General features: G+C 39.6%; 1 protein-coding gene across 1 annotated transcript; it reads left to right on the top strand.

Annotated features, from left to right (window-relative positions):
* The first annotated feature begins 13,876 nt into the window (after positions 1–13,876).
* Positions 13,877–69,118, top strand: PRMT3 (protein arginine methyltransferase 3). Its single transcript, XM_032112531.1, has 15 exons — positions 13,877–14,031; positions 14,652–14,734; positions 15,808–15,857; positions 16,982–17,084; positions 17,513–17,666; positions 20,933–21,074; positions 24,138–24,203; positions 29,459–29,580; positions 32,438–32,537; positions 40,622–40,700; positions 45,582–45,769; positions 47,777–47,863; positions 58,899–58,949; positions 59,149–59,236; positions 68,483–69,118. The coding sequence occupies exons 1-15, from the start codon at positions 13,910–13,912 to the stop codon at positions 68,590–68,592; spliced, it is 1,545 nt and encodes a 514-aa protein (XP_031968422.1). The 5' UTR covers positions 13,877–13,909; the 3' UTR covers positions 68,593–69,118.
* Positions 69,119–72,089: the final 2,971 nt, after the last annotated feature.

Below are 72,089 nucleotides of genomic sequence, written 5' to 3'. Positions count from 1 at the left end.
TCCTGAGCATTAGAAAAACAGGGTCTAGAGGAATCTTTTAATGCAAGCCTTGGAATAAGAAGAACAGCTCATTTTAAAATTAGTCAGTGCACTTAAAAGGAACCAGAGTGGCCTGCAAGAGCAATTAGGCAGAATGGGAAAATCTATGTAAATCTATAGAAAGTTACACTGGCACAGGTTGCCCAGAGAAGCTGTGGCTGCCCCATCCCTGGAAGTGTCCAAGGCCAGGTTGGATGGGGCTCTGAGCAACCTGGTCTAGTGAAAGGCGTCCCTGCTCACGGCAGGGGGGATTGGAATGAGATGAGCGTTAAGGTCCCTTCCAACCCAAAGTATTCTGTGATTCTATGAAAGTTGTTGCTTGTGCTTTATACAACTCAGGGGTTATACAAATCAGGGGTTCCCTGAAGGGTTATGCACTCTCTCACTTAAGGACCCCAAACTACATATTGGGTAAAGCCTTCCTCCCTCTATTACCCTGGTATATTTTGGTAATGTCTCTTCAAAATGAGTTCTTCAAGGGCAAGCAGTGACACCTGCACCTAACAGAACAGAAATAAAGCATGCAGGCAAGGAAAGCAGGAAACAGGAGACCAAACACAACTGTGGCTGATAAGGGATAATCAGGACAGCTCCTGGAGAGGACAGATGTGGGGTAACATAGCAATATATTAGTTCAGTAGGGTTGCTCCAGGTTTACTGTAATGGTAACATTAAAGTGGCAATTGTCATTTTTTGAAGTTTATTGAAGACAGAATCTTTCATGTTTTTGCAATCACAGATTTTTGGGGGGAACAAAAATGAAAATAATATTGATAGAAGAATCATTTATTGTCAGGTATTTCTAAGCATGGAAGCTGAAAGTCAAAATAAACCACCCAGACTCACTCTTAGTTTTATTGAATTACTATACATTCAGATGAATTTGTTTGGGAATTGGCTGTTGGCTCAAATTCTACTCTGGATCTGGATCTAGATTTCCAGTCTCAAGCTACTCTGACAGTTACTTAGTTCTGGGGCTTTGAAGTTCAGAAGACAGAATTTCAGCATGCAAATATGGTCATTAAAGATACCAAGTTGTTACTACCCAAACCTGTGCCTGATCAATTAATAGCAAAACTGCATAACTGTCATCTCCAGCATGCTCTGAATGTTGCCAGAGAAATGAACCAGTGGTTTGGAGAACTTGAGCAAAGCAGGAAATGTCCTTGCTGCTCACATATCTTGGACAACAGCTGCTTGTGCATCTGCCTCAGATTTCAGCTGTAGGATTTGGCTGCCAGTTCCAGTAAACAAGTTGGGTGACCTCAGTTTCGCAAAAATGCGCCAGCATCACTAATGCTCAGTCTGCAGAGGCAGGTGACCCCTAGCACCAAGTGAAACCTCAGAGGAATTACTCTAAATTGTGACCATTTGTAATGATTCACAGGGATTATTCCTGTGGGGAAGAACTCTGGAATAACAACTCGCTCATTGTGACAGCAAAAAATACTATGTTTACAGAGTGTCTTAGGAGCAGATCAATAAACAGAAGCAAAGATGCTGAAATTCTTACATCTACAGCACAATAAGTTTGGTCTTTCTATATTTAAAGGTGCCGTATAAGAAAGATGGGGACAGGCTTTTTACTGGGTGCTGTAGTGATAGGACAAAGTGGGATGGTTTTAAATTAAAAGAAGGTAGATTCAGACTAGGTAAAAGGAAGAAATGTTTTATGATGTGTTGGGGAAGATGAAACAGGAAAGCCTTATAAATATGATTGCCTGACAAAAGATTTTGGGAATATGAAAACTACAGGCGACATCGAAATGAAAGCCACTTTTGAAATACCAAATCTTAGTTACTGAACAACTGGAAAACAATGGTATGGCCAACTGAAGGTAATCCCCTCTTGATTGAACAATACCCTCTGCTTGCAGGCAGGTCCAAGGGTCAGAGCAGACCCTACTAGCTCAGCAGAAGGGGTCCAAAGAGTAGTTTTTAGAAGTTAAGATGTAACACTCTATGGTAATATAAGAACTCTTATAGGCTGTATGTAAATGCTAGAGGATTTGTATCTTGTATTAGATTGGTTAGTGACAATTAGAATATTCAGTACAGATGATTTATTGTATTGTAACCAGGACTTCACCAGTCCATTCCATTCCATTCTATTCTCATCACTTCTTCACTCTCATTCCTCTCGCTCTCTCTCTCTCTTACCCGCTTACTCTCTTGCTCTCTTGGGCCTGCTCAGAGCTGCCAGCTGCAGCTCTAAGCAGTGCCCCTATACCCACGCCCTTTGCAACAAACCGCATGTTCCAAGATCTGCTTATAGAGATCTCGTCACCGTCCCCGTCTACGCCCGGTCCAGACTGAACCCCAAAGCTCCTACAATGATGGGCGTGGTGAACACTGGAAGAGGCTGCCTGGAGAGGGGCTGTAGATGCCCCATCCCTGGAAACTTCAAGGCCAGGTTGGATGGGGCTCTGAGCAACCTGGTCTAGTTGAAGATATTCCTGCTCATTACAGATGGGTTTGACTGGATGATCTTTGGAGATCCCTTCTAACCCGAATCACTCTGATTTTAAGATCAAGGGGTTTATAATCCAGATCAGATTTAGTCTGGTGCCCTGGATTCACCATCTGCACCACACCTGTGGTTTGAAGCAGTCTAAACAAGCAGTTCAGACCCTCCGTTCTGCTGCAAGCAAATCTGGTGTGCACCTGGAGTGGAGACTCTGGCTTACTGTCTTCTGAAAAGAATCCAGTGTGCATCTACCAAAAGGGGTCTGCAGATCCAAAGGGGAAACCAGAAATGGGATCACTTCAAATCTATAGTGCTGCTCCAACACAAAACAAAATGCTTTGGTAGATGAAGCCACTGCAGTCTTGACATACAGTTGAGGCTGTAACTTCACATTAATGTAGATTAGACAGAAAAAGTGTACCTTCTGCTTTCCTGAATAACTTCAATTATTCACTAGATTTTCCTATAAAAAGTCGTGTATTAAAAGCAAAACATTAAGGAACTTTCAAGACAAGTACTCTGAGCAAGAACTGAAAAGCTTTCTGTCAATGGTAAATAAAAGAGTGTGGAGTTTCACGCTGACTTGGATAGACTTCTTTCAATACCTGAGCTGGCATGCAGAGACTGCTGCAGTCTGGACATACCCAGAGCCCACAGAGCAAGAGCTCTCCCTAATTTCCAGTCCTTACCGCCTCTTTATGATGATGGTGTGTTTCTTACTGCCCTATCAAAGAAAATGTTCCAGGTTTCATTCCCTGTGTGTTTTTAGATGTCCAAATAATCTTTACAGAATACCTAGATGAAGATTAAGGTATCAATGGCATTTTCCCCCTGTTCTAACACAAAAATATTTCTATGAACAAGGAGCAAACTCTTTTTCTGCTTCAAACAGCGTGGGCTATTGCATGGAACATCTGCAGATATAATTAAAATTTCAAAATAAAAATAACATGATAGTTGCTGTGCAGAACAGCCAGCCCGACACAAAATATGTGTTGCTCTACCCTAGAATTCAAGAGCAGGACAGTTTTCAGATCTTCAATCAGCAATCTTTTTCTAAAGTTACTATGACTGACCTTAGAAACAGAGGATTTGGGGAGGAACTGTAAACCACAGTAAATACTTACTTGAGTGAGTATTGATTTTAGTATTGTTTCCTGTTAATTCCTACTGTTAAAAATACAAAATTGAAAAACATTCTTCAACATTTGTGGCTCTTTTTTACCACTGGCAAATGCAACAGGGTCATGCACATTAGCCAAAGAGAGAGAAACAAGCAGTTGCTTCTTTATTTAGTTTGGCAGAAAGTTACATGTTCCATTTAAAATGTCTGAGATTTAATATGTCAACCGCTTTTGAAAGTTATGAGTAGGTCTTTTGGGGTTTTTTTGTCATTATGTTCCACTGTTTTGATGAGTATTTTTGATAGGAGGGATATTTGTCCTAACAGAAAAAGTTGCTGAAAGAAGAGTTTGAGAAGAACCTGTAAAAGACCTGAGCTTACATGGAAGAATCATTTGAAACCATTGCTCGACACCCAAATTTTAACAGTACTCTCCAAGCAGATATGCTCACAGTAATTGTGCTGACTTTTGGAAGTTCCTGATTTGAAATGTTGCCCCTGAGACTTTACAGTCTGTTTCAGAACTAGGACCCTGTTCTCAAGGCTGATGACTTAGTAAATCTGTGTCTTGTTTCAATAGACTTCCCAGAGGATTGGATCTGCTGAAATAACTTTTCCCCTTCTACTTAAAACACTGTTTGGGTATGTTAAGTCCCCGCACAAAAAGCATAAATGTGTGTTAGCTCATTTTAAATTAACTCCTTCTGTGTCAGGAAGAATTTTTCTTAAAGTTAACTGTTTTGTACTGAAGAGTCAAGACCACCCATTTCAAGACTTGTTTCAGGCAGGGTATGTGCAACATTGCTGAGGCATCAGGTTGCCCACAACCCTTCCTCCCTTGCTGTTGCAGACGGAGCACATCCACAGGAACAATTCAGCAGGGTAAGAAGAGTAAAACCCAGACTTGCAAAGCCAGCTCACCAAGTCAGCATTGTGTCCCTGGGTGCTTCAGAGGCTCAGTATGTGCCTACCAACACTGCCTGTCTGCTCTCACCTTGAATTATCCTGCACTACCTAAGTGAAGTGCCATTGTATTGCCAGTTCTCATAATCAACGTCTCCAGGGCAAAGGCAGGCAGACAGTGAGTGAGGATGGGTAAATCCAAGAGGAACTGTGTTTGTAATGCTATTCCCCTTGTGTCTCACAGAAGATCTATCTGCGACCCACCAAAGCAAACACAGGCATCACCTCAGCCTGTGTCCTTTGCTTGCAGGTGAATTCAATATAGTTCAACAGTGCAACAGCTGCTTTGTTAGTATTTTATATATTGTAAATGAAAGAGGCTTACTTCTCTCACTCCTTAGTGCCCCAGCCCACAGAAAAAGCAAGAATTTACAATATTGCTGTTAAAAGAAAAGGGAAGGCTCAGGAGCTCTTGTATTCTTAAGTTTCAAACTGATAGATTGAAAGTGGAGGAGCCAGTAAATGTGCGGAGGGTTTGGTGGCACAGGTTTGCTCATGTTTAAACTGTGAAACTTCAGCATTTGCAAATGTCTGCTTAAAGGCAACATTAAAGACAACAGACTTCTTTTGCTTTTGTGGCTTTGCTTGCCAGCTACAATGTGCCATATCAGAGTGTGAGGGATGGGAGGAGAGGAGAAAATCCATCTGAAATTTAGCAGCTTAAAAAAAAAAAAAAAAAAACCCAAACGTTTTTAATCAGCTTGAGAGCTCAGTGGATTTGTGAAATCGTTTGGGATTAACAGGCTATTGATTGCTAATAAAACAATATTTAGCTTTGTCTGATGAACAGCAATGGAAAAAGGTGTGGGCACCTTGTCAAACAAGACCCATTGAGGACGGATGATGGGTTAAGTGTGGGGGTCTGAGTGGCAGCGTGGGTGCCCAGTCTTCAAGGAGAACTTGTCAGTTGTTAGTAAGGCTGGTGAAAGGAAGGACGCCAGCGCCTGATGGCTGGGGTAGTATTGATGCAAGTTAGCTGACTAATCAGATTGAAAAAGTCCCATGGTATTTATGTCACTTTAATTTTCATCAAACAATTGGAGACGACAGCACTCTATTAAGAAGAGGTTGATCCAGAACTAAAGCTAAATAAATTAGGGTCTCAGTTTAATCAAATTATCCCTCTACTGGCCTTGGATTAACCGAGGGAGACAGCGTCAGTCTAGGCACTTTTCATTGGCTGGTTTATTTTTTTTTTTTAAAGAAGCTGGTACAAAGAATGGGAGATTTAACACACAGCTACTACTCATAATACCTCAAATAAGCACGTTTTAAAGAAGCAGGAATTAATATTTATCAGGAAAATTTGCAGTTTTACTGAAATATATTTCCATTTTTACGTTAGGAGTGTTTTTTTCAGTGAAGTGAACTGAAAATGAGGCTTAAATCTGTCAACAAAAATCTAGACTGAGAGAACCTGAAACAAGCTGGCACAGAAATGGAAACACTAGCCTAATGCTACCTAATGGTTTCTTGTTAGACTCATAATATTTTAGCTTACCTGCTCTAAAAATGCTTTGATTGCACATTTACATTTTGCTATTGTTTACTTACATTTTTTGTGCAGGGTAAGAAATTATTTTTCCTCCTTCCTACAGTCTTTACACCTCTGGGTGTAAAAATCTTTGAGGTATCCAGATTGTCCCTGAGAAAATAATTTTCCCAAGCTGCCTTATATCTTCTCCTGCAAAGTTTTCACTAAAGGTTTACAGCAAGAGATAGGAACTGTCTTTTCAATAGTAATAACATGAAAAAGATCCTGTATTTATAGCTCCTCTACAAAGATTAAACTGCACTGTTGCAATAAATCTTTCAAGATCTTGAACTCCTGAAATATTCCAAATCTGTGTGTTGTCATAATCATTGTAAAAGTAACTCTGGTTTTCTAGACATAGAAATGAAAGTAAAGTAGTACATCCTTTGCTGGAAGCAATTAACTGAATTCATCCCAGTTAACTACAAAATTTGTTTTTGAAAAATGCAACGTGATGGATAAGCACCTCCTTCCATCTTTGTTGCAAAATTAAAAATAATTTCATGAGAAAAGCAGGGTAAACAGATGTGGTACTGTGCCTGATTCTACTTTCTGGTTGCTTCTTTCTCTGACTTCTAACTTTTTTTTTGCTGCCCATGATCATCAATGTTGCTCCTCATTCTTCTGAGGCAATCACAACTTAGGGAAAGTGAAGCTGAACAAATAAATACTTGTATTTTTGTTACATCTGTCAAAATGGAGATTTTGGGATGAGCTGTGATCTAGTGCACACTCAGGTAAATCATTTTCACTGCATGTGTAATAGACATGAGAAGTACGACTGGCTTCTCTTGGTCCCTATTCTCCCATAATCTACAAAATTTCAGTCTTCCTCTGCATTTCATTTCTGTTCTTATTAAGCCCTTGGAAATCCAGGCACTAAGCACCCAGGTCCTTACATAACTACGCACACATATCCTAATGCTCCTTTCATTTTTGATTTCTAAATATCAAACTCAAACAATTTTATCCTTTCTTTTTTCTGGCACACTTCAACATTCCACTCTATGGACAGTTCTGGTGGACATAACCTTGCAGATGCTCATCCCTGCACAAGAAGGGCTTTTTTCCAGGTAACTCATCTACTCATTTCCTTCCTGAGTTTGCTAAATGCCTGACATCCACTCTTGTGACACTAAGCATCTTGTAGATACTGTGAAGAAAACCTAAGTGCCAAATAGTTGCTTTTGGGGGTTTGTTTTCAATGCATAGCCCTCCCAGTTCCACTAGTTTGACCTGAAAGCCAATCAGAATGCCACCTGTCTTTGCTTGTTTTCTTACTGTGGGTGAATAAAGATCATATATTTTCACGGTAAAGATGTGGTCTAAGGTAAATGCTTTATTTTACTTCAATCAGGGATAGGATTTTTCTTGTAGTTTTTCTGTACAATCATTTACTCTAAGTTCAGGCATTTTTTCCCTGTAGAAAACAGAAGTTTTCCCTGTAGAAACATAGGTATTATGAGACAGAAAGTTTGAAATGCTTACAGCTGCTTTCTCTGTGAACACTGGTTTATCCTCATGGTGCCTATGAAATCTTTTATCTGCATTTACCCTTTGCACATAAACAGTCAATGTAACTCTGAAGACCAGTGATTTTCTAAGTATCTAATTATTTTTTTAACATTACCTGTTTGGAGAGATCTCAGTTGGATTGGAGTGACCTTTAGCATCTGAAACCATCCCATTTTCCTCAAGCTGCTCCACAATGCACATTTTATGGAGGCACTTCTGCAGAAGTATAAGTGTGTGTGTGTGTGTGTAACATACTGAGTTGCACACTTCGTAACATAACCCTAGTCCTAGTTCCAGGGTGAATTTTTGTTAGAAACTAAACAACAACAACCCCAAATCCCCAAAATAAATAACACCCCGTTCCCCACCCCCTCCCAAAAAAACCAAAACCAAAAACCCAACAACCCAAAACCTACCCCTGCCCAGATGACAATTTTGTTTTGCAGTCCATACTTTCCTTTGGCAGCCCTTTCCAGCTCCACTTCAGCTCCAGATCTAAGCTTATGTTCTCTCTCAAGCTTAAGCCTAACCCTGCTTTGAGGGTGAGCCCTACAAAGGGTCTGCTGGATAAAAAAAACCTCAGTCAGTTATCTTAGTACAATAAGGGGAATATGGCCATCATTTTATGAAACTTTTAAACTGACTGAGCATTTAAATTCAGAATTCTGTTTTCGATACCACTAACTTTTCCTGATGACAGGAATAAAAAATACCTTTTGACTACAGCTCATTTCCTCTGTATACAAACTGGCACTCACATTTTCTGATTTAGACTTCATTTAAATCTTTCCAAGCTTTCATTATTTTAACAGAGTCTAAGCTCATCCTTTGGCTGTGAGGGCAATAAAGGGGTAAAGAGCTCCCTGTCATCAATGATGTTTTACTTGCTGTGATACCATTCTGCAAAAGGTGAGGTTTCTCTACCTCTTTCTGTTGCACCTAAGGCCGCTGGAGCTGCGCTTTCCATTGCTGTGTGATGTGGGGAAGTGACAGCTTTGTGAGAACCTGTTCATCTCTACACATCTTAAAGGCTCAATGAAAAAGCCACTATCTGTTTTCAGACTGTTGGCTATGAAGAGTTTCCATCATTAAATTAATAAAAATGTGACAAACTGGGGTGGGAGGACTGAATATAAGTGTATTTGCTTTTGGGAGTGTCATTCTTGGCACTTACATGTAGCAGACTGGCTTTAGTATCCAAGGAGTGTAGTGTAACATTTCGGACTGTTTGGACTTTCTGGATAGAAAATATTTTTGAAAAATTATCTTCAGTTTTGAGCTTCATGGTTGTGTGCTGTTCTGTTGGTGACCTTGAGTGGTTAAAATTTAAAAAATACAACTCTGACTACAAGAAGTAATCTGGTTTGTTAACATGAATTTTTAAAAATCTGCTCTCTCTTTTTTTCTATTTTACACAAGGTAAAGTCATAGCCATTTAATAATAGTTTGTTTAAAATGCTTTTTTTTTTCCTACACGATTTCTATTAACATACTTTCTTTGCTTTTGAATAATGACAAGCACTGGGGCCACAAAAAATGACACAGGTAGAGAATAAAGTTACACATGCTTGGAAATCCAGATGAAACAAAGCCCACAAGTGATCTGTTGCTACCATATTTTGTGTGTGAACACCCTCCAGCAGTCTCCCCAGTTCCGTGTTTCCAGAACTGGAAAAATGTTTCCAATGCAGTAAAAAACCCAGTAAATATTTGAAGTTTCTTCCCCTTGGCCCAGATCATGAAATAATCCATTACATTGTAAATCTTCCTGTACCATGCAAATCCCTTTACAAGGATTAGGAGATTGTAACAAAGATGATCATATTTCAAGAGGTACCAATGTAAGTTATACATTTCTGCTGCAGATTTCATACAGTCCTCATCCAACACGCTACATACAGTGACCCAAATGAACAGGTGCTTTACATTTATTGAGAATCTTAATTCACACAACAATAAAAAAGAAGGCTCAGTTACAAGGCTGTGCAGCACATTCAGTCTGCACTCTCTGAGGGGACTCAACAATAGCTGAGGGTGTGCAATGGAGCAAAGACTATGCAATCAGTGACCCCTTGCCCCTCGGGGGCGGGAGGGGGGGAGAGGAGAATTTCAGTAAAACACAAAGAAGCTGCTGTTTCTGCTTTTGCTGCTATCAGCCTGGGTGCTACTGACAGAGCACCGCCTGTTAAATCTATTTCTGCTCCTAGCTGCTTGAGCAAGAGTAGAGGGAAACTATGTTTTATCATTCTGCATCACTTCTGTTTCTTTCATGGGATCGGATCCTATTTAGGGGGGATAAGGTAGAAGCATCTGACTTGGCTAGATTTCCTCTGTACACTAAGAGAATGCAGCACTTTGCCAGCATTTTGCACTAATGCTGATTCATTGAGTAGAACTGAAGTGCTACATAAGGAAAAACTTCCATGAGGAGCACTTAGTTCACACCACTAAGTAGCATTTGCACAATTGGTGGTATCTACTCATACCTGTAGAAGTAAGTCTGAATGGATATAGGATTTTAAAAAAATACAGGACAAAATTTGTGAAGGAGTCTGACTTAGTAGCTCTTAGACCCTTTTTTCAAATCTGGCATTCTGGTCTTATCTAAAACCAGTTTCCAAATTTAAGTCTTTCATGTCTCTCTGGATTTGTCTATAACTAAGCAAGCCTAACCTGTTTAATTAGTACCATACTTAAAAGTCTTTGTTAGCTTTGAGAGGAGGGAGGGTGAAAGGGAAAATTGAGGTACGTGGGACAGATACACAAATACAGCTGAGAGATCAGGGACTGTAATCCAGACTTTCAGGTTCCTTCTTGAATTGTGCATCCCACTCCATTTTTTAAAATTTGTTACCAATCAATTCAAATCGCTTTGTTTTTATACTCGGCAAACACTACTGAATTTGCATTCTAAAAATGAGATGACAATCTGACCCTTGGTTCCACCCTTCTACAAATGACCAAAAGCTGCAAAGATGATGATAATGCTGATGGTCACTCTGTTGCCAACGATTATAATGTACTAACAAACACTTGGTACCTTCACTTACATTGAGAGCTACATATCGAGCGCTGTTGCAGGCTCAGCCTTCGTAAAATAAATATTGTAGAACCACAGAATTCTGAATTGGAAGGGATCCATCAGGATCATCGAGTCCAACTCCTGGTCCTATGCAGATTATCCCAAGAATCACACCATGTGTCTGAGAGCCCTGTCCAAATGCTTCTTGAGCTCTGTCAGGCTTGGTGCTGTGATCACTTCCCTGGGGAGCCTGTTCCAGTGCCCAACCACCCTCTGGGTGAAGAACATTTTCCTGATATCCAACCTAAACCTCCCCTGACTCAGTTTTATGCTGTTTCCTTGAGTCCTGTCCCCTCATGAGGAAGTCTGAACTGCAATGAGGTCTCCCCTCAGTCTTCCCCAGGCTGAACAGACCAAGTGATATCATCTGCTCTTCATACGGCTTCCCCTACAAACCCTTCACCATTCTTGTGGCCTCCTTTGGATGCTCTCTAACAGCTTAATGTCTTTTTTATATTGTGGCACCCAAAACTGCCCCAGCACTCCAGGTGAGGCTGCTCCAGCTCAGAGCAGAGCAGGACAATCCCCTCCCTTGCCTGGCTGGCGATGCTGAGCCTGCTGCACGCCAGGACAGGGTTGGCCCTCCTGGCTCCAGGGCACGGCTGACCCATATTCAACTTGCCATCGACCAGGACCCCCAGGTCCCTTCCTGCAGCGCTGCTCTCCAGCCTCTCACTCCCCAGTCTATACACACAACCAGGCCTGCCCTGTTCCCCGTGCAGAATCTGGCACTTGGCCTTGTTAAACTCCACACAGTTGGTGATTGCCCAGTTCTCTGATTTCTCAAGGTCTCTCTGCAGGGCCTCTCTGTCCTCAAGGGAGTCAATAGCTCCTCCCAGTTCAGTGCTGTCAGCAAACTTACTTAATGTACATGTAATGTAGATTAGCTTCTTATGAAAAACAAGGTGGAAAGAGAGGAAACTATTGCTATGTCTGACCTGGTGAGTAGTGTGACACAAGTGTAGCAAAACATGTGGTGCTGAAAATCCAGTGCCAGGTACCTTCAAGATTTTAACTTCAGGCTAGCAGCTGTAGTTTGTTCCTGTGACTGCAGGTCTGGAGCAGCCTGGTAGTTTCATTTGGAAAAGGAACCCATTTGATGTGTGGTGTGACGACACTGAGGACCAAAGCATAGCAAGTGGGGGAGTTTGGAAAATCAGCTTTTAAAGGATGGGTTTGACCTCCTGAACCAAAGAGCAACACAGGTGCCTGCAAACTTCGCTAACTTTTTAACCTACTCAAGGATAACCAATTTGATCCAAAAGTACAAGATGTCATTTAAAAATATGTGATGCCTAGGGAGGCACAGCTGACCAACAGCAGCGATATGGGAGGTTTCTTAAGTATTTCACATTAGGGAATAACCACTGCACAAACACAGTATTTATCCACCTGACTTGGAGCAGTTCTAGCAGGATACACAGCGTACCTCTGCTCCTGCCATTATATAAGGTAGTCAGGTTCTAAGTGAAATAGTAATTTCATTATTTTTGGAAACATTTGTAGTAGCACAGATATGAACTTAGACATTTGGAGAGTACAAATTGTAAAAATTCCAGCTTTGACATTTCCCCCACCACATCCTGCATAGGAGAACCATGGGAACCAGCACCGTTTGGTTCTAAAGAGATGTATGTTTCTGTCAGGCACAGAATACACAGAGAAAATGACAGCGCTTCAGTAACCTAACCAGAACATCAGGTACTATGTTCTTCAAGTGATGATCCTCAAGCTTTGGTTTTCTATATAATTTTTTAACTACTTTTTAGCTTCTGCATTTGAATGACGTCTCAGTTATAAAGGACATTAGGAAGAACTTCTTCACAGAAAGGGTGATTAGACATTGGAATGGTTTGCCCAGGGAGGTGGTGGAGTCACTATCCCTGGAGGCATTTAAGGAAAGACTGAATGTGGTACTTAGCGCCATGGTCTTGTTGCAAAATGTGGAATATGCAAAATTTCCTTAAGAAAGGATGTTCTATAATGTTTGATCTTTGCATACTTTCAAGACTAATCAACAAGAAAGGAGATCTAATTGGTGGAGCAGGGAGCCACTAACAAGTTCTAAGTGATCTCCAGGTGTTAGATAAACAAATTACTTGTTGGTAGAATTACCTTGTTAAGGTTTAGGGCTGGGCGTGCTTCAGTGATCTCAGACCTGGGGGTAGGTTAATAAAGCTTGGGAAGAAGGATGTACCCCTGATGGTGGATACAAAGAATGCAGAACTTATGGGCCGTAAGGACATTTGGCAGAACCCCCAAGATAAGGAAGAAACTAATAAAGACAACTCAGCAATTGTGCTGAAATCAGTTCCAGCTGGGTAAAAGGTAATTCCCGAAGGGGAAGATCACAGCCACGGACTCACAGCACCAACCCAAGAAACCACCAACTCAAATAAAGACTGAGCACACAGCCTGATTAACATGAGGAGGAAGAGAATCATTAACCAATATAAGATAGAATACTAATTAATAAGAGAACTATGTAACTTGTAGCCAATGAACACTAATTCCTTTCCTGAAATATATAAATAGTACGAAAATTCTGATAGTTTGTGTGCTTTATTTGTGGAATACCACCGAGCACCCAGGCTTGTGGAACTCTGAAATAAATAATCAACACCTCTCCAGTGTGCATTATTGGCTTAGTGCACACCGGGTAATGAATCCGAGTTTTGTGGACAAGTCTGGTTGACAAGGTGGTGTTTGGTCACAGGTCGGACTCGATGACCTCAGAGGTTTTTCCAACCTAATTGCTTCTGTGACTCTGCGGTTCTGTCTGTCGCTAAACTTTCTCTAAAAGCTGACATTCAAAAGCGCGTGCTGATCCCTTTAACTCTCCCATCGCAGCCGCGCCGTTTGCGAGACACAAAAAGCCGGGCGCCTGCCAAGGGCGGACGGCGGGATTCGTGCTCGGCGCTGAAACAAGGAGCACCCTCCCGTGCCGGGAGATGGCCGAGGGACAGTCCCTCTGTCCCTGCGTCCCGTTGTCCCGCTGTCCCGCCGTCCCGCTGTCACGCTGCCCCTCCGTCCCGCTGTCCCGCCGTCCCGCTGCCCCTCTCTCCCGCAAGATGGCGCCGGGCGGGCCCCTCAGCCCGGCACTTGCAGCCGGAGGCTGCGCCAGGGGGCGCGCGAGGCCCCGCTCCGTCCCCGCCGCCGGAAGCGCGCGCGGGGCGGTGGCGGGATATGGATCCCGAGGAGGAGATGCCCGAGCTGTCCGACGGCGAGGAGGCCTGGGACGATGAGGAGGAGGAGGAGGAGGAAGGCACTGCCGTGGCCCAGAGGACCCGCTGCCTCTTCTGCGACAGGTGGGGGGCCTCATGAGGAGCCCGCTGCGCTGCGAGCGCCCGGGCTCGGCCCGCGGGAGGGAGATGATGAATTCCGTCCGGGCTTGTAGCCTCGCTCTGTAGCTTGTTGATCGCTTACACGGCCTCTGTGGAGCCAAAGGTGGGTTAGATTCAGACTGAAGGAAGGAAGAACGTGGAAAGAAGGTAATCCCCTTCCCTCGTACTGAAGCACTGTGGAGGATTTTCTCTTTTTTTTTCCTCTCTCTTTTTTCCTTCGCCAGTATGGAGATGAGAGTTTTGATTTCGATGCTGCAGATCAAGCTGTTCCACCCACCTTGTGTTGGTGTGGTTTTTAGATTTCAGGTTTAACGCAGTCTTTGCTCTCAAGGAGTGTTTGGAAGTTAACAGGATCTGTGGGTTTGTCAAACAAAATTTTTGTCTTCATTGGCTTTGGTTTCAAAATGTTTGACAAACAAGGTAAAAGCTTCTATGTGAGGCATGTAAGCCAGTGCCTGGTCATCCTTTCTCAAGGGCAGGAAATGTGTTCTAAATTGCCCAGTAAGTCAGAACAGAGCATATAGCACTAATAAGTTGGAATTTAACATGTCAGTATTGCATATTTAAGAGCTTGTTATTTACAGGTTGTTTAGTTCTGCTGAAGCTGTGTTCTCCCACTGCAAGACAGAGCATCAGTTTGATGTTAGTGATGTGATCCAGAAACACGGTAAGTTTTTGTCATGACTTATCACTTCCTTTTGTGTGTAAGTATCTCATTTAAAATACATTGCAAATATTAATTGGTTTCTAACTGATTTCCTGGTTCGCAGCTGAAGCTTCCAAGATTGGATAAGATGAGCTATTGTGGAAAAAATGCTTTTACATTTTCTTGATGCTGGCTGCTTCCTGTATGCTTTTTTTACTGGTTAAGCTCTCAGCTGGTGACAAAAGTAAGATTGATCTCTGCTGGCTTGTGCTGATTCCTCACTGCCTGTTTGATCGACCTGAGTCAGACACTACCTGATTGATCTGGTCTGCTATGATTGATCTGATCTGATCTGCTGGGAGCTCTTGCCTGAGCAGTGATGCTGCTCTTGGGCTCAGTATTTAGCAGAGCCCCATGGCTTGTGTCCGTCAGGTGATCACAGGAAGGCATATCCTCCCATATCGGTTTAATTCTTTCCAGTCAAGCTTAAGCTAAGCTTTCACTTGAAGCTGTCATTATAGATTATATATTGTAAGGTATGGTCTGGTCTGTTTTCTGTCTAAAATCCAGGGAAAAGTATTTTGGGTTTATCTTTGCTGTTCCTGGGGAGAGAACACAGTTAAACTACTATTACTTTGGCCAAGGTGGCAATTTTAAATCAATATTGGTAGGTATTCTTGACGCATAGCATCAATTTACATTCTCTTAAGCAGAAAGCTAAGAATATGAACAGGGGAGCACAACAGCCTAAAATAACAGGTAGCTAGTAGGAGATAAAAGAGTGGCTGTCCTGATGTACTTGCTGCCAAATGAGTGAAATCCCTGTTCATAGTCCCTGTTTGAAAGTGTTCCATTCTTAATTTGTGGCAAATGTATTTGTCCTTTTGAGGGTGAGGATTTCCTGGTTCAGTCCTAAGGAGAAGAAAAACATAGATGGGAAACTTAAGATAGGAAGACTGCTCTAGATAGTGATGTACACCCCAAGGGGAAGTTTGAACCAATTACCAAGTGAACAGGTAATTAGTATTCACATAATTATAAAACGTGTGCTTTTCTGTAATACAAATGCTCTCTCCCTTTTTTTTCCCTCTCAGGACTCGATTTTTATGGATACATTAAACTAATAAACTTTGTCCGATTAAAGGTAGGTGTGCCACGTACTACTTCTGTATTCTGATTCTGGAGAATAGGAAGTCAAAGTGCTGTGCTTTCAGTTTGCCCTTTTCTAGTAATTGCGTGAGATTTTGTATTGTAGTTTTAGAAAAAGAAATCACAGAAATTAAAATAGCTGTTGTTTGGTTTATCTAGATATGAGGCTGTTTTAATTTTAAATAGATTTAATTAATGTGAAGTTTTGTTTTCAGAAGGGAATGTTGAGACTTGCACAAAGCCTCCATGCTATGTAGTATCATCTTGTTTTGTTAGTTTTTCTTGGCCTTTGACTCTGCTGTCTCACTTCAGAAATGGGTTCACTTCTCAGTAACTGAAGTTTCTCAGTCCTTGCATCTGTGTTGGTGTAAAGCCTTTCCTGAGGGTGTGAGCTGGCCAGACCCCTATGCAGTAAGGACAATACCTGATCTCTTAAGTTACAGAACTTAAAGCTTTCCTAAAATGATACCTGAGTCAGGAAAGCTAATGGGAACCTACACTTTCAAGATAGGCCTTGGTATATTTTGTGTGTCTTGTGACTTTGTTCCTTTGTTCCTTTGTTATTCCCTAAAAGTTTAGGTTAAAACTCAGTACCATCTTACCTTATTAAGTATTTTTTTTACTCCAGTCTTCAAATTTTAAATCCTCAAGTAGTTATTTATAAGGCAAAAACTGAAGTCCATATCTGACTTCTTTTTTCCTAAGAAAGTATTAACTGGATGCAAACAGGAGAGAATACAGTGTTTCTGATATTTGTCCCTACAGCACTGTTCATGTAAAGAACACCTGACAGGATCAGTATCTTGGATTTATTGATTAGCTCTGTTGTGAACTGTGGGTCTGACACAGCCAAACACCTGAGTGAACTTGGTTCCTGAGAGCAGTGTAATCCTGCAAGTATCCCTCAGTATCTATCAATGTGCTGTGCATTACTGCTTGTCCTGAATTCCTTGATCCTGGAGCTGCCTGGGCTTGCCCAGGCTTTGCTACAGAGCTCCTTCGATAATACCCTGCATATTTTACTGTGTGTAAGAACAGGTCTTTGCCTATTTTCTTGAATGAAATTGAAGGGCTGGTGTTTTCAAAGAAACTCAGCTTACATGTTCTTCTCCTGTCTAGAAACCAACTGGAGCATATTTGAGTTCTCTCAGCAGCCCACTGCCTTGGGAAGGAGAGGAGTATATGAAACCAGAACTAGAAGATGATCTCCTGCTTCAGTTTGGTAAATAACTGCTTCAGTATGACTCCTGCTTTGTGGGATAAATGTGGTATTGTCAGAGTTCATGTCATGTGAAGCCTTGTCACTGTTACTCAAGTGATTTATGTACCTGAGACAGTCCACATACTAATTATATCTAATTTAATTATATCTAAACCAAATACGTCTTCTGGAAATAATCAAACACTGGTATTTAAGAGAGCTTGAATTCTGGATTTATTTGCCTTAACTTAGAGCTAGCTTCTAGGATATTTGCTTCTTCTGCCTAGTCTTGTGTTCTGTAGTTAGTCCTGTCAATTTCATTTGTTCCTTTTTGTAAATCAACCTGCTTGTACAAAGCATCCAAAGACAGAAATAGCATTAAATGTTTATGATCTGCTGTGAAGCCATACATGATTGGTAGGTATTCTTTTTCCTTCTTGTTTCATCAGATATAGAAGATCTTTGTGAACCTGTAAAAGTTTTGCCTTCTAATGGTTTAAATGATACCATGGTGCTCCTTGAACAATTAAAACGTGCGGAATACAGAGCCAGAGCCGCAGAAGCAGCCTTGGCTAGAGCACAAGATGATCTGCAAAAAATGAAGTAAGTGTCTGAATTGAAGTTTTGGGATGTTTTTATTTGATGTGTTTTAGAGTAGATGTTCATGTTCAAAGACCAATAGAAATTGAAAGAAGTAGTAGAATGTAACTATGGAACAAACCTTGTGGTGGGACTGTAGGTTTGACTTGTTTGTTGTAGGTGATTAGTAAATGTCTTGTAGATGGTTAGCAAAAACTGCACAAAACCTGCACAGATTGAAAGAACAAAGTATGCTTAGGATAGCTAAGCAAGCACATGACTCAGAAACAGGTATTTTCCTTCAGACTACTCTTTGTTTTTGAGACACCTTTCTGTTAGTCCTTTAGGTAGGAACTTGAACACTGAGGATGTACACACTGGAGAAGAGGGAGAGACTGAAAAATTAAATCCAGGACTCCAGATATGTTCAGAGTTGGCTTCAAACAATAGTTGTTAGTAGAGTTCAGTCACACTTTGGAGAAACTGTTAGTGAAATTAATAAATCAACTTTTTTCAGCTACTTTTGTTTTCAGTATCAGATGAGGGTTCTGGTGGTAAGAATATTCAGTGCATCACAGTCAGGAATCAGGACATCCTGATTTAGATTAGCAATTTCTAAATCTTGAAGTCTGCAAAATATGGATTGATGATGCTGATGGATAACATGGAAATACAAACTTCATTTAAATCCTCTACAAACATGTCATTTCAAGATCACACTGACTGGGCACTGGGGAACTGAAATGGCATTTAAGAGACTTGGAAAAATAATTCATGTTCTTTTGTGTGAGAAGTTAATCAGCAAAAAAACTTGTGTTGTAAAATACATTTGAGGGTTTGTTGTACATTTTGACAGTACACACTTGGTGCTACAGGTAACTAAGTGCACCAGAATAAATTCATGTATTCAAATCCTCTCAGCTGTGAACAATTATTTATGCTAAAAATGGTCAGTTTTGTCTTCAGGTGAGTTTGAATTTTGCTAATTGTACTTTATAGCATACAGTGCTTTTCTGGTATCTCTGTGTACATAATGCATTCATTGATCATAAACAGTAAGAATGAAAGAAGTTTGTCACTGTGCTTCAAAAACTTGGGCGTATTTTCTGTGTGTCTTTTTGCCTTCCTTGTGTTCCATTCATTTTCATTTAAAAAAAACCCAACCTTCTCAGGTCATCAGTAGCCGTTTCTTTTGAGCTCTCTAAACATCAGTGAGACTTACAGAATTTTGATTTTTTTTGAAGTTAGTCTATCAAGTTATCTGCTCTTGTAAGAGGGAGCCTTTAATTTTTCTTTCTCCATGCAGCCTCTTCAATTCAGCAGGGATTGGTTGGCAGCAGAAATAGCCAGATGTAGATCTGATGAAGCAGCACAGTTTTAAATTATGGACAGATGAGCCAGTTGCATTGTAGTAGTCTAAATGCTGTATTTCAGTGGTTTGTGCTGGAGGTTATTCCACAGAAAGAGATCATCTGCTCTCAGGTAAACCTCTGTGAAAGAAAGACGGTAACAGTTCTATAAATCAGGTCGCTTCTAGCGTTAGATGTAACTTAGAGATGTAAGAGCACAGCTTGTCTATGTTGAGTTTTTTAATCTGTCACCCATTTAGAGGTGATGGCTTTTGTTTTAACTTGTCTTTTTTCTTGATTAAAAAAGACAGTAGGGCAGCTTTGTCTCTGGAGTTTCTTTGGTGCTTGTGTTGCGTGCATAGGTTAGAGGAACTATTGGCTTAAATAATTTAAAATTAAATCATTTATGTCTCACACGGTGCTTATACTTAATTGTGTCTCATAGAATCTATTTTATTAAAGTTTAAAATTTTGTCACGTAGATATTTGTATAAAAATAAAAAAAATGCAAAGTACTATAGTAAAGAGCAATATTAAAAATAAGATCCTGATGGTTTCTGTGTAGGCAAACACAGGAAGTTTCTGAAACTGACAAAATTTCAGTACAAAATCCCTTACCATATTCTCTTCCCCATCCAAACTAGCTGAGCAGGGAAGTATTTGAAATGTCAGGAATGAAACAGTATTTTTGGTTTTGTTGTTCCATAAGGAGAGTACTGGTAATGAGACTGTTACCTACAGTTTCTGTATGTGACGTTCCCATTTAAGAAAGTATGATTGCCATTAAAGGTAAGTGTCAGTGGTCTAGGATGCAACTTTTGTTGCTATTGGACTGTAGACCTTGGAGGAATATTGTCTGGCTGAAGGGTGTTTGCTATTTCACCTCATTGTGGATGTAGTATGATCTGTTTGTTAACATCTAATGGTGTTTTCATTATAAACCCCTTGTGTATTTTGTCATCAAACCTGCTTTGAGGAATGAGAACATGGAATCATGGAATGGTTGGGTTGGAAGGGACCTTAAAGCTCATCCAGTTCCATCTCCCCTGCCGTGGGCAGGAACATCTCTCACTAGACCAGGCTGCTCCGAGCCCTATCCAGCCTGGCCTTGAGCACTTCCAAGGATGGGGCATCCACAGCTTCTCTGGACAACCTGTGCCAGGGCCTCACTGCCCTCACAGTAAAAAATTTCTTCCTAATATCCAGTCTAAACCTACTGGTTTTCTGTTTAAAAGCCATTTGTCCTTGTCCTATCATCCCATGTCCTTGTCCAAAGACCCTCTCCATATTTCTTGTAGCCCTTTTAGGTACTGGAGGGACACAGTGGGGTCACCCTGGAGGCTTCTTTTCTCTAGGCTGAACAATCCCAGCTCTCCCAGCCTTTCTTTATGTGTTGTAGGGAGTGCAAGACCAGAGAGGAGGGAAAATAAGCAGCCTGAAATTAAAGTAATAAATTGAATTTTAAGCTCTGTTTTCTTTTCACCCAGATGCCTCAGTTTTAAAATGATTTCTTCTACCTTCCAGTAGTCACCCAGTGTTATGTGGGCTGCAGTTCTTGTGCTCTTTGTGTCAGAGTCCATATCTGCATTGCACAGCCTGAAACACCTTGACCGCTGCAGTGCTGGCTTTTGTACCAGCAAGTGCAAAATAGATAATTCTGCCTTAAAAATAGAAACTACTCCCCACTATTTCACTGCTAATAGTTGCTTGCTGTAAGCAGAAAGCAGGGCTTGCAGGAGGGTGCTGGAGGGAGTGCGGAGGTGCAGCAGCCCCGAGGAGCCTGCAGAGGGAGGATGTGCACACCCAAAGCTGGTCCCATTGTTGCCAAAGCCCCGGGCAGCCTGGATTCCTTCCCTCTCCCAAGCCCTTTCTCCCCCCTGGCCAGCCTGCTTTTCATGGTCCCATAAACACGTCTCAAGGGTATATTTCAATTGATTACAGACAATTTGCTCAGGATTTTGTGATGAACACAGATGTCAGGAGCAGCTCGTCATCCAGCGCCATTGCAGACCTTCAGGAGGACGAGGATGGCGTTTACTTCAGCTCCTATGGGCATTATGGGATACACGAAGAGATGCTAAAGGTTAGAAAGTCATCTCCACTGCATCTTAGTAGGACTAAAGAGGAGAGGTGCAATGAAGTGGGCCGTGTGCCTGTAAATGTACTGCAGAGCAGCTGCATTTTTAACCCTTTCTGTCCAGGAGAGCTTTTTGGTGGCAGTTGAACTGAGAGATCTTTTTTCAGTTTTATTTCCTTTGTATAAATTTTCTTTACAGGAAGCATTAGGAACATAAAATCATTTATAGTTATGCTTGATATTACAATACCTGTACCACAGCTCTACTTTGCCAAAAGTAGCTTTTTCCTGTTTGTTTAAAACATGAAGGATAAAACATAGTACAGACAGTGAATATTTTTCTTTAGTTTTATATTTTCCTCACAATTTAAATTTGTTAGGCAAGACCATTTCTCAAATATTGCGGTTTTCTCTTGCACTGGGTAAACAGAAATTGTTACTTGTGCACAGTTCAGTGTATTAATAACGTGACATTGAACAGCTGGAACAGTATGCTCCTTTTATATGCTAAAGATGAAAAAAAAATGATGCTTAAAACTTCTCAAAGGCAAACCTATGCATGCCCTTTTAACTTTAAAGTAAGAAAAAACAAGCACAAAGCCCAACAGCTTCAAATTAACTTGTAAATTAAAATCTCTTAATCCTTCCTTTCAGAGAAAATGTCACAGTTGTGAAAGTTATGAGCAGTTCTATCATTTTAAGGCATAAATAAATAAAATTCCTGTCTAACGTAGAGTAGAATACAGAGTTGTGAAGTGACTTTGTCCCTGCAGCTAGCATATAAAGCTTTCAGCTTTGTAAATCATTTAGTGGCCCCAGTGCAGAAATACACATGAATCTGTGTTAAGAATAGTGTGAGTGTGAGGTTAATATTAAGGGGAGGGGATTTTACAGAAGCACAGAAATGGCTGCAGAAGTAGAAGAATGTTTTCCAAAACATCTGGTTATAAAAATACAACTGAAGTCTTGAAGATAAATAAAAATGATAGGTGTTTGGTTTTGCAGCTGTATAAAGCTGTCATTTGACATGATGTAGGCTATAGGATGAGGAAGCCTTTCTGCTGGCTAATAAAGTTTACAATAAATCTGCATCTCTGCATGAGGAAATTGGTACAAAATTGCATTTTACTGATTTCAGGGTATGTTTGTCAGAATGCTTTTAAGAAGACTTTTGACTTTTCAAAACATAGGAAAACAATTGTTTTTATTCTGTGCACATTGAAATTTTTTCTTTTTGCTAGGCATTCACTATGATTTTTTTTTCCTGTTTACCATATTTACATAAATATAGTGGCTTACTACACGAACATTTTATAGAAAGCAGTCTTGCTGTCTGAATTGTAAGCCCATTTCTGAAACTGTTCAGTCTCAAAACCTTTTTTTTTCCTTATGCCTGGTAGTGGTAGAGACAGAGTTTCAATTTTGGGGTTTTTTCTGCAAATACTTCAGAGGTGGAGCAAGAATATTGTTACTTCACAGTGGTCAAGTGACTGGTGTTTCCTTTTTTCTACCTTTTTGCTTGAGAATTTCGTGGATGACATCTTAATAAATTTTTTTATTAAATATAATAAATTATTTTTAAATGATATTTTTAAAAATTAAAAATAAATATAATAAACCAAGAAATCATCACGTGGAGGTGTTGAGTAGGAGAAGGGGACTGATGAATAGACACCTGAAGTGCTTGGCTGTGGCTACAACTGCAATGAGTTGGGGCAGTGCTGACGCAATGTGAGGGGCAGAATGCAAGGCTGAAAGCTTTCCAGCTGGCTGCTTTCTCAATTGATTATTTATTTTTGAACTTTTTTGGTCCTTTCAGCAAATCCTATTATATACTGCAGTAGAGGTGAAGTACTAAAAATAGTTGCTCTGAATATAATACCATGGCAAATGCAATATGGTTTTAAAGGATCGGGGTTTCTGTTATTAATATTAATTATGTAGGATTTTAAAGTAGAATTTTCTGAAATAAACCCCAGCTGCTTCTCTGGGTCATGTGTGTGTGATAGTACTTTCACACCTAAAGCTGGATTTTAACATTTTCAAGCCTCAAATTTTTGTCTCCAGAATTTTTATTATCATATCCTTTGTTTTCAGTCACTGTTTTCGATCTCGTTCTTTTATCAAAATAGGCTTTGTTCTTTCTCACTGTAGAAAATTTCTGTTTCTCTGTTGTTTCTAGAAATTCTTAACTTGCTGCAGTAGAAAAAGATTAGATTCAATAAAAGCACTGGGATTTTATACTTCAGCATTATTTGCTCTAGACAAAAAATTGCTGAAATTTTTTTTTACATTTTCTGCAACACTTGAACTGCAACAGCAACTCCAAAACCTGTATTTGGCTGTCAATTTGTGGACCTGCTGATGCATGTTAAGAGAATCAATGTTTTAATAGATTACCTTGCTGGTAAACCGAGCTATGCTGCTGGCTTTGATATACTAAGTACCATATATGTTTTGTTCTATGCTTGAAAATATTCCAGCTTCTCTGGCCCTGTTGTCTTTCAGTCAAACTTACACTGTGTTGGACTTTCATAAAATGGGGTGTACAGCTTTAACTACTAGCTTGTCATCAGATTGCAAATTTGCAGCTTGTTCAGAAATAAAAACAATTTGATGCTGAACTTTTTTTTTTAAAGAAATCTCAGTGTCACAGGGGTGTCAGAGAACAAAATATGATACAAAACATTTTATGAGCTTGTGATTCAAATTTTCACCATTGTATGGGGGTTTCTATGTAAAGTTGGTGTAGTATTCTCATTCTGTTACTGCTGTTCCTGGATAATGATGAACATGTATTAAGAACTTTGAAACATTAAAAAAAAAAATAGCAGAATCAGGAAACCACAAAATAGTTTATTTTTCCTCCAGCTGAGGCAACTGGCTTCATTTGCCACAGTAAATTCTGAAATATTATCATATGGAAGTGTCACGATTGCAGGGGCCATGTAAGTACAGGATGCACAAAACATCCTTAGGCCAAGTTAAAAAGCAAGGTGTTCAGCATTTTTGAGTTTTATGCTGTACCTAAGTAGAAAAAGTGAACCCTCTTTGTTCTTTGACTAATAGGATAAAGTCCGTACAGAGAGCTATCGTGACTTCATCTATCAAAACCCACATATCTTCAAGGACAAGGTGGGTAAAACTGCTCAGAAGATACAGTAATTTCTGTGGTTTATTTTGTCTCAAGTGGTAGAAAACCTGCAGGTTAGCTACTCTGTAGCTCTGGGAATGGAGAGTTGCAGTGCCAGGATTTGATTTAATGTGCTCTGGCTTTATTAGGTGGTGGAGAGCTGTTGAGCTGCTGGAGGGTGCAGCATGCTGATAAGAGCAGTGGTGATCTCTATTGTCATTGTGCTGTGTGCCATGGCGGGGGGTTCATTAATTATCTTGGTGGGGTGAAGTTGGGCCTCTCTTGTGGAAGATATTAGGTGGAATCTCTCTGAGGGCTCTTTACCAGGATTAAGTGAATTTCTGTGTATGCCTGATACAGTAAAAATGTCCTGGAAGCCCAGGAAAGAATTCATATGTAACTGATTTTTTTGAATTAGTGCTGTTTTGTGTCTCCAGACTGGGCTGTTATTATTACAGGGCTTGGAACTGTGAGCTGGTATTTCAGTTGCAGTGAGGAGGGATTTCACTAGGATTTTACAGTAGTTATGACCCCTGTACAGTAATGATCCTCTTCTTGTCTTTTGTATTTCTGCTGTCTGTTTCTGATGAGTTCATTGTGTTTTGAGTTCACAGAACTGTAGGATGGTTTGAGTTGGAAGGGGCCTGCAGGATCATCCAGTTCCAACCCTTCTGGCCTGGGCAGGGACACCTTCCACTAGATTAAAGTTGCTCAGAGCCTCATCCAGCCTGGCTTTGAATGTTTTTTTTCAGGGATGGGGCATTCACACCTTGTCTAGGCAACCTGTGCTGGGGCGTCACCACCCTCACAGGGAAGAATTTTTTCCTAGTATCCTATCTAAGCCTACTCTCTTTCATTTAAATCCATTCCCTCTTGTTCTGTCACTCCAGGCCCTTGTAAAGAGTCTCTCTTCATCTTTCTTTTAGGTTCCTTTTAGATACTGGAAGGCCACAATTAGGTCACCCCAAAGCCTTTTCCAGGCTGAACAATCCCAATCCTCTCAGCCTTTCTTGGTAGGAAAGGTGGGAGAGATACAGTTCTGTCCTGGCAGGAAGTATTTCAGTGTTTGATAATGCCTGTTTTTTGTATGTTCTACCTCAGTTTTCAATTGGCAACTACAGCAGGAAAAGAAAATAGGAAATAGTTTTCTTCCTTTTTTTGCCTGAATTCATGTCATAAGCCTGTTTCTACTAAACATTTCTACACCCTTTGATTATAGTGAGAGAACAAGCAAAAGTGTTCTAGAATTATGCCGCCAGCTGCCTAAAGGATGCAGGTGAGTGTGTAGGTGGGCAGCTCATCTAACAAAGCAGAAAGATCAATAAAGGAAAGAAAACTTCCCGGAGAGAAATTTAGTTTCACAGATGCCCCTAAAATTGATAACTGCAGGTTTTCACAGGGTAAGACTGATCTGAAGTTACACAAAATGTGAGGCCTTGTGGAACAGTAATTTTTCATGATTGATAGTGTTTCTCCTGTGCTGTATGGACACGCTGGGAACATTCAAAGCAAAAAGTAGATTAGCTGTTAGAGTCGATGTTGCTTCAGCCCCAGGAGTAGATACACATGCTCAGGAAACGGCTTAGACAGTGTGTGCACTTACTCTGTGTAAAAGCATTCAACTTCTCTGAAGAAAATCTCAGTTATTGCAACATCTGCAAACTGATTTCTGAACATGGTTTTTGCAGCAGTTTCTCAATCAAGTTTACCTCAAATTCATGGTGTATCCAAACTCGTCATGGTGTGTTGAGGTTGAACTGAAAGGCAGATTCTCAGTTGCGTTGATTTCCCAGTATCCCCCATCCATGTGACCAGTGCCTTAACTTCCGTGTCTGGCCAAATGATGTAACTCTCTTGGTACACTGATATGGAGAATATATGGAGTTTTCTGCAGAAATCTGGCTTTGAAGTGACATCTGTTACACACTTCTGCTGAAGGAGCTGTGTAAGATACTTTGCTTAACTTAATGTATTGTATAATGCTTTCAGAACCATACTAATGAGTGAAAATTCCAACTTAAAGGCTGTTTTCCCTTCAATTTTAATTACAATTAAAAAAAAAAGAAAAAGTCTGATTCTGTATTTCTTGGAACTCTCCTATGGTATTCCTCCCTAGAAAACACATGGTGCTGCTGATGCTTGGTTTTTTCTGAATGGAGAATTGTGAGGTAGTTCAGGAGAAGCTTTTTCAAAGAGCTGAATTTGTATATCCACTTTTGATGCGAGTCTGCATCCTAACCTTTAGGATACTAAAGAGGTGTGATTGCATGGTGATAGATGATAACAGAGTATCTAGGATCGTTTATTGTGCATATTGTATTCAGAGCCAGCCAATTTGTTTGTTCTCTGTCAGCTTTCAAAATAAATTATTAAAACTTGAATGAATCCTTCTTGCTGCCTTTGTTTTCAACCTGTCAAATGTATTTGAGATAAGAATGGGACAATTCAGGTTACCTGACAGGAGTAATGAAGGTGGATGTACTCAGTAAAAGGAAATGTGGTCCATTTTACAATGAAATTATTTTTAGGTGGAAAAATAACTGTTTAGTAAAGCATGTTGCCATACTTAGTTTTTGTTGAAGGACTGAAGTCTGAGGCAAGCATCAATGCCATATTCAGGGAATAAAATGTGCTTTTAAACCACTGTGCTACTAAGAGTTCATTGATGAAATTAATTTAATTGGCCAAAGTCCCTGGCCTCCTGTTTTTCTGAGTTTAAAGTAATTTTTTCTGTCACTGAAAGTAGGATATCAGTTTTGATTGGACTGCAGAGGAGGATGTGAAGCTGCCATGTGTTATGGTGCAGTCAAATCACCAGTCCAGCTGCTCCAGGTATTTGGTGAGAGGCCATATGTGATCACTGCAAGAATGCATGAGCTATAGACCCTTGTCCTTAGGCTAATTGGTGATCACTCTGCTTGTCTTTCCCTTCCTCACACCTATTCCAGCTTGTATATTTTCTCTCCAGTGCCTCTTTCTCCACCCCATCCCCTGCCTAAGGGTAGATGAGTTCCATCTGGGTTTTTAAGTGACCAGGGCATCTGTCCAAAGTGGTGTCTGTTTTGATTTTTTTCCAATTTGTGGTGATTGCTCTCTTTCATGCAACTGTACATCAAGATCATTCTTTCACAGTGGTTTATTTTTGGCTGTGGCTTCCAGCTGTCATGGCTCAGTAATTTTGTTAACTACCATAGGTGAAATGTTAGAATAGGTGATGTTGGGGGGTGTGAGATGTCAGCAGCTGGAAGAATATTGATTTTTATTTTCTATTCCTGTCTCCAGCAGATTCAACTTAGGGATTTCTGTAGCCATAGCATGTTCTCATGTAACTTCTGAGTTGTAGAGTTGACTCCTTTTGAAACATAGCTGCAAAAGAGTTGCAGGTGGAACAAGTAACTCTATCCACAACTTCCCTTCTCTCTGCACAAGCTGCTGTAAAAAGTCATCGTACTGATGCTTTTTAGTCTGTTTCCAGGTTGTAAATGGCTCTACCAAGACAGGTGGCAGTCAGTTCTTCAGTCATTGCTTCCCAGACCGCCACAGCAGAAGCTCCTTTACACTGTACTGCTAGGGATAAACAGCTGGTTTCATTCATGCTGGCTCCAGGATCATTGTTCTGTGTCCTTCATCAGAATGTATAAAATTGTATGCAAGGAAGACAAGCAGACCTGAGGTGCAGAGCACTCCAACATTCTCTTTGCTGTTCTTTGTCAGGTGAAATGCAAGGTTTTGTTGGGCCAAAGCAAGAATGATCAGTAGCTTATAAGCTGGAAAGTGTATCAGCAGCAGGGTTCATTATTGCCTTGAAATATTTTGTAAAATGGGGTTATAGATCTCAAATGTGGGATTGATTACTGAGGGATTTGATACCTTCTTTGGAAAAATGTTTAATGTAATGAAAGCTGTGAGGATAGGTTTTACAGCACTGTGTGCTCTGAGGAGAAGAGACAGTGAAATCAGTTTTCCTTTCTAATAAATTCTTGCTATGACTGGTAATTCTGACTCAGTATTCTTGTCAACTTCAGTTGTACTTAAGTTGTATTTACTCTCCTATTTAGGGCTCATGTATGGGAAAGGCAGTCTGTTTTTACAGTTCTGATTCTGTTCATGGTTAAATGCTGTACCTGATATGAGTGCTTAGGAAACTTGTTTTGATTTTCAGACTTCAGCACATTTTTTGGCTTAGTGCTTAGGGTTTTTTAATGCCGTTAGTAAAGCTTAGCTATATTAGATAGGAGTCTAACAATAAGACCGCTGATGATCTGGCCAATTCAGTAAAATACACCCTCAGAATGTCCAGAGATGCCTTTCAGCCCCCGTAATTCTGTGGAAACATCAAGCCTGGAACTCAGCTTAAAAATCTACTGTAACACATTCATTGTGTTTTTAGCTGTTGAGAAGTTTCCAGCCCTTAGAAGAAATACACTGTTATGATAGCAAGGCCTGGAAAAGGCTACTTGGTGAAATCTCTCTTGATGAAGCTTAAAACTGCTGGCAGCTCAACTCTACTTACTAATAAATTCAATACTCTTTTCTTAGTTGCTTCACATTTTTTCGGTCTCCTGTAGTAGCTAATATGTGATATACAAAAACCCAGGGATTTTCATGGATCTTACTGGGCTGAGTGTACTTTTTGCAGCTCTAGTGGTAAAATTTACTCTTTCATGAAAACTCTAGGGATTCCATCTTAACTGGATTTTTTTAGCTCTATTTTGATTATAAATAGTGTTAGACAGAAAGTATTTCTAGGTGTTAAACTGTGCCAGTGACCATTTTAAAAATTAGTCATCTTGAGCCATAGCTGTTTTGAGGCACTGTGGCCATGTCTGGCAGAGAATTCCTAAATAAAGTTTCTGAATAGACTGTTAATTAAAATCTGCAGCTAGAATATGTTTCTCCAGTGCCAGTGCTAAGTTCAATTATCAGTGATTCAGTGATTAAAATTGCTCAGGCTATAATTTCCTTTTTCTCCTGTTTGTGTAACATTTTAGGTGTTTCCCACGTAATTGCTTGCTGTTGTTTCCCATGTGACTGGGTTAATCTGCAGCTGGAGTTAGTGTGCTTCATTGTCTGTCTGGAAAAGGTGGTAGAGTGTGGAGTTAGAACTGCAGTTTGACTTGGATATCTCTGCATGTAACAGCAAGACTTTATTCCTTCTGTTGGAATATGGTATCCATATCTATATGATGTAGAAAGAGGTGTAGAAAAATCATAGCAAGGGAAGTAAGATGGTTTTGCTTTCATGTATTCGTTTCAGGTGGTTTTGGATGTTGGCTGTGGAACTGGAATACTCTCCATGTTTGCTGCCAAAGCAGGCGCGAAGAAGGTGATTGGAGTTGACCAATCTGAAATCATCTATCAGGCCATGGACATCATTAGGTAGGAAAAGTTGTGGTTGTTAGTTTTCTGTTTCTTTCTAGGAATTTTAAATAATTTCTATATTTTGGCTGTGTTACAGAAAATAAAAGCCTTACCCTGTCAGCTGCTCTCCCCTAATTCAGCATTGCTGAAAGTGCGTTCTGTCCTCTTCATTAGTGTCAGAACTAGCACTGAACCCTGAGAGACACCTCTGGTACCTGGCTACCAGTTAGGATTTGTACTCCTCCGCTCAACTCTTGAACCTTATGGTATAGACCCATCTCCTGGTTCATTTATCCACTCCACGTGTCACTAATTTGACTAGGGAGAATATGTAGGGAGGCTGAGCATAGGTAAAAAGCAAGCAATGACATCTGAAGACTTGCAAAGGATTTCCTAGGGTGAGGTAGGAGGAGTGTAGGTGTACATGTGCACTGTTGATACCTGAAGCCTGTAGGTTTTTTCATTTAGGTTGATTTTGTAAGAGCAACTTTGAAAAAGAAAATTCAGGTAGATGCTGAAGAATTTGGGAGTGACAGGTTTTTTTTGTGCAAGCTCAAGTGGTACAGAAGTAATGTTGTCTGTGCAGAATTTGTTAGGTACCAGTTACACATTGGTGGTGCAGCACTGCACACTTGGATGCTGTAAAATTATGTTATTATGCTGTAAAATAAATATCTGCTTGGGAAAAGCACCATGTTAAACCTTAAGTGCATTTTGACTAAAACGCTTTTCTAGCACAAGAACTCATTCCTTAAAGAGAACTTTTCCCATGAGTCCCTGACATTTTCAGAATGGTTGCAAATGTGAAATAGTGTTCTATATCTAATGTACTAGATAACAAATTCAGGGCTGTTACAACTTTCAACAAGTGCACAAAGTCCTTTGAGTGTTATTTATACTTAAGGGAGAGTAGAAGTAACAGTCAATATGTATTATCTTTGGGGAGGAGAAGGGCAGGCCTCTAAGAAAAACAATGAATCAAAGCTCTTAAACTCTTAAGAGTGATGAATTGCCACTTGAAGTACACAGCAAGTCATCAGTAAGGCTGCACATTTATAGGTATCTTCTGCTATAAAAGGTTCAATTCACATTAAAGTCTCCAGTTCACATCAAAACAATTTATATTTGTCTGGTTAAACCTACTTTTGCTAAAGGAATAAAGCTGACAATGTTGCAGTGGAATAACAAATATTTATTGGAATACTAAACAACTCTGTAGCTTAAAAAATGACTGCTGGGGCGTGCTTCCACCTGTGGCTCAAGTATGTGCTCAAGAGCTTTTGTCCCTCCCAGAATTCAGGTTAATTTCTAGCATGCTAATTACTGGAAACAGTGCAACCCATGTGTGTAAGTAAACCAGAATACATAGCCTGAGTAGCCTTAAAAATAAACTTATTTTACACTAAATTATTGCCTTTTCTTTTTCTTGCTGTGAATAGTCCCTGTAAAATTTCTAGCACAGTGAGTGACTTGATTTTTGTCACTCATCACTGTTAAGCTAGAATAGAAAGTTGAAGCAGACTTCCTAAATAGCATCTCAGTTTTTCCTACAATGTGTAAATTGCCTTGGTTGGTTTGGGGTTTTTTAAACATTATAGTTGAAAACAAGTATGTAGTAAATTAATCCTTTTCCTCTCTGTTGATTTAAATCATGTCCTTGGATGTGGTCGTTTAGAAAGTTATCTTTAGATCTCTTTTAGTCCTTCTTAAATTATTGTTGTGGGTGGTAGCTCTTTAACATTTCTCACTTTGAACTTCTGGTTCAAATGCTCTAACTTCTGTTTAGAGCATTAAATAGGATATTAGTAATAAACTGCTGCCTTCTAACAGAAGACTGTCTTGTGTAGAGGATTTAATTGATCTTTACAGCAGCCCATGTGTTCAAGGAGACCTTTGACCCTTTCCTTTCCCTCCCTTCATACTGATCATTCTTCCATTGTCTTTTAGATGGAATTTTTAATGTCATTACTGGTTTGTATTGAAAACCAGACAGAATGTAAGAGCAAGATACCAGGATAGGGAGGGAAGGGGTAGAGATAAGAACTGCAGTGGGAAGATAAATTTCTGTGGTGAGAATACTTTCCTGTCCTGTCCATAGCCATGGTAATAAAGATAAGTGCAAGAAAGACTAATATAATTTGCCAGGAAGAAAAACAGTACATTTCAAACATTTACACACTTAGTGATTTCACTGTCATGCAGGTCTTGTTTCAAAACGTGTCGTCCTGTCACTGTCCCTCCCTCTTTATGCAGGATGGTTGTGCCATGACGTGCATATGAGGTAGTACCTGATCACTGCAGGTACTGAACATTGCAGATGCTTTTGCCCAAATCACAGTGGGGAGGGTGCCTTTATTGTGAAATAACTGTAGTACTGATTTAGAGGGAAGGTTTGTTCTCGGTGACTTTGCAGCTGGTTTGGTTAAATAAAAAACCAAGTCGTGCAAAACAGCTTTGTAAGGAAGTTAATTTCCATTGCTATCCTGGTGTGGTGAGTAGGCTCTGATTGCTGTGGAGGTCAGAGGAGGAGAAATTGGAATAAGCAGCTTGTAAATGAAGAGGACCAGCAGTTTTAAATTGTCCTCTTCTCTATTTTCCTGGTTTCTGAAGCTTGCACATTTGCATGCATGGCATGTTGGAGGTATACAGATCTATTGTCTGTCATCTTCTCCTGGCACTAAATCTGCTGCAATTTTTAGCTACTTGGAAATGTTCCCCCTGAAATATAACTGAGGAATAGTACATTCCAGTGCTTCTTGATTAGTTAAACCAAAAAGTTTGTGAGGGGAGAAACGTGAAATACAGATGTCAGTATATCTCTCTTGACAGCATAAATTGGAAATAGAAACTAATTTGTTTATGTTTTGACTTGTAGATTAAATAAACTTGAAAACATTATTACATTAGTCAAAGGAAGAATCGAGGAAGTTGATCTGCCTTTGGAAAAAGTGGATGTAATCATATCTGAGTGGATGGTAAGGTGCATGACTATTCTTTTAAAGTTATTTTCAGGAAGAAGATGTGTTTAATTTAATTTGAAAAGTTATTCTATGAGTGATGCTATTTTTTTTAACCAAAGCATCTATCATGCTTCCAACAGTGTCACTGACAATGTTAGAGATGGGATGGCAGTCCTGATTATGTGGTACTTGGACACAATTCCTGATCCCTCTTGTTCAAGCTGTTTCAAGTCAAGCTTCTCTGAGTACAGTTAGGCTGCTGTAGGTGCACCAAATTTCTGTTATGTGGTTGGTTTGCAAATCCAAATAAAGTGCAAATAAAGCACTCAGTCATACTGTTCTGGCTGCTCAGGTGAAAGTAATGGAGAAATATTGTATTAGTCATCTAGCCAGCTCATTCTGATGGGTAAAATACCTTCAGTCTGCAAATTCAGCTAGGGACTGTCCTGACTGTGCAGGAAAGGTGATAAGGAAGGGAGGTGCTGCCTCTGGAAACCTGCAGATACTGGGAGAGCTTGAAAACAGCATTGCTTTTCATTGCTGAGTTTTAGTATAACAGTAAAAACACTGATTTTAAAAGTACAAAATAAGTGTGATAGACACCAGGAAATGCAGTGTCTGAATGAGCCATCTCCTGGAATCCACTGGGTTTCAGCTGTTGGCCTGTTACCTTTTTCATGTGGTGGCTGATAACTGTTACACACCTGTCCTTGCTACCTGCTGTTAATCCTAATAAAGAAATCCGTGTTGCAAAACCCAGTGCCAGCCTGAGTTTCACAGTGACATAGAAATGCCTGTTCCTATCAAAAATGTGGTAGGAAACTTCTCTTGGAACTTTTTTTTGGTAAACTGCTATTCAGTATGCTCATATCACAGGCCTTCAAAAAGCACTTCGAAACACAGTTTTTCTTCATGCTAATTCCAGCTGTTGGGACTTAAAAATGCCTTTCTGCCTAAAATTTAAGATCAGTTATGAAAACTTATATTGAAGGTTACTTGTTTCTTTGTGGGGTTTGTTGTTTTTTTTAACAAACTATGGCTATTCTGCTATATACAAGGGCCTTTGGGGGACCGTGCTCACTGTGGATCCACACGTATCTACCTGTTTTTCAGGGAAAGATGAAAATAAATTGGTTTGCTTTTTTTTAAATCTTTATTTAATATTACATATATCAATGAACTAGAAATCTGCAGTTTTTCCTCCACTGCTGTAATGTACATTATTTGAAGCATGAGCTTAATTTAGTGTTGAGGTCGCTAGTTTCAAGGATAGTTTAAGCCAATGGCTTAAAACAGTGATTTAAAAATAGCACATTATGGTTGGTGATTTCTGACAGTATGGTGGCCTCACTAGAAATGTAATTATAGTCTTTCAGGGAAACTTCTGATCAGCTGCCTAATACATGCACCAAGATTAATGTTCCCAAAATCATATTTCTCCTCCTGGAGCCCAAGATTTGGTTTTAAAGGGAACCTGGGCAAGTGAGCTGAAGACATGTTGTAAATCAGTGCCTCTAAGGTGAAGTAAAGGATTTCAAAACTCAGCTCTTCTAAGAAATGTTGTATTGAATGTTGCATATTTTTCATTTGTGTGCTAATTTACCTTTTTATGTTGTAGTTACATTGTCATGTGCACTTCACTTAATTAGGTATTATAAATATTTAGGAATGTTAGGATAGTTATAGGTTGCTGCAATACAGAGATAAAGAGGACAATTCTGTGGAAGTAAGATTGATAGCTGGACAGTGTGCACACTGTTCCAACGCTGTTGAGAAAGGAACATTATGTTACCTGTATGCAGATGAAGATTCCTCTTCGTCTCTCTTTCTTGGGTGAATTTGCTTTTTCATTTCCTTCCCTACATGATACAGTGTGAAATCTGTTCTTACTATGTGAATGTAAGTGCTTGGAAATGTTGGAAATACTGATTCATGAGAGCAAAAAAGAATTCAGTATATGTCAGGCTTTGTCTCTTTATGTAGAGAATCTGTATGGAATGGCAGAAAAATTCTCATGTTTTGCTTTGTAACAAGAATATGAAAAGTCGCAGTGCAGTTTAGAAAACAAACTACTTTTAGATTAAGTAATGTCAAACCCTTTTGTGGAGCCATAGCTTTGTTTTGCTTGGTACAGAGTGCTGCTTAAGACCAGTACACAATAAGCTTTTTTTTTGCTGTTTAGAGCTGTGTCTGGAACATTAGAAAATTAAAAACAAGTATGAGGCAACAGAGAGGAAAAATACTGCATTCTCCCAGGATTGTTTCTAGATTAGGCTTTCTGAAAAAGCTGTCACATAGAGCAGTGTCTTACAAAAGGTACAGCATTGCATTATGAGCATCTCAGTGGGATGGTTTCTGATGATCATTTACTTAATTGCAGAAGTGACCTATGACTGCCACAAACTGCTTGCTATTCTTCCCTCTCATTTGTAAATTTGTTCCCTTAAATTATGGAAAAATGGGAGAAGCATCTTAAATATTACACAGTGGGCAGGTGTATGTGAGTGCATGTGTGTCTATGTAGAAATTCATATTTCAAATGCATACTTACCATTTTCCAAAATAATATTTTCCCAATTTAAATTCCTCTGGATGTGTTTTTTTTCATGCTCCAGGGTTTAGAGGCTGAATGAAGAGCAACTGTCTCTTCAGTGGTATTATTTAAGCCTGTGGAAGAAATGAGCAATGAACTTGTTTGTAAAGTACTAAATGCAGTTTGAGGCATCTGAAGTATGTGTGTTTGACGATGTTACCATCAGACCCGGACATTGTTGTGATAGTGTTCAACTAAACCCAGTGTGTAAAACACAGAGAGAGGCAGTGGGAGGTGTGACGAGCTGTGAGCTCTTCTCTTGCTGTCCAGAAGGCAGGTTGCTGAAGATGGAGGGCCTGTTGGACTTCCAAAGGCCCAGATAAAGCTGTTCAGACTTTCACTCCAAAGACAGCTGGACTTTCTTTTTAGCAAAACTTTGGTGAAGTCTGCAACCTGACACAAGGGATTTCTTGTGTGCTGTGAGCCAGGAGCACAAGGGAGAGCAGGTGGGCTGAAGGGCCACTTCACCCAGCAAACCACATTGTCTTGGGAAAGAATACAAGAATGGCTGAGTAATAGCCCATTCTAATAACCAAACAGGTTCTCTAAGGAGAAAGTCTTTCAGTTCTTGGAGAAAGGTTATTTGGATGTAAGAATGTGTGGATTTTATATAAAATACCACTCTTAACCTTGTTTTTGTGGAGGTTTCCCTGTCCAGGATTGTTTGATGGTCTGTATCAGGGCTGCAAGGGCTTCTGGTGCATCATCCTGCTTGCCTGCCTAGAGCTCTGATGTGTGAAACCTTTAAAAACCTTAATTTGTGTAACTAAAAATTTGTTTACTCCTACCAGGCTCTAGTATTTTGTTACTTGTCTGCTTGTAATAAGTCACCTACAGATAAATCCCTTATTCAGGCTGTCAACTTACACGCATTCCTGGGCAGGAAGATACAGCATACAAAGGTGACTGTGTTACTGCTCACATACTTAGGCAGGGTAAACTTCATAGGCTGCTTATTGAAAAGATGAGTGCAGAAAGAAACAAAATGTATGTAATGCTTTACTGGAATGTTCTTGCACAGCTGCATCTGTGTGCAGATTTTTTTTGCCATCAGTATTGCTTTTGCATCCTTTCTCTAGTAAAACTATAAAGCTAAAGGTTGCAAGTTTTATTCACTTGAGAATATCTGCATTTCTTGTTTGTAAAGGGGCTTTACTGTGAGAGACAATTGCCTGAGATGGTTGTCTCAAATGTAGTGTTAGTGTACAACATGTACTCATAAGTTGGGGTTTTTTATGCAGTGCTTTATGGTCCTGAATGTGCAGTAGGGTTTTATACAAGATAAACCTGGAGAAGAGATGGACTGTCAGATTAAAATACACTGAGGATACAACCCGGTACTTGTCTTTCAATCATATCTTTGGTCAGATAGCTAATATTTTCTTTCCTGCTTTTTGTTTTCTTACTTTTTATTTCTTTTTTTTCAAAATAATTTTGGAATTATGTGAGGATGGGCTGTGAACAGAGGCATTCAGGATCTAGGGAAAAGGACAAGGAAGTGAGCATATCTGAAACACTGGAAACCATCTTTTCTCTCCTTCCTCCTTTCCCCTGTTTCTGTGAGAGATACACAGTTAGTCCCTTGCATGGTTTTTTTTTTGTAAACATCAGTAATGGGTATCACCTTTCTGCTCTTCACATCTTCCCATTTGCTGTTCTCACTTTTGTTTAAGGAAACAACAGGGTGTGGATAATGACAAAGTCAAACTGTGATTCTGAAATTTATGAGCTTGCTTTGTCAGTAATTAATTATTTCCTTTTTTTTCCTTTTTTTAATTAAATCATACATGAGAGATCAGCATGAAGGCAAACTTAGCATGTGGGAGATGGTGCTGCAGCAGAGCATGCTGAAGAATTTATATGTAGCTGCTGCTTGTCATTTAAATGTGCTGCAGGTTTGGAGGGAATTTTGTTAAATAAAATGTAATTTTTCATGACACTGAGTGGGCCACATCAGTTCTGTGCATTTGTTAATGCCAGAGTAAATTTTGTATTAGAAATCAGAATCTGTTGTCCAATCTGTGTTGCATACCTTCTGTAACTTGTTCTACTCTGTAGGCCAGTGGAAATCTTGTAGTTAGAAATTTCAGTTTAAGAAAATAATGCACTTTTTTATACCCCTGGGGATTAAAAAAGATAAAGTCGACTCTCTGGGCCAGTGATTTGATAGTTGTTTTTCATCTCATTATATATTCAGTATTGGGGCTTACTGAATCTGGAGAACCAGACCAGGTTCAGTAATGTTATAGAAAATAATAAAATGCATCTTTGATAGCAGGCAGAGGGGAAACACAATGCTTATTCCAGTAGTTAAACATTTCTTCTCAGTTCTATCTTTACACGTTTTTTTTCTGCTGTACCTAAAATTCTGCTAATTCTTGCTGTTGTAAACACACTAATGCCACTTTTTGATGCTTTGAAAGACCTTAAACTCTTTTTCTCCACAAAGATTATCATGATAAATACTGAAGCACTAAAGCTAAAAGAACTTGCAATACTTTACATTTTGATCAATTGGTAAAATATTTTTATGTAGCTTTGAATTAAAATGAAAATAAATACAAGAATGCTTTAGTATATTTGCATAATAGGAAAAAATCAACAGGACAGCATATTAAGGCATCAAAGATTTACGAGCCTTTTATAATTCTGTTAGGAATACAGAATACAGATATAAAGGACATATAAGAAAAGTAGCAATATTCACATTCCTGTGGATTCAGTGGGTGTCTCTTTGGGCAGACATGAGGCAGGGCAGGTGTGTGCTTGGACAGAGTTACTCCACAATGCTGTGTACGTCTGTTCCTGTCCAGATCTGTTTACATGGGGCTTTGTTGTTAGCTGGAGAACATTTTGTTTCAGCTTTGCAAATACAAGAAATAAGGATCTTCACGTTCCTTTTGAGAAGGAAATGGCCAGCTTTTTAGTAGGAAATGCATAATAGGACAGCATAAAATTTAAGGTGTTCTGGGCATTTGGGTTGTCTTTAACGGAGAAAGTGTCACCTTTTATGTGCCTTAGTTTAGCCACTATCAAGACTGTACTAATAATATGCAGCTCACAGATTTGTATCCTAGAGATCTCTGCACTGATTGATTTTGAGGGTGTCACTACATGCTTAAGAAAAAATAAATCCTTGACCATTTTTGGGGGCAAAGCAAGAGTCTCCCATAGCATCATGGGGAGAAGGTGTCAGGTGTAATTCTCCTTCCAGAGGGCTCCCCTACAGGTGGGGCAGCAGGCTGGGAAATTGCATTCTAATTTGCACTACAGATGAGCACAGCACACTGAGCAAAATGTGTAAGTTGTAAATGATTCGATTCAGTACCATTGATGCTTTATGTAACTTACAGGAATGCTATAATGAATTGGGAGGTGAGAGAACTGGGACTGGGGAGAGAGCCAACAGTACCAAAGTGGAAGGATCAGGGAAGGGACGGTGAGAATTTTTCTGTGTTTCTCATGAGAGAGTGCCTCCTAGCTCTACTTCTTGCACAGGTTGGCAGCCATAGTTAGTGGGCAGAAAGAAGGAAGTAAAGAGCTGAACCATAAAAATGTCACTTTGTGAGTTACTGACTCTTGCTGGTGAGTAGTGTTAAATATGTCCTAGAGGTTAGTTTTAAAATACTGTGAAAACAACTCATTTTCAGTTAAAGGCGTCTAAAAATACTTTTTGTGAGCTAAACATGTTCTATTTTTAAGCAATAGGAATAATAGTATAAAAAACAAAACTGTGGTTCCATGCTGTGCTTTTGGCTTGCTGCGGGCATCGAATTATCCCTGCCTGACGCAACTGGAGCTCCTGGCCTTTTCAGCTGTTAAGCAAAGCTTGCTAACTAACAACCCTATTGCTCACAAAGCAGTAGTCTTCCTTCTGGGACTTATTCTAAGGATGTACAGAAGTTGGGCAGTAAAGTGGAAGAACAGGCAAGACTGGGAAGAAAAGTTTTCAGTGGAGCACTATTACCAGAAGAAACAGGCTGAGAAAAGGACATGGCCATTATTTTCACACTGTGTTCTTGTTGAATACAAATATGTCATGCTTCAGGTTTCTGGGGTTTTCAGTTTTGTTTTTCGTTCTCAAGGCTGCAGATGGTGGCATTTATAAGCAATTCTGAACTTCAAGCATTTTTTTAAGATCACTGAGTCCAACCATTTACCCAGCACTTCAACGTCCAGCACTAAACCATGTCCCCAGGTGCCGCATTCACAGGACTCTTAAATCCCTCCAGGGATGGTGACTCCACCACTGTCCTGGGCAAGCCTATTCCAGTGCTTTATAACCATTTCAGTGAAGAAACTTTTCCTAATATCCGATCTGGAACCTCCCTGGTGCAGCTTCCTAGCTTTCCTTTGTTAAATTACTGCTGACTGGGCTTGCAGGACTGCAGGTCCGAAGTCTGGACTTCAGTTGTCCATTTTGTTCTTGCCTACTGGCAGTCAGTGTATAAATTAAGCCATGTGGCTAAGCTGTGTTTTAAGCAAATTGAAAATTAGGATGCTAAATGAAAATTCAAAATCTTTGTTAGTATTTGTCTCGATTTGATCTTGTGAGGATGTAGATGAAATATGTTACAGTATTGAGTAACAATGATGCTCAGACTTGGAGGACAGGAAAGGTATAAAATCAGTAAGTAAACTGGAAAACAAAGGGCTATATATCTCATAAATCTGCAGTTTGTTTAGAAGTAGTTGAGAAAGTGGATGTTCTCTATAAAATGCTAGTTTTATTTAATACTGCTATATGGGTTTTTTTAATGTCTCAAATATTTAAATAAGGAACGCTTCCCTGTTTCAGAAAACGACTCACTGAAGTTTACAATAAAGTTACTCTAAATACCAATAGCAGTATGATTAACCTGCCATAAAATTAATTCCAACACAAAAAAGCCCTATGCAAATCTAGTTCTAACCAGTTTTATCCTGGAAATTTGGCAAGTCTGGGTGCTGCTAAATGATATAGAACACCCAGAGAACCGATGTCTTTGGTACATGATTTATTTCCACCTCTCTTAGTGAGCACTGCCCAGGGTGATACAGGGCACCACCAGGTTGCAAGTATGAAGAAGCAAAGGTGCATACCATTTGGTCTTTCTCTGACAATAGTTTTACTGTTACTTGCAGATCTGAAGGGGAAGGGATTTTTATTATTATTTATTTTTATTTTTCTTGGAACTTCACAGTTATTACTAAAAAATCAATACATGCAGCTTTCCACTTGGTCCGAGTTGAATTCAATGTCTTTTGATGTTGTAGGACCCTTGTTGGGTAATTATTGGTGTAGCTGGCATATTTATTGTCTTTGTGTGCTACATACTTGCAGTTTGGGAAATTAAAGATGATACTTTATATAACAAGTTTTGAAGTGACAGTGCTGTTGTTGAGAAACTCTGGGTGTATGGGCTTAAAATGTTCTTAAACTGTGTTGATAAAGTCCATCTGTAGCAGGACTAAGTAGGCTGCCTAAGAAACACAATGATTTCTAAGTTTTCTTTTCTACAAACAGGGTTACTTCCTTCTCTTCGAGTCAATGCTGGATTCTGTCATCTATGCAAAGGACAAGTACCTGGCACAGGGAGGCTCAGGTTGGTGCTCAATTCTTTTAATAAATTTAGCTCTGGGGGGAAGCTAAATGAACTCGGAGACTTGGAATAAGCTATGCATGGATGAGAAAGTTGCCAGTCTCAGTGAAAAATGTTTCCATTAGTGGGAGCTTCAAGGCATTAATTTACTGTATGGGTAATAGAAGAACATTAGATGGGGTACCAAGGTCTCAAGTTAATGGTGTTTTTAAGAATAGAGGGGGCTATTTATTCTTAAGTACAGACTAAATTTTTCCTCCCTAATTCTTCCCACACATATGGGCATTTGTTTTCCTCTCCTGAAATCCAAGTTTCTGCATAACTAGGAACAGAGGAAAATAAGTTTTACCTTGTAAGATGTGATACTGTTCAAGCAAGCTACTGTGGATTAGAAGAAAAGTGGATAGGGTGTTTTTCTGAAGGAGGGAAATTGTGTGGGGAGGACATAGCTTCAAACACATGAAATAACTAATGGAATTACACTATTACAGTTCAGCATATTTATCCTGATGGTAATATGCTCTTTATTTTTAGGGCTTGAGGGCAGGGTTGTGAGAAAACAAAAGGGTTTGCTTTGAAGTAGAGTTCTTTTGCCCATTTAAGTAGCTAAGATAGTGTCGTCTTCAGCAGTGTTTAAATGCCTATAAATATTTATTCCTCTTGTGATGCAGCTTTGTGCACGAGTTCTGCATGTGCTTAATTCCTTTGTCAGTATTGTATTTCATATTGACCTTTTCAATTGTAGTCTTCAGTCTGGGGTTTTTTTCCCCTTTTGTGCTAACCATGCACACAGTTTCACGACACTGACCTAATGATTGGATTAATGACTGTGTCACAGTGCTTGCTGCAGTGCTTCCCTCTGATTGCAGTGAGCTTTTGTATACTACAGAGTGGAGCAGGAAAAATGGGCTTTATGCAGTTGTTCACAAAGCTGAATATACAAGCAAGAGATGTCTTAGAATATTTAGTAGCCACTTGAGCAACGTCACAGAATAAGAGCTTTTTTGTTTTCGGTAATGTAGAATAGTCCAGCTACATCAGGAACACAGGTGTGTGCTCTGTGTAGCTGTATGCTGATAATTCTACACTGCAATACAGTTAAATCCAGGGACAGTAGTTATGTTTAATTACTACTTCCAAAGCCTTCTGAGAAGGGCCAAAAATTTTCAACCTCTGTTTAAACTCTATTGTTGGTAGGTTTGCTATTGGTTTGTAACTCCTAGAGATTCCTTTGAGAGATGGGGTATCCTGGTTCTGCAGTACACTCATCCTTTGGGGTCTGTCAATGGTCTTGGGCGCTTCATTGATTCTTGACAAAGCACACAGTGTTGTACAGGCGCTGATAGAATTTTCAGTTCTGTTAACAGTATCATTAAGGCGCTTGCAGTTGCTGCTCCTCTGCCAGCTTGTCCAGCAGGTGAATGGCTGTGCCCTGGGTCCATGAGAAGGGTGCTCAGCAACACAGACTCTTCTGCAGTGTAGCTGAATTGCACATCCAAAGCCACATGAGCCAGAGCTAAGAGTTCACTCTGAGGTGAAGCCTTACCAGAGAAACTCCTGAATCTGCTTTATTTTGTCTAAAGCCACTTGGTACTATTGAGCCCAAGATCATTATTACAGAGAATGTTTGAAACCTGGAAAAAGCAATAGCAGCAGCTGCAATTTGACCAGATCTTTCAGTGATTGAGCCGGGAATAGAATCCAAATTTCCAGATATGTGTTCAGTCAGTCATATCGTCATTACTTCAGTTCAGCCTATTGGCCTGCTGGAGTGGATTATGCCAAACTATCTAGGGTAATGTGTACGGTATAGAATAGCTTTATTTGGGAACATAACATTTTTGCTGCCCAGGGCCCATCTGTTTGTTCTTTAGAGCTGTTGCTCAAGTATAGATTTTTTCACACACTTGAGTCCAGCTCACATTGGCGAGGGGTGACAAAGGTAAGGAAGGTGTCATTCAAAACATAATACATTCAAAGCATAATGCTCGTTCACATCAAAATGATGATGGTATTCACATGGAGTAATTTCTCTGTATCTGGAGGATTGCTGTCTTACCCTTCAGCGTCCTGAAGTTTGTGAGGCATTGCTAAGGGCTGAAGGATTTCCCATCATATTCTCCCCACCACGTGAGCTGTTCCTGGTGACGGATGGCTCGTGGGCACCGAGTCGAGAAGGACACAGATGGTCAAAGCAATGAATCTGGGAGAGCTCTGAGGAGTGTGTGCTTTTGTCCAATCAGCATTTTGCTCATTTCACCTGTGAGAAGGAATAATTATTGAATTATAGGCTTAATGTGAAAAAAAATGACAAGTCTGTCAGGATTGCACAGGAAAATGTTACCGGGTTGCAGAAAGAGCAGAGGATTTCCAGGGAGATCAAGGATAATGGGGAAATGGCAATTGCATATTTATGCAGATGCTTTTAAACATGTACAAAACTCTGCAGTGTTTAGATGATTTAGGCTGATCTTCAGAAAGCACTGCTTACGTTTTCAGTCAAATCTCAGTACAGTGTATAGGACATGGGTGGGTCTGTAAATTTGGAAGTTGATGAATTGCTGTAGTCTTGTGCCTGAGCCCTGTTGGTGAAACACAGATTTCTTTTTGTGAAGTCTGAATAGACATTGTCTATGTTTGTGGCTATTAATAGTAAAAATGCAGATTAAATTGGAGCATTTTGTGTTTACGTTTTCCCTTGTTCTTAAGCACTTTGTATAATCCATCATGAGTTCCAGTGCTGATTTAAGGATTTGCCATGAGAACAAAGATTTAACGAAAACTGATTATGATCTAGTTCAAATATTTTATGCTTGATAGAGGTGATTAAATTTCTCTTTGGTTTACAGAATGTCCCAGAAATTTGGACTAGTTAGAGGAAGGAAGTTTATAAAGTAGTTGATCACGTTTTGTTGTGGGTTTCATTTTCATTTCCAGTAGCACTGCAATGCTCCTGTGTGTTTCTGTAACCAGGGGCTGCCAGTCTTTTCATCTCTCTTCTCACCATACCATTGTGTCCTATGAAACCTATTCCACTAAAAAATAATCCCTCAAAGGCTGTTGTCCCTTGCTTTTGTTGTCTGTATCACACTGTCTTTTAATTCTTGGAGCATCAGTGGTTGCTGTTGAAGGTGTGAAATGCTGTGAGGTAACGGCAAGTGTAGTACACACATACAGTTAAACAGCAGTGGGAAAGCTTGGAGAAACACACTTCACTTAGTGATGGCTCCAGAAACTACCTGCAGATACTCCCACTGCCAGATGGTGATGTTTAGTGCTTGTGTGACAGCTGTCAGGTGTGCTGGAACCGAGTGATTTGTTTTGGACAGGACAGTTTGAATGCTCTCCTGTTTGGATTCTCCTCAAACTGCCTTTGTATTGCTGGGTTAATTGTAGGCTGTTCCTGGAGAAATGCTGCAAAGTAGGGGTGATGATGGTTTTACCAATGGGATTCCAATTTAAGCTTGCTGATACTTATTTATTCTGCTTTAAATAGTCAGCCAGTGAGAAAAATGTCAGTGTGCTTCCTTTACTGTCTTTATATAACAAAAAAAATTCGACAAGGTTATTCTTTATAATCACTATTTATAAGAATATTTCCTTTGGGCTAAAGCTATTCTCACTATATGAAAGGTCTGATTTCAATTTGCTGCTTCTATCTTTGGTATTTTGCAAGGTAGAAAGTACTGCTTTTCTGACCGACCATGCTATACCAATGATTTCTCCATATTCATTTTGATAAACTATAATTTCAAATAGAGCTGAAGACAAAATTATTTTTACAGTTCACCAGATTTTGGGGAAGAAGAGAGAAACTTGGCTTCAGTTGTATTAACACTGCCCCTTTCATGTATTAATATAAAATAAAATTAAATAGGGTGTTTTAGTTGACATTTTGCTCTGAAACCAGGTCAAGAATTCAATGTATATGGCTTTAGAGGCTTTAAAACTCTGAAGAACAAAACATGGGAATTTCTTTGTGAAAAGAAACCCAGCTAAATATAAATTGAGCTCCTTTTACTATTTGTTAGGGTTATAGACAGCTGTGTACATACCAGCTGTTCTTTGTAGGTTTTCCAATCAGTTGAGGTTGCCAAGAGATTGACTGACTTTGTTGGCAGCTGTTAAAAAGGCAAATGTCAGTCTTCCACTACTATTTGTAAAAGCTGTAAATAGTTACTTGTTCTGAAAATGTTCTTGGGAGAAGGAAAAGTGCAAATGTGAAAGTAGTGTAAGAATGATAGCTGTTATCCTGAAAGTGGGAGGGAGGGAATCAATGAGGTTCTCTTCTCTCTGTCAGGTCACTTCCTACTCTTCAGATGCAGACAGAAAAGTGGTTATTTCCAGTACCCAGAAATAATTTTTTAGGTTGTAAGGTAAGAATCAGCCAGAGCTGATAGCAAACAGGAATAAAATTCTTGAGTAAGAATACTTGCTCTTTTCAGAAAATGAGGTCTTTTCACAGAGGCTTCTTGTTATTACAAAGCCCTCACCTGAATTTCTGTTTGGGTGTCTGTCTCCAGTTATGAAATATATTTTTAGTCTCTGTATAGAAGCCAGAATAGGCTGTTCCAAATTATTTTCTTCAGTCATCAAGTTTCCAATCATTTCCTGGTAGTGGGATTCAACTACAAAGAGATTTTGTCATGAATAGGAAATACCAAAGTAGTGTGTGAAAATTAAATTTTTGTGTCTAGTCTCTTCTGTGGACAAATGGGACTCTAAAAAATAAAGTAGTAGAAAAAGTGTCTTGTCCAAGAGCTAAAAAAAGTTCTTTTATTTATTCTTTTAAGATGTTAATCACTTTAAGACAAAAGAAAAAAAACCAGTCCTCTTTATGTGTGTCTAAAATAAAATTCCACTACTCTGTTTCTGTTATTACAGTCTATCCTGACTTGTGCACCATCAGTCTAGTAGCTGTTGGGGATATGAATAAACATGTGGACAAGCTACTTTTCTGGGAAGATGTGTATGGCTTTGACATGTCTTGTATGAAGAAGGCTGTCATTCCAGAAGCTGTTGTGGAGGTGCTGGATCCAAACACACTGATATCTACAGCCAGTGTCATTAAGGTACCATATTACCTAATGCTTAGTAGGCAGATTAGAAGTTTCCTTGGTTTGTGGAGGAGGGGCAAAAATTCACATGGCACACAAACTTTGGTATCTTCAAAATTATAGAAGTGCAGTAAGGTTCTTGCTGTTAAGACTGGAAGGTTTGTATCAATTGCTTTTTTTGCCAACTTTGAGCTTTTAGTAAGGTAATTTTCCCACATTTAGACTGTTCTGTTCTATGATTTCTTCTATCCAAAACCAAATTTACTTTATGCTTTACTGGTAATAGTGCATGCATGTCCCTTTCTAATACATGCTGTCGCAAGCAGTCACTGTTCAGCTCAGGTGTAGGTGCTTATCAAATTTTGTCATCATGCAGAATGTAGCATAACTGTTGTGCTGAATGGCTTTATACTCATTTGTTCTCATTTAGCCATCATGGTTTTTAACATAACTTAAAATCAATGCATGTGCTCGTTTGCTGGAGTTACAGTACAAAGTAGTAAAATTAATGAGTTGAGGAACAGTGGCATTATAGGTAAATTGTTTTAATCAATAGCTATCCCACAGAACAAATGGATTATATTTTGTAGGGAAAGTTTTAAAATGTTCCAATTCATCATTATGATTATTACAGAAGGTACTTTTGTGTATTTGCTCAGATCAGGTGTGCTGCTTGTTCTGTATAGTTCATAATGTAACTTTTCAGGAAGGAAAACATTCCCTAAAGAAAGACAAGGCAGCATGAAAAATCATAAAAGGCTTTGGGTTAAAGATCATCCAGTTCCAACTCCCCTGCTTTGGGCAGGGACATCTTCCACTAGAGCAGGTTGCTCAGACCTCCCTCCAGTGCGGCCTCAAACACTTCCAGGGATGGGGCAGCCACAGCTTATCTGGGCAGCCTGTGCCAGGGCCTCACCTCCCTCACAGGGAAGAATTTCTTCCTAATATCAAATCTAAACCTGCTGTCTTTTAGTTTAAATCCATTCCCCCTTGTCACTCCATGCTCTTTTTAAAAGTCTCCCTCCATCTTTCTTGTAGGCTCTGTTCAGGTGCTGGAGGCCACAGTTAGATTACCCTTAAGCCTTCTCTTTTCCAAGCTGACCAGTTCCAGTTCTCTCAGCCTTTCCTCACAGGAGAGGTGCTGCATCATCTTGGTGGCCTCCTCTGGACTCACTCCAACAGGTCCATGTCCTTCTTGTGCTGAGGACCCCAGAGCTGGATTCAGAAATCCTGCAGAGAGGAAGGAGGAATAACCCCATGTACTAAAAGAGGCTGGGGGCCTACTGGCTGGAAAGCAGCTTTGCAGAGAGGAATCTGGGGGTGCTGCTTGATGCCAAGCTGACCATGAGCCAGTAACTCACACCCTTGTGGCAGAGGCATCCAGCAGCATCCTAGGCTGCATTAGGAAGAGGACTTATCACCAGCAACTCAAGAGAGATTCATCTTCTCTTGCATCCCAGGGAGATGACTTTTGGAGTGCTGTGTCCAATCTTGGGTTACCCAGTGTGGGAGTGAGATGACTCTCCTGGAGTGAGTCCAGTGAATGACTGCAAAGGGGGTTCTCCAAAGGTCTCTTTCAAACTAGTTATTCTGTGATAGATATAAAGCCAATTTGGCAAATCAAAACCCCCCAGTTTTAACCCATACCAGTTTATGCTGTAGTTTACCATGTGACTACATGAACAAGGTCAAGATGCCTGTGAAAACTGCTCCTCTCAACAAGGGGCAGCTGCCATCAAGAAGCAACTTTCCTGAACAGACTGAGCTACTATGCGTAGTTCCATACCACTACTACTCAAACGGTCTGTTTATTTGGGCATGTGAGGAAGAAGAGTTTCAGGTGTTTTGTCACATGGGATTAGGTAGTTTTTTAGTCTCTTCCCATTTTTTGGAAAGCTGAAATAGTATTGCCGTATAGAAGTTGTCTCATAATGAGAACAATTGAACAACCTTCATCTAAAGGGAGATCTGAAGTGGCATTCCTCACTGTCACTGACAGAATTTTATTACCCTTTTTGACAGCATATCAATTGTAATACTGCATCCACTCCAGACTTGGAATTCTCTTCAGATTTCACCCTGAGCATTACAATGAGCACACAGTGTACGGTAAGACAATCTTAGTTTCTTCATACATGGTCGGTATCACATTGGACTAAGAGACAATGTATTAATTATCCTTAATTTATCATCAGTCCTTGCCTTGAAACATTAATTTCTGCAGTATAGAGGTGTCAAATGAGCTCTTTCTATAAAGAGAGATGGATGTAAAATTCCAGTAATGGTGTTACGGGATAATACAGGTAGCTGAGGAAAGGGAAGGGTAAGGAGCCTTAACACTGGGATCTTTCTGTTTTGTTCTCTAGCCCATTTTCTGAAATAGAAGAAAGTCTGGTGTTAGCTTGGCTAAGTAATGCATTGAGTTTTCCAACACTACGTTATAAGCAAAGGCAGGATGGCCTAATTTTTACAGTAATTTCATTAATTTGCTTCTATATTAAATACAAATTATAAGTGCTTTCTACCAATTTAATAAAATACCATCATCAAATTTGACAAAAGTTTGCATTACACTCTGAAATCTATAGTAAAAACTGAAATTTTTGCAGTCTGGAGTATTCTGAAACTTTTGGGAGTTTCAAGCTTAAGTCACATAATAAAATCAAGTGTAAAGGGGTAATTTTAAACTTACTACTAATATATTGAGATTAAGTCTGCTTGAGCAGGTTTATTGGGCTTTTGCACGAGTATACAAAGAAGAGCTGCAGGCTTCCTCTGACATGGACACAAAGAATATGTTTCTATATGATATAAATTGCTTAGGCTGATGACAAAATCTTGGATGCCTGCATCAGGCAATGTAATTCCTGGTTTGGATGTTAGTTCATGCTGCTGTGTTTGCCAGCGTTTTTGCAGTGTAACAATCTGCATAAGAGTCTGCTGGTGTTACAAAGTGGAATTTTCCAATGTATGTCGTTACAATCATTATCATTTTTAATTAGTAGGTGTGTACAAATACTTCATATTTATTTGTCAGTTATCACCAAATTAAGTAAATACACAGTAACATTTTTTGTTTTATTAAATGGAAATATGTATATTTTATTGTGCATACAGAAAAAAACCCTCCTGTTTTAAGATATCATAGGATAATCTAGTTGCCTCAGGGCAGGGTCAGATTTGATTTGAGATCAAGCTCCCCTGCAACCCTGGTTTAATTTTCTTAATATGGCCACATTTTAGTAACTGATTAAGCAGAGATCTTTACACAATGTTGGCCGTCTTTCTGATGTTGGGTAAATCAAAATAGCTTATTTTAGAAATATTGTTTTCCCCAGCACTAGGCTCTTACAAAAACTTCATTTCTGTTCTGTGATTCTGTGGTATCATTGGCATATAAATCAAGATGTATACCTGCATTTTATGACTTCCAAGAAGAAGGGGAGGGAAGGGGGGGAAGAGCAGTGTTTCTGAAATTTTGCAGCGGATGCAGGTTCTAAAAAATGATCAGAATGCTGTAAAGTATTTTGCAGTTCATAATTTAGGTTTATTGACACTTAGAGTGAAATTTCCACAGTTTCTATGATGGATTGTAGAAGTTTAGTTGAGGGTTGACAGTTCATCCATCATATCAGGCTGCCTAACCTTGCAGTAAATGAACAATAAAAGTCCATTATTTATGTTGAGAATTTTTGAGGAGATGCTTTAAGATTGCAATTTGTTCTTTGAAAATAATATTTGATGTTTTTCTTATTTGCATATGTGTTTTGTTGTTCTGCTGGCTTTTCATTTTCTGCACAAAAAGAGAAAGTTGCCTACATTTCCCAAAATTCTAGGATTTTGTACTTGTCTCTTACGATTTTTGGGGGGAGGGGGGTGTTTAAATATGAACATCGCTTTGTTTACAAAAAATATTCCACAAAACCAGCAATTAGGAAATCCATCTTTATATGCTTGTATTTCATTTCAAAGCAGCTTTTCCTCAGCCATGGAAGTGTGGAAGCAGATTTGGTTGTCGTGTTCCTCCTGGTGTTGCCATCAGCATTGCTGATACCAGAGCAGTGCTACCATCAGAGCTAGGACTGGTTCTGTTGAATAATCTGTCCTTAGAAACCAGGCAGCTGGAAAATGTAGGGGCACATAGTTCTGTTATTTGTTCTGGGGATCCTACTGCAGACCAGCTCCTGGTTTGCAGTGTCCCTGGCTGTGGGGGGTGGGTTTCCATGCTCCCTCCCAGGGCACTGTGTGCATGCCCCACAGTGTGAGGGAGACATTGCTACACTGAGGTGTGTCAGCAGCATGGAATGCAGGGCTGCTGTTGCTGAACTTAGGTTTGCAGGAGCTTTGCACTGGTGGGATTTAGCAAGCAGTTAGAAAAGAGAGCTGTGGGCTCTTCTGGTTGGAATGTGCAACATAATGTTAACGGTTGAAGAGCTGAACTCTCAGCTGGCATCTCTGGAAGTAACAGCCACATCAGGGTGTGCTGCTTCTTCCCATCAGCCTGTTTGCATGTCTGTGCTAACAGGACAGGATGCTGGAAAAGCTGGCAGGAGACAGAACCATAATGTAGTTGTTTTAGCAACTCATTACCACATTTGCTCGGGTCATGACTTGGAACACCCCCAGGACCCCTCAGTCAGGAGAGGCTTCACTTCATGTTTCTGTGGCAAAATCATAGAATGCTTTGACTTGAAAGGGACCCTATAGATCATCTAGTTCCAACCCCCTGCCATGCCCAGGGATCCCACCCCCTGGATCAGATTGCTCCAAGCACCAACCAGCCTGGCCTTGAACACTTCCAGGGATGGGGCAGCCACAGCTTCCCTGTGCAGCCTGTGCCAGGGCCTCACTATCTTCACAGTAATAATTTCTCCTAGTAACTAATCTAAATCTGTCCTCTTTTAGTTTAAAACCATTCCCCCTTGTCCTAGCACTATCTGCCCACGTAAAACAATGCTAAATTCTTCTAAAATCTGTCCTTAGTTTTTCCTCAGCTGACTGTTTTCTGGGTTTGGATTGAGTGTACTGAGGACATTGAATTCCCAGCCATCATGGTGAGCTTGTGTAAAATAGAAAAGCTGTGCGGTTCACAAAACTAAGAGCATAGCATTGATGCTTCTGATTTGCTTGTCCTTCCACCTATTTGAAACTACCCTCATACTTTTTTATGACCAAAAATAAAAAAACACCCTAGCAGAGTATTAAGTCGTGCTCATAAGAGATCAGCCTCATGTCTTACTGTAGGTGCATCTTGAGTGTATTGCAGATGATCCTGTAATACATTGAGTCATAGCCTAAAAAATGATTTAGGCTCTAAATAGTTTTTTTCTTCCAGATGTTCAAGAAAATAAGTAAGTCTTCAAAAAAAAAAGTGTATAAGAAATACAAAATGATTAAGCAAAAATAAATGGTTTAAAATGACCTTGTATATGCTAGTTAGTCTTTTAGAAGTCCTGGGACAAGGTGGGGTAGTTAAGGCTTTTTTCAGAGCACACACTGCTTCTGTGAATTTTTCCTTTATTCCTCACATGCTTTGCCACAACGAAGTATTTTCTAGCATTAATTTTATCTATCATTATTTTAGCTTTCAAAGATTGAAGATTTTCAAAGCGTGAAACGGTTGCATGGAATCATTATATGAAATTGTTCCAAAGCACTTTTATTGCAAGTTGACTTGATTTCAGTCCTACAAAGATAATAGCAAAAAAAAAAAAAAAAAAAAAAAAAAATTAATTAGCCTGCAGAAGTGCATTTTCCTAATAAAGAGCTAGGGTTTGTCACTGCTGATTTTAATGAGACATCTGGCTAATATCAGTTAGTAGATGCTGCTAGAAAAATACTTCATTAATTGTATTCTAAGTTGATCACTGTGTGAGCTTTTGAGATAAAATATAATGGTGATTACCCTCAGTATAGAAATCAATTGACAAACTTTCTCTTTTGTTTGCAAGCATTTCCCCTGTGAGTCCATCAAGGTTGATCTTTCCTAGCTGAATAACAATATCCCCTGAGAGGAAAATGGCAGTATCTCTTCATTGCTCCCAGGAGATGTTGTCAAAGAGCAGGGGATGTGTATAAAAAGTGGGAGGGAGGAAGGGGGTGAAAGAAGGATAATGAACTAGAGGACGTGACTGATGTATTAAAACCTTCAGGAGGAAAAAGGAAGTTGAGTTGACTAGAGAAAATTATTCTGATTATAGAAAAATCTTTGCTGGTTAAAATTTCTTTAAGTGTTAGGCAGTTTCATTTCTTAATATCTGGTCTTCCACTTGGGAGCCAACAAGAAGTATTAACATAGGAATCTTCGGTTCCAATCTTATGTGAGAAACTAAGTTTTTTAAGTTAGAAATCTGGTTTGGGTACCACAGTTAAACCCAGCTCAAATGCCTGATTTCTAAGTAAAGGAAATACTACTCTACCATGCTACAAAGCAGGTTTAGTCCTTCTCAGCTCTTTACTTACCTGTAGCCTCCTCTGCAGTGATCTCCAGATTATTAATCTTGAAAACATAAAATCACTGGGTTTTAATTGCCAGGGGTTTCTTTTCCCTGTGATAAAACCACAGCAACTCTGCTGCATGGATGACAAACATTCCATCTCCATGCTTGGATAAACTCCATCAAAAGCACATTATCTCCCACTTCTGTGGCCAGCTGTCTAATTGTATTTGTTGTAGCCACTCACTGTTGGTACATGATACTACTGAAGAGCAAGAATGATAAATTACTCACTGTAGGTGATAGTGATGATGATAATTTTTAATTTCCTGGTTCCTAAGTGAATTAGTAAGGTTGCCTGTGAGTTCTCATAAGGAATTGAGCAGTCTCATTTGTTTTGTTCTGTTAAAATGCTGCACGTACAGCCAGCCATTTTCTTTAGGAAAAAAACCTTAGCATTCAGATGTGTTTGAATTAAAATTAGACTTTTCTTTGCACTTCACCTAAAGGCTCTGAATGGAGGAGTGTAAATAATATGTACTAATACTCATTTATTGTATGTTAAAGCTTTTTGTGGTTTTATTATATTTGGTGCATGTTACGTAAATAAATGGGGAGGAAAAATAGTCTTGAAATCATTTATCTGGGAGGGAAGAAAAACAGTTTGAAGACAGGTGAATCTTAGTGGGAGGACCTGCTTAATTTACAGGTTTTTCATATGTTTGCATGGACACCTTAGAAACCCTCAGTGATGGATGAAGACCTTAAACTGCATGAACTCTTCATCAAAATGTGTGGTCGACAAAATCGGGTGGGAGTTCATGGCTGCTATTTTAATTTCAGGAATATTTTATTCTTAGTTGAGGGAACTCTTTGTTGACCTTTATAGGATGTTGCTGTGCAGTCTCAGTAATGTATATCTATTAATGTATATCTGATCTTAAATGTTTCCTTCATTCTTTATTTGGCCACCTTAGTTCCCTGGGTAAATAGATTGGCTTTGTTCTGGGGTTGGAGTTTTTGTCCTCGTAGCTCGGCTTTTCTCCTGGCAAGTTATTTGAGAACAAGAAGAATAATATTTAGGTAGTGTTTCCCAATATTTACTGTCTTTTGAGGCTCAAGCATATGTCAGGCTGGTGTTGTAGTTATTTATTACCAGTTTAGAAGTCATTATATTTGTTTTCCTCTTTCATGGTATTCAGGAGACTAGCACTTGAAAGATTTTTCCAGAGAAGATTTAAGTTCTTACTGATTAGTTGTAGGTGAAGTTGTAAATGAGCTGTCAAAGGTGTAGCAAAAAGATGAGAGAAATTGCAGAAGGAGAAATAACTGTTATCATTATCCTTTAAAAAAATTAAAAACAAGAAGAAAAGAATCCTAGGCAGTAGTTGTAAAGCTTCATTTAGAATTTATGGGGAAGTTATTTGCTTGTTCCTTTTCTTTAGTTTGACTTCTTGTAAAAGAAACCTTTAATGAAAATCTGGCCAGCCCTATGTTTCATTTTAATATGCATGTGTCTGTGATTGCTTCGAGTGTGCCACTTGTGATTTTTTTTCCTTATATTTTGCTGCATGTGATAAATTATACAAGAGGGGAGGACCTAATCTTCCTTCAAGTTGTAAGCATTGGAAATCTCTTTGTTTGTAGTATTGCATATTTAATAGATGCTTGTGATTATTATAGCTACTGCAGTTTGGGATAGTGTTCAAAAGTGAAATGAAAGGAAAGTATTTTGGACTTCACTTTTACAGAAGTGTTTTTCTGAAATGCACTCAAACATAAAAGATACATAATTGTGCATTTTGACATAAAACACCAAGTTACAAAAAGAAAGAAGGTATCAATTCCTTAAAAGAAGATTGTAAACAAGCCCACCATTTTACAGCTAGTTTTTTATTTTCAAGTATTTCAACTGTGATTTGTGGCAGTTTTTAGATTTATGAGATTTTGTTTTTAACTTAACAGGACTAGCGATTGTAGATAAAATTGAAGAAAGCATCATCTGCATGTACTTTACTTCTACCTTCTTTTTCTTCTTTTCCCCAGTACATCAGTGTGGGATACCAGATCATTTCTGAAGTGGTGCAGTGCACACACTAACACACCGTAAGAGTGGTGCTGGTTGTTTTGGTTTAGGGGTTTTTGGAGTGTGTTGAAACAGACCTGTGTGATGCTGTCAGAGATTTTAGTTTTGCACAGCTCTTTCAAGGAAGACTGAACCATTGGCTCAGTTGGTCAGAGCATGGTACTAATAATGCCAAGGCTGAGGCACCAATCCCATATGGGCCATGAACTCAATGATCCTTGTGTGTCCCTTGCAACCCAGAATATTCTGTGACTCCCACTGCTTCATGCAAAACCAGAAATTCTAATGGTTTGTATCAAGCCTTTTGCAAAACACCGAGAGGACAAATAATTTGAACTGTGTTGCCCCTTGTATCCTTCAGTACTTTTCCAGAGGCACAGAATTGTTTAGGTTGGAAAACATCTTCAAGATCATTGAGTCCAACCACTAACCCAGCATTTTTAAGTCCAGCACTAAGCCATGTCCCCAGGTGCTGCATTCACATGACTTAAATCACTCCAGTGATGGTGACTCCACCGCTTCTCTGGACAGTCTGTTCCAATGCCTGACAGCCCTTTCGGTGAAGAAATTTTTCCTAATATCCAGTCTAAACCTCCCTTGGTGCCATTTGAGGCCATTTTCTCAAGGCCTCTTTTCAGGGAGTTGTAGAGAGTGAGAATGTCCCTTCTGAGCCTCCTTTTCTCCAGACTAAACACCCCCAGGCCCCTCAGCTGCTCCTCATCAGGTTTGTGCTCCAGACCCTGCCCCAGCTCCATTCTCTTCTCTGAAGCCTCTTCAGCACCTCCAAGTCTTTCTTTTGTCATTCTACAGAATCACCTGGCAGGTTTTAGGAAGGCTGGGTGTGCTCTTTGTAAGGAGTCTGTAGGCATCTGTGTAGCTGGCTTGAGATCCCTTTGGCCTGGGGCACACAAAATATGACAAAACAGCTCAAAAGCAGAAATATCTGAAAACACGAACAATATAATTAAAATTTTAAGCATAGCATTGTGTTTGAATGAGCATATGAATGTACACAAACTATGCAGGGCCATGCAAAACATGAGAACAGTTGGTGAATTTAATATTTCCTATAGGGTGTCTGTTCAGAAATAAAACTGAACTTACCTAATGAAAATAATGTCTTATTTGGATAAATTGAGTGCCTTTCAAAGTGATGTTACTGGCAGGGTGACACATGCAGTCTAACACTCAAAATCTTCCATGTGAAATCAGGGAGAGGAAAAGGAGGTAGTTAATGTAGGCTGGAGTTACTGGGAAGCTTTGGCATAGAGTTGAGATGGATGTTATTACCTGGATATATGCAAATAACTGTTTCTGTTGAACAGCAGGTTTAAACTTTTTCAGTTTCTTACTTTAAAAGGGTGAGCCACAGGCTATGTGCATCAAAGTGAGATATATTTATTCTGTGTTTTTTTGCTTTCTGTAGTTCCTCAGCTGTAATTGGCTTGTAGAATAGCTGTCATAAGGGAGTATTAGACAAATTTTGCAGGTGGTCAGTAACTGCTGGGTTTGGTATTAGACTTCTTATTTTCCTACAGGTTTAAAATATGAGAGAAGAGTTGGAGATTAAACACACCGTTGGTAAAAACCAATTGCATAGTTGTTTTCAGAAAGATCATCAAACCGTGTGTGTGGTTGGTTCTTTTAGTTGGCTCAAAAACATTTTGAAAATTATTAATGAAAGATACTCATTAGATTTCTCGATTGCAATAGGTGCTCTTACAGTTAGTTTTCAAAATGTCATTTAAACTCTCTCCTCAATGTATTTAAAAATATAATTTCTGTCCAGTTAAGCAGGGCTGGGGTTGCCTCTTGACACAACTCACCAGAGTGTGTGTTTTGGTCTTGGGGTGCCTCCACTGCCCAGTTTTAACTGACAGAATTTTGGAGAATGCCCAGAGCTGTTCACAGGAGCATATCCTCAGGAACTTGAGCAATAATATTTTTCTAGTTTTGGTTTCTTTTGGCTCAACGATTATTTCAGTGTTCAATATTGAAGGACATCTATCCATTTTAGAACATAACAAGAAGAAATTAATGGATCAATGTAGAACTCTTGTTCTCTGTAATCCCTGGAGCTCTGATTAAGGCAATCTTTGTGATGTGTAATAATTATTATTACTACTGTGGATTAGCTATTCAAAGTCAGTGTTTCAGGTTGTTTCAGATAGGGAAACCACTGATATTATAAAGAATAAAACAGTTATTTATCCTAGTCATTTACAAAAGGTACAAATCCTGTTTCCCTTAACGCAGGGGAGGCAGCAGGGAACGCTTTCTTTGCTTGTAGCTGAGTTTCTTTTCAACCTGAACTTGACCCCAAAAAACAGTTATCTGGGGCCTTTTCTCAGGGTAGCATGTAGGGTGTTTCTGTCACCTGTTGTTACCAAGTGTATGGATAATTGCATCCACTTTAGCTATGGTTTGTCTGCTTGAAGCTTTTGGCTTTTTGATCCAAGATGTAGCTTAATTGTCTTGTTTTCTCTGAAAGCCAGATTTTTTTTCTCCTCGATGTATTTTTGTTGTCGCAACCTTGTTTTCCTGCAGTAATCATATCCTAGGTGTTATTTGTAAGTATATCAGCAGTATTGAGCTGATGATTGAAAAATGTTTTTATGACTTGGTATATCTCTGACTAATGTCCAGAAAAGATTGTGCATCAATGAAAGTAGTCTGATGGGTCAATAGAACTTTGTCAAAACCTTCTCAGTCTTTACTCAAAAGGCATATTAGAGACAAGGCTTTAATTCACTTGGGAATGAGATTCTCAGATTGAGTGATAGGACTTTACTAAAGGGTTGGAAGAGTCACTCTTTCCACTGTCTGATGCTCATTTGTCATGAAGGGCTCTCAGTGTCTTCATAAGTTTTGTATTTTAACTCTTTAGCCACGCTGGAATTTGGAACTTGCCAGGCTTGTCTGGAGTGCCCTTCGTTGAAAAGCAGGTGCTTTCGCGCAGTTTTACTGCTTTAGCGCATGGTGTTCTCCGCCGTGTTGGCAACATCTGGTTTGGATTTATACTGGAGAGGAAAAATACCAGAATGACTTACTCATATTATGTATTTCATCATGATAAAACCCTATACCCTAATTTTGTAAGCATGTTTGACTTTTTTTTCCATCACAATCTGTGTGTGAATCTGTATGACGAGTGTGCTACAGAACTTGTCCTTTTTAACTCTTCAGAACAACAGTTTCCTGGTCCTGGACTGGGAGAAAACCCCTAGTGCAGTAAGAGGGAGGTTAAAATAGGTTGTTTGCAGTGAGTGTTCATGGAACAGGCTTGCCATCATTGCACTGGTACATACTTTGTTTGAATGCTCTCCAGCTGATGTGGGGAGAGTCCCTTCCTCCCATCACAGGAACAGAGAGAGTCCCCCAGCTGAGTAACTTCAGCTCAGCTGTGGAGCTGTGGTTACTCAAAAGCTCTGTTCTGGGTCATTTCTTCAGGCTGATGTGATAGAAAAGCCCAACTTGGCCTTGGCACCAGGGTCTGATGTGCTTTAGCCTTTTCATAGGACAGGAGAAAGCAAATAAAGGTGAGCATGGACAGGATTTCACAGGTGAAACTGGAGTGGTTATTTTATTAGCATCTTCCAGCTGTTTATTTGGGCTTTCTTGGACTCTCACAAGCCATTTTTTGTCCAAAAAGCAGTCCAGCATTAAAAGACTGAGTGACGAATAGCGTTGATATGCTGCTTTGTGTGTGAACATTTTGTATCTATTAGGTATCAGGAAAAAATTCTTCCCTGAGAGGGTGATGAGGCCCTGGCACAGGTTGTCCAGAGAAGCTGTGGTTGCCCCACCCCTGGAAATGTTCAAGGCCAGGTTGGATGGGGTTGGAGCAGCCTGGTCTAGTGGAAGGTGTTCCTGCCCATGGCAGGGGGTTGGAACAAGATGATCTTTAAGGCCCTTCCAACCCAAACCAGTCTATGTTTTCTTTTCCTATTCAAACTGGAAGAAAAGTCCCACTAATAAATTAGGCACTGAAGAGAGGGGTTCTTGAGGTTAGGAGTGGGATGGCAGGAGGGACAGAGAAGGAATCATATGAAGAGTTACGAACTATTAGCTGCTGGGAGGGCCAGCAGGAAGCATTTGTGAATGTTTTTCCTTATCTGTGCATGTAGAAGAGGAAGAAAAGTACTCCCTGCCTGCTTTTGCTCTGCCTCTGTTTGCAGGGAGCTCCTGTGGAAATTCTGTTTAGCCACACAGCAAGTGAGCAAATCATGCAGAATCCCTCGTACTTGGTGTGTGTTTACTGAGGGTCATGGACAGGACAAGGACTGAGTTTTGTGCTTGTGGGTTTGCACATCTGAAAGGCTGTTTTCTTATATATGATTCTGGTTGCAGTTAAGGTGTGTGGGTTGTTTTGAAAACTGATACTAAAATCTGGTACGAAATAAAATGCAGTTACAGTGGGCTGAATATTCTCAAATAGAGCAAAGGTGTGATGGCAGCTTTTTTTTTTTTTTTTTTTCTTTACTTAGGATTACTAGCATACTTGAAACCATAAATATAAGCTTGTTCCTCTTGGAAACACTTGAAAAGGAGTAGAAATTCCAGGAAGTGCATATATGAATCACAGAATTTGAGTGTCACATTTTCACCTCTTTTTTTATAGGCAATTGCTGGTTACTTTGACGTATTTTTTGAGAAGAACTGCTGTAACAAGGTGAGTATTTGGGGTTATGCATTTTAAAAATATCATTGAGAGATGAGGATGGTGGTGTATTTTATTTTGCCTCAAGGTGTTTGGCAGTGGGTCTGTTTTGCTGTAAGACTTCATATGCATTTGTGTTTGGTAATTGATTGATGTGGTATGATATGAAAAAGGTTGTTTTTAATCAAACTCTTGAACTCTCCCATTGCAGGTCTTGTTTTCAACTGGTCCCCAGTGTACCAAAACACACTGGAAACAGACAGTTTTTCTCCTGGAGAAGCCAATTCCTGTAGAAGCAGGTATATTTAAATTCAGTTGTGGTGCAACAGTGGTTGTGTTACAGTGCTGTTACCATTAAATCTAGATACAAAATACTTCCAAAATTACGTAAGTGTCAAAAAGAACTAGTAAATAAATCTTTCAGCTGCTCTTGGAGGAATTTTTTTGTCTCAGCAAAGCAGGGAAGTGTCTGTGTACAAAATTCTTGTTTAAAATTACACATAAATGTATGCGTAAGTACCCTGTAAGTGGGCATATATCTTATACTTGTATAGCTCCATACTGTAAATTTGGTGAGAAAAGTTCTGTATCAAAGCATTTCTGATGCAGAAAATTGTAAGACCAGAACACTGCTATTGACATTCTCTTAATTTTGACATTGCTAATATTCTGAAATGTCACATTTGTCAAGTGGTTGAACAGGATTTCTTGTAGCCCTCCTGAACTGTCCTGTGTTTAAAAGGATCATGAATATATGCATAGGTTGTATCTGTCATGGCGGGGTTACTCTGTAAAATGAAAACAGTTTAAAGAACTCACAGCCATGAACTTGAGCTGTTGAAATATTGAATAGGTTAGTTTGATACACTGTAAATTTTTATAAATTGGTTAAGTACTGTAATAAGTTTCACCTTGAATTTGATGCAAGTAAAAAGGTTTTTGTTGTCATCAGGGATGAACAGAATTCGGATGATAAACTGTTGAGGTGAGGTTTTGAAGACTAAAGTGATGCTTGTTAGTGGTTTAATTAGTTCTATTTGTGAAGTCTTGAAAGCACATTTTTATACAAGTAGTCAAATATTCCTTGCTTTAGAGACCCGTATCCATGACCCTCATACAATGGTCATGCAAGAGGATGGATGTACAACAAGTCAAGAATTATAAGCCTTAACCTCTTAACTCCTGTAGAACTTTCTTTCAGACTCTCACAGTCTTTTTATAATCAAAGGAAATTAAGTAATTAAATTTTTATGCTGTTATTTTGTTTTTGTCCAGTTGGCCACTAGATATTTACTCACCACTGTTGAACTCTCACCCAGTGATGAATCACTTGTCTTTGAGGGCCATTTTTCTTTACATACTAGCAGGACCAAAGGAGGAGCCTCAGAATGGGGCTCATTTCTGCTGGGCAGTTAATAAAGTGGTGGTAATAAGTGGTCCTGACCTGAACAGTTCATAAATAGACCAGACGTATTGGGGGAAAGGAATAGAAGTTGTGTGGATGCTTCTGCACTCAGTTGAACTTCCACAGTTGCCTCTTCCAGCTATCAGACATGACAACTTTTTACCAGGAGCTTCTTTCCTAAAGGCACTGAGGTCTGTGGTATCTGACAAATCATTTCTGTCTTTCGTGCTTTGACTTTATATTCTTAAACAATTTTTATTTGCGCTTTCTTAGGTCCTGTCACTTGGGGTGCACCCGTGCTTTTGTGCATTCATAGTTGGCTTGTGTTCTCTTCAGATTCTGTTTCTAGACAAGGCTGACTAAGATCCCCTTGCTGCTACTCATTAAATCTCAATGTCATAGAGTGAATTTTTTTAAAGTGCAATGACATTTGTTAAAATATGCACATTATTTCATATTACAGAGATCATTTGACATTTTTCAGATCTGTGAAATTACTGGGAGGTGTGCCCCAGCCTAGAGTTCTAGTCTAGGTGTGGTGACTTTCTGAAGGCAGCTGCAGAAACAATGTGCTCTGAAGCAGTGAACACAACCAAGTTGACCTTCAAGATGACTTGTGCTGTAACTCCCTCCTTCCTATTTTTTAGCTCATATTTCTTAACATTATTCCCATAACAAATCTTGTTACAGCTGTTTCTCTTTCTTTTTGCCTGTCTCCTTCTCTTTGTCCTTTTTTGAGTTCCCCTTTCCCATCCTTTTGCCCATTCTGTCTGGTTTTATATCTACTATGAAATTACCACTTAAATCTAGGATTGTCTGCCTTTTGCTTCTAGTGTTAGAGAAGACTCTGAGAGAAACTCCTGATGTAATTTCCTTTTCTTTTGTAATCCCAGTCTTAATTTCTGTGGGATATTTGTTGCTCATGGGTGACATAAACCCATCAAGCAGAAGGTGCTTCCTGATACTTACATAGGAATGTATGTTAATTTATGTGATTTTTCTGGAAAAGCCATTCCCTCTGACTCTGATCCTTCTCCTTCATTGTTCCAAAAATCTTTTTCCCTCAAGACATGTTGTTGTAAGTACAGATTTCCCTATCTTACTTTTTTATATTCTTTTCTTTGTCAAAATAGTGACTTGAATATTCATCTGGATAATTTGTGCTTAGCTGTATTTTTTGTTTCTTCAGTCTTTCCATTTTATCAACTAAGCAAACTGTTCAAACTCATTTTGCAATCTATTTGAAGTTGCACTTCCAGCTGTTTCTCTTGTCCCCCTTGTTAATGAATTAGCACTGCTTATTACCACTTCTCATTCAGCCTGGTGTGTTGAACTGAGCTCCACTCTGAGTGCACTGAGCTTTTGAGGAAACTTTCTGTCTTCAAAAGGGCTTTCCTCGATGCAGGTTAACTGGAGGCAAAAGTAACTGTATTAGATTAAACACATTTGCATCCCTTAAGCCTTTACATCCATCCCTGTGTTTGCCAGCATTCATCAGCCCTCTGTCTAAATTCTTAGATTCAGAAATACATTATGGCCGCGGGAGAAACAGCAAAGAAGATGCACTTGTGACTAAATATATTCCTAGAACCATTAAGGTTGGAAAAGACCTTTAGGATCATCGAGTCAAACCATTAACCCAGCACTTCCAAAGGCACCACTAAACCATGTCACTGGGTGCCACATCTACACTTCCCTGGGCAGCCTGTTCCAGTACTTTACAACCCTTTCCATGAAGAAATTTTTCCTAATGTCCAAGTTAAATCTCCCCTGGTGCAACTTGAGGCCATTTCTTCTTGTCCTGTTGCTCATTACCTGGGAGAAGACCACCTCTCACCTGGCTACAGCCTCCTTCCAGGGAGTTGTAGAGAAGCCAGAAGGCTGCAGAGAGCCCTGAGCCTTCTTTTCTTCAGGCTGAGCCCCCCCATCTCCCTGAGCTGCTTCTCCTCAGACTTGTGCTCCAGAGCCTGCCCCAGCTCAGTTCCCTTCTCTGGACACGCTCCAGCACCTCAAAGTCTTTCTTGCAGTGAGGGACCCAAAACTGACCCCACGATTCGAGGTGGGGCCTCAGCGGTGCCCAAAACTGGGGGACAGTCACTGCCCTGGTCCTTTGTCCACCCTATTGCAGATCCAAGCCAGAATGCCATCGGTCAAGATAAACTCTTCTTTTTTCTGATAAATATGGGGAAATAAACAGAAATAATGCAATTGGACTCTTGCAATAATCTGACCAGTGTTCCCATGATGGCATTCGCTTGTAGCTTTTTAATAGGTTGTGAAAGAGAAATTTGCTGGTAGAAAACACATTTTGTATGTTTTCTTCTTTTGAATGCATCTTTCAGATAGGGCAGTGGCTGTTTTTCCCCAGCGAAGAAAAATGGTTCCCTCAGATTTTTAATTCCGAGTAAAATAGTAAGGCTGACTAAAAGTCCCTTATCAGATGCTTTATAGCTTTTGGGGCTATGCCTGGAGTGGTTATAAAGCACTGATTGTATTTGGTTTTGCTCTGTAAAAGAGGTTGGGCTTACAGATATCCAAACCTGCTGGGTATTTAACTGGAAAATGCTCCTTTATGCCATGGCAAAATTGTTTTGTTCTGCAGTGTGAACTAGCTAATTTTCTCAGCTGTTTGATGCCAGGTTATTTGTTGTAAAAATAGATCTATTTTCTCAGCCATAAAAAATACTGAATGTTTTGATCTATCCTAATGATAACAGAATCAAGCCAGTTGCAAGCCAAAGGATGGGCCTTGGAGCTCATCCTGCCTCCTTTGCCAGTCCTGCTGCAGCCTGCATTCCATGTTCGATGTTTATACATCTCTGGGATAAAGTGGGAGAGGTTAATTGTGGGTCCAAAGGTCTGGAGAGAGGCAATAAAATCTACACCTAATTAATACTTATGATTTGCTGCTGAGTTTCAGCTTGATACGTGTGGTAGATAGCTTTGTATATAATGGATATATTTAATGGATAATTTCTGTTCATTTAATTTAGATTTAATGTGTGAGTGGGGGATAGCCTCTTACTACTCGTGTTCTGAAAAGCCAGTCTTCTTCCTCATGGACTGTGACAAGAGACTTGAAACTGATTTTCAGTCAAGTCAAACAAAATAGCATCAGCATGTTGGATATGCTTTAACTGTTTAGCAAGCAATTAAAATTAAAGAAACTGGAGAAAGAAGCAATATATCCTGGGTTTTCTCAGACAAAACAGTGATGTATTGTAGACCCCCCCCAGAGTACCAGCCTTCTCTTAGAGCCTTTTTAATAGCTTGAACATGTCTTTATTTTGAAGATTGAAATTGAGATGCCAAAGCAGTATCTTTTTCTCGTTAGTGGTCCAAAAATGAGTCTCTTCCTTTTGTTGTTTGTTGAAATATTCCTGTTAAGCAAACAAAAAATCACATCATTCTTGTTTGGTTGTCTCAAGAATTTAGTAAATAAATTAAATGCTTACAAAAACTATTTTAAAAGGCCCACAGAATCTTTTCAGTAACAATGCATTAAGTTAAAACCCAGCTCTGTATGCAGGCAAATTCTATTAGCAATAAAACAGCCTATTGTCGGCATTTCCTGTTCTTGATATTGCCTTGCAGTGAAAATAAAACCTTGATTTGTTTTTCTGTGGTGTTAAAGGGGCTAGCACGGCAAAGCTGGAGCAGAACTCACATGACTAAGCTCCTGTAAAATCCTTGATTGTCTTTAACTCCCCAGTTTCTGTAATTGGAAAGCTGTTTGTAAATTTACAGACTGAAAAAATGATGATTTGTCTACTTAGACAGCACTATTAAAAGTAGGAAAACAATGCCGGCACGATTAATCTGTCTGAACGTTTTGATCCTATACTGAAATACTTCAATATTGTGCATCCCAGTTGGATAATTTGGTTCCTAATTAAGATTTTAGTGTCTGTTTTGCCTGTCTCCAGCTGCAACATGGTGTCTATAGAATTCTGTTTCTTGTTTATTTACAAGTGGCACCTCCAAAGGTGATGCTGGCTTTTAAAATCTAGTAAATGTTAAAACTTGAATTTTGAGGTCACACTAAGTCTGGCAAGTCTTATGTTGTATTTATCAAAATCTGCATTTTAAAATGATCCTGCTGACTTTTCAGAAACATTTTTAGGTGTTTTAGTGAGTTTCAGGCACTAAATTGAAAGAATCTCTTCCCATGGCTGTTCTGTCTCATTGAAAGATAATAGAAATTCCATATTTAGACAGGAAAACTTGGATGGACTGATGACACAGATGCCATTCTGTGTGCCTCCCTTTGCAAGTTCTGCAGCTGCAAGGGAATATGGTTCAAAGAGCAACAACAATCTGGTTTTCTCGGAATTTTGTCACATTGCTGAGAGGAAGCTTGGGACAAGGCTATACAGTTTAGAATCTCCACTACAAAAGGTGGTGAATTAAGCCTAGTTCTAGGTGAGTGAGTTTGGCCACTGCAGCTCTACATTGAGGAGGACCTTGCATTCATCATTCATGTGGCAACTCTTTGTGGTACCCGAGCTGTCTGGGATTCTCTGTCACCTGCAGTGCACACAGGTTACCTCAGGCAGCCACACAAGCCTGCCTTGCCTTGCTCAGCTGGCAGTTCAGACTTCTTCACAGCAGCCTCATTCCTAGGCTGTCTTGAGCAGTTGCAACACGTCAGTTTGGTGCAAAAACTCTTCAGAAAATATAGTCAGAGCATGAAAGGAAAAGACAGAACCTCGGGATAGTTTCAGCAGAGGGTGAACAGTGATGCAACAGAAAGGATTTGGCAAACAAAAGTAACTTTTATAAAAGTAGCCAGCCCAGCAGAAGGGTTATCACAGATCAGATGGATGGTACCAAAAGGCAGTGGCTGCTGCTCAGAACAGAAACTGCTCGCTGGATCACACTGGGTTGGAGATGCAGTAGAAGTGGCCAAAGGGGAAGGTGGCAGTCTCTGCACAGCTGCAGGTGCCTGCAGGTTAAGAAGATGAATGGGTGGATTAAGGATAAGTTCCTGAGTTTAAGGGAAATGCTCTTGGTCCCACCACAAACTGTTTCAGTCTTTTCTTGTTTTCCATTTTCAGAAGATAAATGGTATCTGGAAACTGCTTTTTACCCAGCTCTTCCAGACTCTTTTGAGACTTGTTGGTTTTTCTGTTGCATGCTAGAGCTCAGTGTTGCGTTAGATAGCAGGTCCAGTTATTTCAACTAGATTGTGTTTAAATTGTCAGCCTCCAGCAAGGACAACCTCACTGTGAAGAGCGGTATCAAATCTTCCTGCTTTGTGACTGGGAGGGCACAAACCCACTCAGTGGTTCTTTACAGTGTAGGGGATTTGTAAAGGTACTTTTCACCAGCAGTTCAGTAGTTAAGGTGTCTTTAGCCCAAAGCCACTGCAGTTTTCTAGCGGCTCTCTGAAACAATTCCAGTGAGCTCTTTCATAAGTTTCTTAAATTCAGAATTTAAGAATTTAATTTCTGGGGTTCAGAATAAATAATGGTTTGAGTACTGTGTTCTTACTTGTCCCACTGTTAGCTTCATCAAACTCCTCCATGGGAAGAAAAGAAGGAAACCTGAAAGACCTTGATTGCTGGCTGCCTTTAGTAACTCTTTGAGTCTTTTTTGTGATCAAAGAGGGAGAAGACACCAAGTTGTATTGAAAGGCAGGGTAGTTCCTCACATTACATGCCATGGGGCTTTTCAAGCTTTAAGTGCATGTTATGGATATGCATGCAAGGGACTGTAGAATCTTTGGTTTTGATCAAATCCTTTATAGACTGAAAAAACATGATTTGTTGGGCCTGAACACTGTTGGTGATCCTGGGATCTCTGCACTGAGAGAGACCTTGGCTCACAGACTGCAGGCTGGCCCCATGTGTGATTGTATTGCACAAACATAAGTGACAGATGCAATTGCTTACAGTTTTACTGGTGGTAAAAGTCAGAACCAAAATAAACTGGTTTGAGTGTCCAGAGCACATGCACTATAGAGCCTGCAACCAGACATGCATTATGTGACAGGGAGTCAGTATGGACATAGGGGTGTATTTTTCCTGCACTTGCCAAGCTTATACCGCACTTGTCCTGAACTCTTGTGCTTTTTCCATTTGGGGAAAAATTTCAAGCCTCCCCAGGGGATAATAAAAATGCAGGGAGGGGATGGTAATGGATTCAGTTTTGTCCTAATCAAACTGCAATGGCACTGTGTGGTTTACTTGCATTCAGCTGAGCGTGATAAGAGCAAGGTGATGCAGCTGAGTCCCAGAGACAGCTTCCTCCAGGCAGCTCCTAGGACAGAGAATGGGGGAAAACATCCGTCATTTTCTATCTGCATGACATTGATTAATTGTTCAGAACTGCCTTTCTGTTACTGCTGTTGTTTGCTTCAGCCCTCGGAAAAGGCTTCTCAGAAAAGCAGATTTAATGTGGTTACAGCATAAGGAATAGCTGGGGAAAATTGAATGGAATGCTTTGTTTCATTAACTGTTTTTGCAAGCAGAATCTGGGGGTTCTGTCCTATGAAGTCAGCTATTTATAAAAATTACATTTAAGTTTTTGCTTTGTTTTATTGTTTTGTATTAATGTTTTAAATGGGAAAATTGAAGTACGGATTAATTGAAATAATAGAATTTTAGTTCTCAGAGGCTCTTTACTCTTACTGAATTGTTATCACAGGATGTTAAAATAAATCAAGTAGGTAATTTTGTAGCAGTTTTGAAAATCTGTGTGTTCAAATTCGGTTAAATTTCCTAGCTGGAGTGAGACTATAATGCCCTTTTTTCTTTATCTTGTCCTTATGTCTGGCAAACCTGTCTCTGTTAAAATAATCTGTGAAACCATTTTCACAATTCTCTGCAAATTGCATTGTGTGATGTCAGTCTTTTGATTCCCCATAACAAAACTGCACAGGAATTGTAGTGGAATCTCCAGCTAACTGTCACATGAGAAAAAAAAAAAACCAAAATGATAAAAAAATTTTTTTCTCCTCATCCTTGGTACTACAGTCATTCTTGCTGATAAGCCTTCTTTGATATTTGTACTGCAGCCTTTGACAAAATGTCCTGCATTTATAATTCATAATTTGAACTTTCTGACAGTTTACTGTTTGTGGATGCAACTGAGAATTCTGCCAAATGGAGCCCTCCAAAATTCTTCCTGAATTTGAAACCAGCTTAGTTTTGAAATTACTATTTGTTTCCATTTTTGCAGTAAGAAAGCTTTTTAGCAGGATATTAGCAATGGCTTTTAAAATCACAGTGAGTAATGAACAGCTGGAAAATACTTTGGATCCAGTGAGATAGAAAAGTAGCAGCAGTGGATGTGGCTGGTGTGAGGGATGAAGATGAATGGGGCGAGGGAGGCCTGATGGGAGAGGAGCAGGGAACTTACTGCTGTAGATTGGGATCATGGCCTGCTGTAATGTGTTCAGCAAATCATCTGTTGAGATGTAGCTCTTCTGGGTATGAAATGATGGGATGAGGTGGCTCAGCAGTGGACTTCCTGAATGTACAAATTTACAAATGTGCGTGTTTCTATTTGATGGGTTCCTAATTTACAAATATTCCTTAAATGACAGGTCTTAATGAGGACTGAAAAGGAATTGAGAGTAGGTTTTTAAAAGCATTCGCTCTGGATGTGACTGAGGGACATACCTATCAGCTCAGGACATTGACACTTTGTAAAACAAAACCTGCAATTAATAATGTATATACTTGAAATGCCACAGAGATTTCTGTGGTAGTTTCCTTCCAGATAAAAAAAGTACCCAGTCAGAACTTATATGAAATGCAGTGCAAATAAAAACCACATGGCCCATACAGTAGGAAGGGAATAGGCTTCTGTGCCTGCTTGGTTTCACCCCAAGATGGTGACTGTATCCAAGGGATACAGTGGCTTTCCCCAGCCATGAGTGAAATGTTTGGCATATCAACAATTCGGGTGAACCTCTGAGAAGTGAAGCATCCAACACAACTCAGCACTTCTCCACGTTTAACTGCAGTTAGTTTGACTTAGGTTTGTTATCAAGAGCTTCGAAAACTTAAACTTTTGTAGACTTTTAAAATTCTGATTGATTGGTAACAGCTTCTCATGCAACATGGATGCAATGCATCTTTGGTTACTGTGAGTCATTCAGTACTGTAACCAGAGCAATTTCCTTCTTTTGCAGGAGAGGCCCTGAGAGGAAAGATCACAGTCCGCAAGAACAGAAAGGATCCGCGGTCCCTCTTCATCACCCTTTCAGTGAAGGACGCACAGCAGACCTACAGCCTTCAGTGAAACTCTGTCCATGTCTGGGAAGTGTTCAATTCAAATGCTATGTTTGACTGCTGATAAGTGTTTTGAAATATCCAAAAATGGTAAACTCTTTGGTTTGTATGTGTGCACACACAAGGATATGGAAAAGTTACCTAGAACCAAGATTTACGACAAAATCAGATTCTGCTGCTTCACGTGATGTGAGGAAAGCAAGAAAGATGGGTTTGGTTTACCTGAGACTGCTGGGTGAGGAAAAATGAGCTTAAAGTCTTGCTGTAAGGAACAATAAATATGATCTCTCAGTAGTGTTTTATTCTTCCACTGGCAGAATCCTTGTATAGTATTTTTTTATGAAAGAAGCAGCACAATCATGTGTCAGTGCACTTCAGCAGTAGCTGGAAAATCCCAGTGGGAATAATTTTGGAATTCCAACTGCAAGACAGCAGCAACAAAGAAGATATTTTTATTACACTTCTGCAATTTAAAAGTTGTACACATTTCAGTTACATTTGTCTAAATAAATGAACCCAGTGTGATATATAATGCAGTTGCTGCTTTCCTTGTGTTCTGTGTAATTGGAAATTCTGTCTATCCTGTGATGGCTCATTTATTTGTGCCTACAGTTTTTTCTCTACTAACCTGTCGGGTTAGTGTGTATTTTAGCAGCTTTAGGAAAAACACAACAAACAAATAGCAGTTGCTGGAAGGGTGGGTTTGGTTTCACTCCTGTGGACAGTCAGGGGTTGACTTCAAGGGAGGGGGGTGCACGTAGATATTCATTCCTATGTGAAAGCTCTTGAATTCCCTTTAGACCCCTTAAATGCCCTGATTAACATGTGGATGTTCAGGAGCTCAGCTCACATAACAGGAATGCTCAGGTGCTGAACACCTGGCCTGGGCAGCTCATTCCAGAGGTGTGAGGCAGAGCCACCCGTGTGGGCACCTTGGCTGTTGTGTTCACCCACTAGCGAGTGTGAATTCATTGCTCACACTGATTTTAGATCCCTAAGTTTATGCAAGTGAGACTGCACACAGTTTATAAATTCTATTTTCAGGATAGGCTTTAATATAAAAAAACTTCATAAAAAACGAGACAGTTGCACACACAGAAAAAACGAAAGATGCAAGTTTTATTTCCCAGTAGTCTCTGAGAAGTGTGAATGCTCTACAGTGATAAACACATGTGAGTCTCAGTGAGCTGCTAGCATTTTTCCTGCTTGGTGACATATATCCATTTTGGTCTTGTTCAGGGCTCTTCCAGTTTGAATTTTTTTATACTTCTGCAGATTCTATGTTTGTGTAAATGCTGCCATAGAAGACAAGAAAGGAAGAAAAAGAATGAAAAGGGATAGCAGTGCAAAGCCTGGTAGAGAGTTTGTGTAGGCTTGGGTTGCAGGGCTAAAAATGAAGACAAAAAAAGCTTGAAAATGTGTAAAAGAAAAAGGTAAATGCTATTATAAAATAAATAAATAAACCCCCAAAAACCCAAACTCTGCCAAGAACAGAGGATTTGGTATCATCTAACCAGTGGGAAAATGTTCTGAAAAGACTTTCATTAATGTAAAGCCTGAGGAGGGTCATTTGATAAAGGCACTGGATTTTCAAAGAATTTCAAATGCACAAGTGAACATTGATCTAGTAGCCAGTGTCTCACAGCATGCTGTGGAAATAACCCATCAATTATAGGGGGCTTTTTTCAGTCTAGCACTTGTAAAATATGGGATTTATCTGACAGCACAATCAGTTATTTACATTTCCTAATTGTTACTCAAATAATTGAATATTGTGGGAAACGTGATCAATAACTACTCTCTTAAAGGAATTCTAATGATTGAATCTGAGGCAGAAAAGTGGAAAGTAACTACTTAGGGTAGAAATGCCCTTGAATTTATCCAGTAAGAGATAGTAATCCTTCATACAAATGTGATCCTTTATTCTAAGGCACATGGTCAATGTGGCCAAAGATGCAAATAATCTGTAGTTGAATTAAAAATTAATAAATAAACAAAATAGTGTGAAAATGGCTGGAATTCTGCATAACTCATGGAAACATTTCTTCCTCCAGGTGGTAGGAACAACTTGTTCATCAGTCATTGGTGTTTCAAATTTTTAAATATTTTTTAGCAATTAGGGTAGTCACAATTTCAGACCTCAGTTTATTACTTCAGTGTGTGCTCCTGTATTCAGAACAGAAAGAAAAAAGTAAGTTGCAGAGAACCTGAATTTCACTTATCTGACAGCATTTGTCTGTTACACCAGCTGATATAAATGGAGCTGGTTTACCACACAGGTTTTATTTTCTTAGCAGCAACATCTTACATGACAAAGTCTTTTCTTCTTCCTGACTAGGAAGTATCAAAATTATATATCCTATGGGTTAGATCTCTGTAACTTTGAAATTCAAGTGAGGCATTTATTTACCTGCCTCTCTTAAGAAATCTGCTTTCTCCTGTTTCTTCCCTCTGCTTCCCTGGTACTGCTATGGACAGATGCAGGTTTTGATGCAGAAGCAAAAACCCCACTGGAGGTGGCTGCTCTCCCCTGGATTCTTGTCTGACATGATGCACAGAGCTGTTTGCTGTTGGCTCCTTTCCAGAGCATCTCTCTTGTGCCTGGCCTTTGGCTTTCTCCTGCTCTGGATTTGGTGCTGGTTTTCATTTTGTTTGAACTTCTAACATGCCCTGACAGCATTCCCTGATTTCTGATGACCAGATCTGCCCCATCCTAGGCTGCTCCTCTTCTCCCTGATCCTTTTCATTTGAAATGTTGAATGTGCAGCTGATTCTTGGGAGGTGCAACAACCCCTGTACAAATTTAATCCTTGCTTCAGCAACCAGTGCTGCCCAGAGCATGCTTGATTTGCAGGCACAGCAGAAATGGGATGCAGATGCAATAAGACAGATACAGACAAAGGGTTGTCACAGGCCTTGAAATGTATGAGTAAGTTGTTGTTGCTAATGGAGACCTGCTAAAGCACATTAAAAAATGTGGGTCTATGATGCATATCTAGGAAGATATAAAGAAAAAATGAATACAACGATGGGTAATTTCAGGTCAGTTGTCAGGTGCGTGAAGAAATACAAGATGGAATTATGATACCTTCCTTAATGTGTAATTTTATGCATAAACAGAGCCTTTTCTTCAACATCAGAAAATTTAGGATCCTTAATTCACTTTATATAAATTCATTTTTGAAAACTTGCACTCAGCAAAAGGCAAATGAATACATGGGGGTAACGGCGTGTCTTTTCCAAGAGGATAAAATTTGCCTGCCCCAAATTGCAGGTGGCAACTACAAATTTAATGTTAAAGTGCCTTCATTTGCAAAACCAGGGAACCTGCATGGTAGGAATTAGCAGTGTCATGTAAGTTTGTATATGTGAGTGGTTTTGGGGGGTTCAGGGTTTTTTTTTTTTTTGAAAGTATGTTTTTGCTGTGCTTAACAATGAAGTCCAGCACTTCTGAAGAGCATTGCATGGACAGAAGTTTTGAATGTTTAGTCCCATAGTTAACCTTTT

Source organism: Corvus moneduloides, chromosome 6, assembly GCF_009650955.1.
Source record: "Corvus moneduloides isolate bCorMon1 chromosome 6, bCorMon1.pri, whole genome shotgun sequence".
NCBI classification, from domain to species: Eukaryota; Metazoa; Chordata; class Aves; order Passeriformes; family Corvidae; genus Corvus; species Corvus moneduloides.
Note: the sequence above shows the minus strand (reverse complement) of the source record. Positions and strands in the feature narration are given on the sequence as shown.

Bases quoted from the DNA above. Each gene is read 5' to 3' on its own strand.
- PRMT3 (XM_032112531.1), top strand. From the start codon at position 13,910: ATGGATCCCGAGGAGGAGATGCCCGAGCTGTCCGACGGCGAGGAGGCC. The intron at 14,735-15,807 runs GTAAGTTTTTGT...TTTCCCTCTCAG, and splicing joins TGATGTGATCCAGAAACACG to GACTCGATTTTTATGGATAC. The intron at 15,858-16,981 runs GTAGGTGTGCCA...TCTCCTGTCTAG, and splicing joins TAAACTTTGTCCGATTAAAG to AAACCAACTGGAGCATATTT.